General features: G+C 36.6%; 1 protein-coding gene across 1 annotated transcript; it reads left to right on the top strand.

The window, feature by feature from the left end:
- The first annotated feature begins 19,300 nt into the window (after positions 1–19,300).
- Positions 19,301–69,009, top strand: TSC22D2 (TSC22 domain family member 2). The gene is made up of 3 exons (XM_061194562.1): positions 19,301–22,300; positions 66,370–66,421; positions 67,449–69,009. The coding sequence occupies exons 1-3, from the start codon at positions 20,322–20,324 to the stop codon at positions 67,707–67,709; spliced, it is 2,292 nt and encodes a 763-aa protein (XP_061050545.1). The 5' UTR covers positions 19,301–20,321; the 3' UTR covers positions 67,710–69,009.
- The last annotated feature ends 3,080 nt before the right edge of the window (positions 69,010–72,089 follow it).

The raw sequence follows: 72,089 nt of genomic DNA, 5'->3' as shown, positions 1-72,089 counted from the left end.
GCCTGATGGTAGCACATACCTACTGTAGGTGGTATTGTGCATTAGACTGGCCACAGGGAATCTTCATTTAACTAGGGATAGCTTGTCACAACACACCCCAAGTTATGACAGGTAATCATTCCAATAATTAATATCTTTATAGAGTATGATATAGTGCTTTACATTTTTTAATGACTTCTGATTCCTTACCATCCCCTCCTTGAAATGCTTATTGCCACAGTTAAAGAACTCCATAGCTCTCTCTTGGACTACTACCTATTCTCGCACCTCACTCTAGCCCATTCTCATTGTCATCAGTGTTTTCTTGACAATCCATCTCGGAGCCTGTCAGTCATGTTACTTACCTATAGGAGGTCCTACCTCTTGTTTCTCATCTCCACCACCCTCCCATTTTTGCTCCTTACCCTAGCCACATGGAGCCTCACGCCATTCCCCAAACACACTGTTTGGTTCTTAACTCTATTCCTTTACCATATACCATTCTTCTGTCATCCTTCACAAATGTCTTCAAGGTCCCCTTTGCCTGACTGGCAAACTCTCACAAGGCTTTCAAGACCAAGCCAAAGCTTCACCTCGTCTGTGGGAGCCTTTCTGAAGAGCCCCAGGGTTAGTCTTACTAGTTTTTGTGCTGTCTTAACCTTTGTACACTGTTTTATTGTCATCTTATCATCATTGTCTATTTCCAAATCTAGGTTCCTCTGCCTCCACCATCATCCCTAAATAGAAAATGAGATCCTCCAGGCCAGCTACCCTGTCACAGTCATCGGGTGTCCCCAGATTGCAGCAGGTTCTCAATCCAAGAAACCAATGAATCTAGTTGATAAATTATTGAAAAGATTTTTGTTCCTGTTTGAGGTAGAGACAAATGGAATAATACGAAGTAGAAACTCAATGCTCTTTCACCCAGCTCAAAGGTGAGAAACCTATTTGACTGTGAACCAATTCTGGAAAGATTAAAATGGTTACTGGTGCTTTTTTAAAAATGTATATAAGATGAAAATATTTTTATTGACTGAAAGAACCGCAGTGTGAAAATAGGCACTACTGTCATAGGCAGTGAACTGTTAATACCTGTTAAGAGCATATTTGAGAGACAGCAACACAGAGATGGTTGTTGTTATTGTTGTTGTTGTTGTTTAATCTTTCAACTGGAAATCCATTTCAGGCAGAATTACAAAGCTGAGGAAGTGGCAAGTGGCTCTTCATCAGCCAGGATCATTTATTCTTGGCATCTGGATTAGGAGGACCACAGGACCGTGTGGTCCTTATTCCTTAGGAGGACTTTCTTCAAAGGCTGACTTTTCTTTGCCATCTTCTCTCTATAAGGGGCCTCTTCAGCTTCTCTTCCCAAGTGGATTCTTCTCCACCATTCCACCCCGCTGCCCTTGTGAGGCAGGTGCTAGAGTTAATACTTAACAAGGCAAAAAAAAAAAGAAAGTTGCTCTTTAGCTACCTCACATAAATAATACCCTCAGGGAAATACCTGTATCTATGAATAGTTGTATATAAACTATGATTCACAGGTTCTCCAGGGGTTATGTAGCAATTTGGGAGACTGGTTGGATGGGACAAGTTTTGACTATTCCATCACCTACAGGCCTTGAGTATTTCTGAAGTCTTCTCACAGTACCAGGTCACATGTAACACATAAACACTCAAGTTGTATCTACAAGACATCAAAATAGCTATATAATTTGAACAAATCAGTTATTTTCAAAGCATATCCATTTAGAACGGGAGAACTGGTTGTTTTGCATCATTTTAAAGGTAAAACAAGCATGTGTGTGTGTGTGTATACATGGGACTAATAATCTACATTCAACAGTCTGGCTTGGCTTATATGCAGTGATGGAGTAAGGCCCAAGTTGCATTGCCCTGGCTCATCTTCTGGGTTCCTTATTGCTCTATGGGTCTCTGGCAGAGGTGCGGTATGAAGGGCAAAGCACTGGCTTTGTAGACACACAGACCTAAGGTCAACTCCAGCTCAATCATATGCTACTTATGTGACCTCAGAAAAGTTACCTAACCTCTCTGAACTGTAATTTCTCATCTGTAAAATGGGGCTATGTGATACCCACCTCATAGCAGTACTGAGTGACTAAATGAAATTATGTTTGTGAAGCACTTGGCAGATATTCAAAACATGTCAGTTCCTTCCCCTCAGAGGTAGTAATCTCCTCACAGGTGCAGAGGAATAATAATTTGAATATTTGTGTGTATATATATATATTTTTTTAATTCTATACTTGATTGTGTTAGAGTTGAATAGGTGTCATCATAATATGTTTCGAATTATTATTGCTCTGTCCTTCACACCACACCTCTGCCAGAGGCTCACAGAGTTCTAAGGAACCCAGAAGATGAGCCAGGGCAATGCAACTCAGGCCTTACTCCATCACTGCATATAAGCCATGCCAGACTGTTGAGTGTGGATTGTTAGTCCCACGCAGCTCCCGGAAAGGAAACACCTCGTTTGTTTAGAAGCTCCTTTAGATCAACCTTTACTAGAACACAGCATTAGCCAAAATCCTGACTTCACAAATACAACAAGCAGTTAGTTATCACTATAAGAAAAGACAAATTTCCCCACTTTTGGATATTATTAGGTAACCTCCTAACTATATTTTTATGTATTGATAGTTAATTTGATTTCTTTTTTGTTTGCTTGTTTTAATCAAAGTGATACATGCACACAGTTTGAAGAATCCAATTTATACAGTTTGCTGCAACAAATAGCAGCCCCTTGTGCCTCCCATCAGCACCTTTCTCCCTACATCAAAGGCACCCATATTCAGTGTTTTTAGCTATTTTATTTTATTCGTTTGATTAGTTGGTTGGTTGCTGTTTTTGGTGTTTACTCCCAGAACTTTAAGTATGCTATATTTGTCTATATTGCTAATTTGATTTTTTGAAGTACAGGCATATGCTAAGACTTCTCACTGTGGAATATAATACATAGCTTTCTTCCACCACCCTCTCCCTTCCCATCACACACTTCCCCCTCCTTGTCTCTTCATCATTCCATATCACCAGATCATAATTTTGGTTAGATTAATACTTAGTGTTTATGTTAGAGTCGGTATATAAGGGTTATTTATTGGTAAGTTCTACCATTTATATACTATAATTCTTCTTCCTTTCTTTTTGGCTCCAACTTGTTTCCTTGCAGTTGGTTTTTGTTTGTTTTGTCAAATGTTCTGTGTACTATCATAAACTGAACCTCAAACTCTCCATCAAGATGTTGAGCCTTTTTTCTGAAAATGTTCAAATGCATTAGAAATTTTTTCATTTTCACCTTTTTAAAGAAGACTCTCCTTGAACCTTGTAACCTGCATCAGCGAGATGGATGGTCCTGGACCAGGTGCACACTGGCCACCAGGTTGTCCCTTCCCTATCTCCTGGGAACTCCCTTTGCCTGGATGCTGGATCCATTGTCTTATCCTATCTTGCTTCATCCTCTCATTTTGGTGGAGCACATTTGGAGTAGCTTCGGAGAATGGGTGTAAGAGTGGTAAACATTTTTTGGAACTTACATGACCAAAATTCAACTTGTTTTCTCTTTTTACATTCCCAAATTTCTAACCTTTAATTATTTTCTATATCCTCTGAATCTCATCCACTTTGTTAAAAATCTCTTCAACTGGTAGGCCCAAGACTGACAGGAGTATTCCAGTAACAGTCTGGAGAATGTAATGCAAGAATTACTTTGTGATTCCTGAATTTGTACTCTAAATTCCTTTCTGCCACAGTTGCACATCGCAGTTATCGTACATTTGTCTTTCCTGCCTACATGTGTTCCTATTTAGGATTATCAACTCTCAATTTTGCCAAGGTCATTTTGAATTCCATTCTTATATTCTGAAGTGTTAATAACCCTGACACTTAGCATCAGCCATAAACTGAGCTTCATAAATATCATCCAAATTACTAATAAAGTACACACGGTACTTCTAGACCCTCAGACTTGCTGCCTTCTCTTCTAATGGTTAATTCCAAAAGATTCCAAACCATTAAACAATGGCAAAGCTTGATACATGTGACATAGTTGTTTCTTCATAAAGAAAAGAATACTTTGATGGTTGAGTTTTAAATCTGGGGGACTTATCCTGGTATTTTTGCACTGGTGTTCAGCTTCTGCTTTTCAAAGGCAATCTCTTTCCTTATTTAAAAAACTAGGTGGTACATAATTCTTTTTCCAGACCTGAAGCATTCATTCTGTTAATACTAAACAGATATAATTAAAGAGGCAGCAAGGCATAGTAAAAGAGCACTTACTTGAAGAGTGAGAGGACTAATGTTACTAGTGTTTCTCTATGATCCAATATTTGTTGGATGTACTAATAATCCAATATCTATTAATCCATCAAATGTGTATTGAGCACCCATTATGTTCAGGTACTGTGGTAGGCACTGGGGCTACAGAGTGAAAAGGACAGACATGGTCCCAGCCTTTGCTAAATAGAACCACAGATACTGAGCAAATAATAACAAGTTGACCATTACAATAACTTAACCTCTATGAGGCTCAGTTTCCTCGTGAGTAAAATAAAGAAAATAATAGTACCACCTCATCAGTTCAAATGAGGTAATGCAATAGAAAAACTTTATTAGCTCTCTTTTTTTCCAGACAAACTACAAACATCTACTAGCTATGATTTCCTAGGGGCAGGGAGCATATCTTACTCATCTTTGTAACCTCAGCAAGTAGGCAGCGCTTGTCAAGTTAGCAGAAACTCAACATGTGTACAGAGCAAACGACAACTCCGAAAGAAGATGAATCTATATTTTCACGCAGTTACAGGTCTTTTCATTTTCTCACCAAGGTTATCCACCCATTTGTGAACTAACGAACTTTGTGTAGTTCAAAAGCACAAGGTAATTTTATAGTAAAATGTTTCCACTTAGCATGTATTCATCATTAATGTATGTATGTTTGAATAACTGAAATAATATAACATTTAAATTTTCATCTATTCCATTTCATAGAGCAGGCAATTTTCCCTAAAATAATTTCTGAGGGCGGAGTGCAATTTCGGGGGTGTTTGACAAAATTATTTGAGATTTTAAAAGCACCTAAATAGGACACTCAAAACAAGTCAATTACTTTAAATTTCAAAATGAAATGCTAAAAAAAATTTTTTTAATTTGACTCTCAAGCAAAGTTTCAGCTTACAGAACAAATTTTTAACTTCACTAAAACACATTCAAATAAGTGTATGGAAATGTCAACTGACCTGCTTTCCCAGCAAGTCTTCAGGATTAATGGACTTTAAATCTTTGGATACTAAAATTTGTATAGCAGACAGAGAGTTTTACCATGGAAGGTAATTCCTTCCATATTGGCTTTATTCCCCCAAAAGGCCTAAGGGATAAACTGTGATTTCTGTTCTTCTCATGCAACCACACAGTGGAAGGGCTGGAAGGGGGTCTAGGAATTGTCCGGTTCAGCCTACTTATTTTTTCAGAGGGGGAAAAACAGAGGCCCAGAGAGGTAAGATGATTTGCCAGTTGCACAGCTGGGATTAGAACCAAAGTCTCCTCTTCTCTGGGACAGGAAGTAGCTGAAAACATTGCCTGGTATCCCGGGAATCTGCTTGTCTGCCGTGTGGAGATAGGCTGACCCTGGAGAGTCTAATTCCAAGACAGTTACACATACATTCCAGCTAAAGATGCATCTTCATTTTAATTGAAATAGAATGAGAGACCCAACATCTCCAGTTGTTTTGTTCAAGAACAGAAAAATAAAATTCTTTATCTCGTATCATAAAAGCTCTACTCCTTAATATAAGTGCACAGAAAGTCCTCCAGGGAGCCTTATTCAACCACAGCAGAGGTTCTCAACACATCAGCCTAATTGACTGGCGTAACCCAAAGCCTGCGCTGGTCCACTGCTTCTTTCACATGGCAAGGAACTACCTCCTGCCCGCTTTCTTCCCCACTCAAGAACCTCACTAACAGCAGCCCTTCTCCTCAAATTCATCCATAACAGGTTTAACCCCTTTCTCTTGGCCTCTCCTTCCACTGTCATGAGATCTCAAAACAAAACCAAAACCCAGAAAGTAGTTCCTCTTCACGAGTTTGGGAACATCTAATCTTGGTGGTTCATAAATTATCAGATGGAGTCATGGTGGGAACATGGACCTGGGGAATACTCAGATTCAGTTCAAACATGGCTCTGATTCTAAACTCTTGAGGAAGCCCTCAGTCTCTCTCAGGTTCACTGTCTTCATCTCCAAACTAGAGGTAATAATACTTATACCATAGCGTTGTTGTAGAGATTCAATGAAGACACATTTAAGCGTCTACCACACTGCCTGGTACATGTTAAACACTCATTCTTTTCCATCTCTCTTTGTTGCTCACCTCTCCATTTTCAAGGAATCCCGCTGAATACGCAAGTATTGTCGATCGTTACACAATTCTTTCTACTTTTACGTATATCGGAATTTTCCATTATAAAAAAGTTTTTAATAAAATAATTTAAAATGATGTTTTTTTGGAGGTTAGCAATGTTTAGTAAATACAAATACTCTTTCAGTCACGTACATTTGGGTAATGATACATTTTAAAAAGAACAATAATGTAGAAGCTAGAGAATATCATGTCATTCAAACTGAGACATCTTATAAAATATCTGATGTTCTTAAGGAGGTTTCATTCTAATATGTAAGCTATATGGTAAGGCTATATTAGCCAACCAAGTTAACTATTACATATGAAATATTATTCTGATTATGTGTATACATATTTGGAAAATATTTTTATCAAAAATATTACCTATTTCTCCTTTCAGTTTATGTAATACAGAATAATTATGGGATTAATTACCCCCAAATTGGGTATCTTTTCAAACAAATTGGTTTTGTCATTAGTTGTCATATGTATGTAGCCTGAATGTTGATCAATAACTGATGAAATCATATTCAGTTTGATACATTTAAATAAAATTAGTGGGTTCATGGTTCAGAATAAATATTTGTTTTTATTTTTTGGAAAGTACTATTCTCCACTTAAGAGGTAATATTTTGCCCTTTGTGATACAAGCTCATGCTTTTTATCTAAGCTATAAAATATAAACATTTTAATCCATGGTTCTATGTGTTTCTTGGGAACAATGTGGTTAAATACTTAGGGCCAACTCACTTGTTCTCTCTAAATTTCAGTTTCCCAAGTTAGATAAATAATAATACCTTACATTTATAATAATACCTTTCTTTTAAAGAGTTCATAATGCATAAGACTACTCTATTTTTAATTCTGGAACATTCCTGTAGACTTAGTTAAGGGCATCTATTAAATGCAGCTTACCAAATAGGAACCATGGCCATGGGCTGAGTGACTTGTCCAGGGTCACACAGATATAGGGTTATAAGGGTCAAATGATATGACACATGGCAAGAGTTTGACAACCATAAAGTGTTACATGAATGCAAGTTATGATCAGAGATATGAACAGATTCGTAATGAGTTCTTACAGTTATTGACTGCCATTCTCCATACTATTTTCCCTTGATTTTCTAGCCAAAACTAAAATAATACTTGCCACCAAAAAGTCTCTAAAACATAGTGAGGAATAAGGAGAAACAGGGAAGTATACAGAACTCCGTGGAAATATGGTGCCATGTTATTTTTATGGATATTAATAGTGACCCTGCTATTGAAATAGCCTCCATAATTCATCTATTTATTTTTTAAGAATAAAACAATTAATATACTTCAATTTTTTAAAAAAAAGAATAAAACAATTAAGTTTGGAATTCTGACCAAACTCTAACTTGGGGCTTGACTTTCAGTACTTCTGAATGTCTCTTGCTGCATCTACTCAATTTCCTAATTGATTAGAGAATTACTGAGAAATCTTGTAGTGCATTTTCAGTATTTGCTACACGATGCTCTCTACACAGCTACAGAATATCAGCAAAACTTGTGTATTATTCTCCCTTATTCTCAGAACTGTTTCAGAGTATAATGAGCTGCTTCAAAGGGGTCCGAAAGCTTCTAATGAAAGGTGTTTAGGACATGCCAAATACCATGGTTGCTATGAAAATTATCAGCCAACTAGAAACATTAGCTATTTTATGCCAAAAACAGTGTTTTAACAATGATTCATTTTTAGTCATTAGATGATTATTCGGAATTCTCATCATCTTGAAACTATATTGGCACCAAGAAAAAAATATGTTTTCAAATTTGGCTTCTTTTATGTGATGGTTCCATCTCTCATGTACCAACCATAAATTCTTTGCCTCTGGGACTGCAAGTGCTTCAGGATGTAATGGAAAGTTGGTATCACATGGCAAGACATTTGTTCCCATTGCAGAGTGAGGCCAGCTCTGAAATTCAAACCCTAATGAGAACAAGTATGTAAATGAGAGCAGCCAAACCAAACATGAAGAAAACAAAGCCCAAGGATTCTATAAAAGACATTTTTTCAGCCTAGGTATTCATTAATCCATAGCACTTAGACTCTGTGAATTCAAAACAGAGGCTTTTTTCCAAAGTTTGTTACTATAGTGACCTATCTATAAGACCTACATTTTAAAAAAACAAATGATAAGGACTTTTTAACCCCTAGAGTGGCTCTATTTATTAAATTTTCCTGTGTAAAGGAAGTGTTATTTAAACTAGACTATTATACCAAATATTAAAAATATTTCAATGAGCCTTGAATCAAATATGATTAAGAATGGCTAGTGTCAAAGAGTGCATATTCTTAATCAAAATTTCAATCTTATGGTTTCTACAGAATACTAAAGATACTGTATTCTCAAGGACTTCTGCGTATGATCCAGTATACATCTTGCATATTTTCTGAAATTTCTGCAAAAAAAAAATTGCTTCAATAAAAATGTTTTTAAAATCTTTGTCTAATAATTTAAATAATTTCTTTTTCCTTTTATAGATAGATGTTTTTGCAGGGAATTTCCCACTGTTCCATGATTTTAGGCATGTTTATTGTTTTACTTTCATAATAGTGAATGAAAATATAAGATGTTGTAAAAAATGGAAAATTCATTCATTTATACAATATCTATTGAGAATCTAATATGCCAGGCTCTATTACAGATCTTGGAAATACAAGAATGAACAAGACAGGTAAAAAGCCCTTGACCTCTTTGGAACAATCCATTTTAGTGTGGGAAGGTAGACAACAAATAAAAGAGGTAAATACATAATATATTAGAGGGTAATAAGTGCGATTGAGAAAAACAAAGCAGGAAAGAGGGATGGGTGTGGGAGGAGCTTGTAGTTTTAAATAGTGTAGTCAGGGTAGTCACATTGAAAACGTGACGTTTGAGCAAAGATTTGAAGAAGGTGAGGGAATTAGGCATGCAAATATCTCAGGTAATGAGCATCAGGTACAGTAAGTGGAAAGGTCCTGAGGCAGGAGGCTTCCTTGGGGGAATCAGGCAACAACTAGCATATTTGAGTGTTACCAAAGCTAAAGCTAAAGCTAAAACGTTTTGTGGACCCATTTATATGTTGGTTGTTGCACACAAAACCAAGACTCCAATCTTGTCCTTTGGAAATCTAGATTTATAAAATCTTAAAACCAAAAATAGTCATTCTTTCATTCAATCTCCTTATTTTACAGATAAAGAACATGAGACCCAGAGAGGTTATGACCTGTGCAAGGATACATAGCTAGATAGAATGCTGCAGTATGTACAACAGAACAAAGGTTTCCTAACACACCACTTTCTTTCAGCTTTACTTCTCATATTTTAATTATTTTTCTGTTCCTCATGTCCTTTTAATTCCTTTACAAATTCCTCTTTTATTTCATAAATTTATTCTTTAAAATGTCTCTGCATTAATTTGAGTCAACTGAAAAAGCACTAAACATTCCTAATATTATCTCCTGATGGCATTCAAATATATACTGATCCTGAGAGGCAATTTGTCTTTGGACAGCAGTTATGATGTGTCACGTATCACATAACTAAAATTGTAGTCTCATCTGTTGTTACACCTTTACGAAGTTACTTTTGGTTTAGGTGGTGTATGTGAGTACATTTTTAAAATATAATAGTAATGCATTCAAATAATAATTATATGTGATCATTGTAGAAAAATTGGAAAATAGTTTTTAAAATTAAACAAAAAAAGCCTATAATCTCATCACCCAGAGATAGCCACCATTTAAGTGTTGATATATTTTCCCGCAAATTCTTCTCCTATGTGTACATGTAATTTTCTCCCAAAGATGAGATACAATTTTGTTTAATGGTCTTTAACTTGATATCCTACCATACATAACTTTTTTTTAAAATGTCATCAAATGATGACGAATGTTCATCTTTAAAATGGTTTTAATTTTTGAAAACAGTAGTCAACCAGAAATAAAGTTCATTAATAGAGTAGGCTAAAAAGTCTGGGTGATATTTTTCTACTCATAGCAAAGTGCTATTGTAAAGTAATATGATCAACATTCACAAGCTTAATAATTAAGTTGTGAAATAATTTAGGAGTTTTAGGAGTTTTAACAAAAATGCGACACTGAAACATGTGAAACCCTTTTAAAGAATTTACACAATATGGGCTTCCCTGGTGGCGCAGTGGTTGAGAATCTGCCTGCCAATGCAGGGGACATGGGTTCGAGCCCTGGTCTGGGAAGATCCCACATGCCGCGGAGCAACTAGGCCCATGAGCCACAACTACTGAGCCTGCGCGTCTGGAGCCTGTGCTTCGCAACAAGAGAGGCCGCAATAGTGAGAGGCCCGCGCACCGCGATGAAGAGTGGCCCCCGCTTGCCGCAACTAGAGAGAGTCCTCACACAGAAAGGAAGACCCAACACAGCCATAAATAAATAAATAAATAAATAAATAAATAAAAATTAAAAAATTTTAAAAATTCAAAAAAAAAGAATTTACACAATAACCTTGGCATGCTACTCTTTTCTTAGTCTTCTTTTTCATCACTTAAACATTTTTTAATTTTTTATTTTATTTTTCAGATTCTTTTCCCTTATAAGCTATTACAAAATATTGACTATAGTTCCCTCTTTTTAGTCTTAAGGCTTTATAATCATACTTTCTAAAACACCAAATTCTAGGGACTTCCCTGGTGGTGCAGTGGTTAAGAATCCGCCTGCCAATGCAGGGGACACGGGTTCGAGCCCTGGTCCAGGAAGATCCCACATGCCGCGGAGCAACTAAGCCCGTGAGCCACAACTACTGAGCCCGTGCTCTAGAGCCTGCGAGCCACAACTACTGAGCCCACGTCCCTAGAGCCCGTGTTCTGCAACAAGAGAAGCCACCGCAATGAGAAGCCCGCGCACCACAACGAAGAGTAGCCCCCGCTCGGCACAACTAGAGAAAGCCCGCACACAGCAAAGAAGACCCAACGCAGCCAAAAATAAATTAATTAATTTTAAAAAAAACCCCACCAAATTCTATATGAGATGATGAATGATCACAAAACTTATTGTGGTAATCATTTCATGATGTATGTAAGTAAAATCGTTATGCTCTACACCTTAAATTTCAAAAACAAAACAAAAACTGCCATCAAATAATAAACGATATATTTCAAAAGTATTGGATAAGGTAAGCAAACCTTTTTCCTTTTTGTTTGGAATTTATACCAGTCCATTCACATTTACATAAAGTCCTATGGTACAAAACATCAAGGTGTTTCTTCTCCCCTGTTCAACTAGGAAGATAAATGAATTTTGTGTGCTCCAGAGAAAGTAATAATGGCCTATGCATCTATCTCTGCTGAAGCTATCAGACTTGACGGCCCTGCTTTGGAGTTTACCTCGGTAAGAACTAATTTAACCTTCGTATACAAAGGCCTGGAATTGGGAGAAGATAAAGGAAGGGGTGAAGAAAGTGGCCAGGCCAGTTGTCACCACCAGTCTACCAGGGCATAGCCTCAATTAAATAATGCTATCTTAGCATTCTCTTGCTAACAGAGAAATAGCCCACGAAACCGAGTAAAATTCCCTTAAAGGGAAATACGAAGTAGTAATCTCTAAAAGAAACTTAACCCACCAATACCAAACTGTATGGCCTTGCCTCCTACCTCTTCCATAAAGGTTCCTCCTCTGTGGCTCTTTTACGACTCACTGAATGCTTCCAAGTGTCCCTAGATTTATCTATGTATATTTTTATCTCACTGGAAAAATGAGGCTCAGCTCTGAGCCTCCCTAAAATTAGCTCTACTTGTTAGAAGTTCCTCTTGTCAGGTGGTTCTATCACACTTATCTAATAATTGCATTTAAGCAAAACGGTTTCTTTTTTCGCTGTTGTTCAGAGCTGTTTTTTCTCTTTCTTTTTTTTTAAATGGGGCATTTCACATTCTTCTTGAGTAATCAAAATCACTGCCATTAACTTAGTTTAGGGTTTCATTGAGAAAAAGATTTCTCTCTTACAGGTATTAAGCTTTTGTTTTGCTATAAAGTTATTAAATGTCTATATAAGAACTGTCATGTAGATTCTTAGATATTTCTACCACTTTGGTATGACAAAATTATAGCCCTATAAACTTATCTTTGACTATATAATGAGAAGTTTAGATCTGTCTAAACATAATACACAACATAGCCTAAACTATGAGAGACTAAGAAAACAAAAAGGTTTCTTTTTAAATGTAAATCAGATCATGTTAATCCTCTCCTTATAACCCTCCTGTGGCTTCCCATTATACTTAAAATAAAATACAGGTTTTTTCACTTGGCCCTGCTCTCTCCAGATGCCTCCAGCTCCCTCCCCACCACACACTGGTTTCAACTTCAGGGTCATTGTCTGCACCTGTCTCTCCTCCTTAAATGCTGGCTATTGACAACGAGTTTGCCCTTGGCTCAAAGAGCCTTTCCTAGGGCCCACCTGGCACACACCTAAGGTGCCCTGGCTCCCACCTTCCATGACTGTTTTGTTTCTTCTTAACACTTATGAATATTTGAAATTACAACTTTTTTATTTGGTGTCTGTTTCCCTACTAAAACATAAGACCTATTAGAACAAGAGGTATAAGTGTTTTCCCCAAGTCTAGCAAAGAAGCCAATACATAGTGGGCTTCTAAATGTGCTTTGAATGAAGGAACAAGTAGATATTTAAAGCTGTTTGTTCAAAATATAAGGCTGGTGCTACTAGGAGATTTTTTTCTTTCACCAAAATATAATATTTCAAATGAAATATTAAAAAGCAAAATTATTTTAAACACAGTAGTTAAGCTGAAAGAAATTCAGTAGAGAATATTTGGATAATGTGAATGAATCATTAGCACATAATTTCTTTCTTGAAAATATGCATTTCTGTGGAAAGGGTTGATTATTTTTTCCTTCGAGAGTAGAACCGTTGTACTGATGGAGTACCTATACAGCAGGTAAGAATGAAATTTTTTTTTTATGTAAATGTTTTGTTTTGTTTTGTTTTTTTAAAGATCTGGCATATATTTCCTGACTACTTTTTTTTTTAATTAATTAATTTATTTATTTATTTTTGGCTGTGTTGGGTCTTCGCTTCTGTGCGAGGGCTTTCTCTAGCTGTGGCAAGCGGGGGCCACTCTTCATCGCGGTGCGCGGACTTCTCACTATCGTGGCCTCTCTTGTTGCGGAGCACAGGCTCCAGACGCGCAGGCTCAGTAGTTGTGGCTCACGGGCCCAGTTGCTCCGCAGCATGTGGGATCTTCCCAGACCAGGGCTCGAACCCGTGTCCCCTGCATTAGCAGGCAGATTCTCAACCACTGCGCCACCAGGGAAGCCCAGAATGAAATTTTTATAAACAAAAAATCTAGAATTAGATCAGTCAGTGAGCAAACATTTGCAGTATGCAAAAAAAGAAAAATTAGTATCAAAATCCAGAAAAGACAGGGTGAAGATGGAGAAAATATTTTAAATATTTGAAGATGAAAAAATATTTTTATCTAGTCAATTTAGGTTAAAAATAGGTAAGTGCCACAAAATGGATGTCATAGTAATACTATTATGATTATTCATTAGGGATTTGACGGCCGCAACTGGAACGACCCTATGGTTAACATTTCACCTTGATTTTGCATTTTTCCTTTATTTCCCTTCTTTTCCAAAGATCCCAGGCAACAGATGGGGAAGGGAAGTGAGTATTAATTTGCAGAGAAGCAGCTCATTACACGCACATTTTAAGTAATACTCAAATCCTTGTGCAAACATGGATCATGAGTTGAGATTTTAATGAGAATGAATGCTGTCAAAGTAGGATTTCAAGTATTCTAAAGTTAAAGCTAAAAGTGTTTTGTTTCCAGTGAGGAAAGAACTAGTTATTTTTGAATTAAAATGTAACTTCAAATACAATGTAGTCAAGATTCTATCTGTGCCTTTCAACCCTTTGTTCCTATGAATTAAAAGTAGTCCAATTAACCAGGTTAGAATGACCAACAGATTATCAGTCAACAACACTTAGACCACCTTCGTGTCCATATAAAGCTTATACAAGTTTCTACACTCAAACACACTTTTTAAAAATTTTGTAAGATGATAATAGTAACATACATAGGGAACTATAACCCAGAAGTCTAGAAATTGGCAATGTCTTTCAACGCTCTTTTATTATTTATTTTTTTATTTTTGGCTGTGTTGGGTCTTCGTTTCTGTGCGAGGGCTTTCTCTAGTTGCGGCAAGTGGGGGCCACTCTTCATCGCGGTGCGCGGGCCTCTCACTATCGCGGCCTCTCCTGTTGCGGAGCACAGGCTCCAGACGCGCAGGCTCTGTAGTTGTGGCTCACGGGCCTAGTTGCTCTGCGGTATGTGGGATCTTCCCGGACCAGGGCTCGAACCCATGTCCCCTGCATTGGCAGGCAGATTCTCAACCACTGCGCCACCAGGGAAGCCCTCAATGCTCTTTTGTGAGTGTTAAAGTTACAACTTAAAAGTAAAGGTATGTCATCACTTGAAATGATACATAATCACATCTGTGCATATACCAAATTCATATACACAAGAAGGACAGAATAGATGGTGATGATTTCACATTACCAATGATAGGCCATTAAATGTCTGTAAATAACTAGTTCATCTATGACAGAATATGGCTTCTTCCTAAAATCATGTACACTTTGTAACTTTCTTTTTAATTAACAAATTGTATTGAAAACATTACTGCCAATCGCATCACATTGAGTTCTATCTTTCCAAAGATGCCAAAACACTGCCATATGTTATTTTTTTCCATCCATTCTGGGGTTGGTAGTTTAACGGCCTCTTTACCACAATGTTGCTTCTTTTTAGTAATGGGGAAACTGAGGGATTAATATAGACTTGTCAGCAGTCAGAAAACAAGTCCATAGCAAAACTGGAGCTTACTCTTGATCTCAAGTTCTCTCCAATTAGGCAACGCAGATTTCTTTTATCCCAAATGGTAACATATAAGTTAAAAAAAAAAAGGAATATAGTCATTAATAGATTTTCTATTGAAGTTGCCCTACACTGCAGCATTTAAGCTAGATTTCAAAACCACAGAACTAATGTTTTAGATTCTAAGTTAAGTTCCATAATAAAAGAAAACAAGCTTTAATAGGACATTGTATTTATTATTAGTTCAAAATTCACCCTTTTCTTCCACCAAATTGCTCTATTTTGCCTGAAGTTCAAAGGTCTTTGGAACTCAAGGAAACCTTCACTATTAAAAAAAGACATCATTGTTTGATAGTATATTGAACTCTAGAAGAGTAGCTATAGAACTTTTCTTACATGTGAAAATTTTACACACTTCATTCTCAAAGTTTGTACATCTCAATCAGATTATGTTTTTCTTTGTAAGAGTACTCATGGAATTTCATTAGCCTTAGTCCTCTTTTGTTACCTTTTTTTCCCCCTTTTTGGATAATATTACACAACAGCTTCACTGCAGGGGGTTATTAATAAGATATTGTTCCAGAAATGGAACCCCAGGTAAATCATAGTAATCAGTCCAGTACTACTTGTTCAGACAACTGATATTTATTTCCAGCAAACGCTTTTTGGAACCTGAAAACTAGTCCTCCACTTTGTATTTTTCTAACAATTTAGTGATAAAAATATAGAAAATAAACATGTTATTTCTAAATCCCAGAAAAATTTGTTGGCTGGGATACAAGCTGTCCAATTCCTAATGCACACAAGGGAACGCTCAATAAATGTCACCGTCTGACTGACAGAACTAATTCTAAAGGTTACTTCTCTTAACCTAGACAGTTGCTTCATTTCAACTGAAAATATGATTTTCTTTACTCTATCCCAGAGTGTTTGGATTAATGTACCATTACTAATTTAAATATGATACGCATTCATTGAAAAAAAAAAAAAAAGTCAGGTTTTCTTGAGTATTTCTGTAGTTTACATTCCAGGATCCTGTGACTATGAAACAGTTTTCCATCTGGTAACTGATATGGTTAGATGATAACCTAGCAGAATTTGGGGATAGGATGCTCTCAGATGATGAAAAGATCTTGCTGCCATAGTTGTTTCTTGCTTTGTTTTGTTTTGTCTTTTTCCAATCAGCAGAAATAGTCCTTAGTTTCTAAGTCATTTTTCCCCCTGCATTGTTCTTCCTAAATATGCTTCCCATACATTGCTTCAAATTAAGTCTTTGAGGGAAGAACAAAGTGTAGAACAGTCAAGTTGGAGGTCCTTGAGCAGTAACCAAGGATTCCCACAGTTTCCACCTACAGTTTCTGGGTGCAGGCAGGAAGCCAGGATAGTTGCAGTAAGACCCCTAGTCTTGAGGTATGGAACTCCAGGGATCTCCCCAGTTCCAGTGTGTTAGACTACCGAGTTACTTATTATGAACTCTCCACACACACATACTTGCATGTACATCCTGCTTTCTATCATTTTAATTAGTTACGTGACAGCTTTTAATTTTTTGTGGACCAACCAGAAATTACATAGCTTTTTGTAGTTATATGATTTTTTGCTCTCTATAAAATGATTTCAAACTTATTTGCAACAACCAGAATTCTTATCATTTCTTAATAGAAGTTTTATGCAATAAGTTCCTAACGTTTTTAAAGAGCAAATGTATAAAAGAAGCTAGGGCCTTTAAAGCTTTTGGAAAACTTACTTTCAAGAGAACTATTTTATTAGTTGAAACACACACAAATCCTTAAACAGATAAATAAAACATTTTAACTTTATAAATCTTATTTTTTTGCTAGATGTCTTTTAACATCTTTAACCCCATCGTTACCAGAAATATAGCCCATTACTGATGTGTTCTAAATTATCTTTGTCATCATTTTCATTTCATAATAAATACTTTACATGTTCTTTAAGGAGAAACGGTCTTACAGATTACTTTAAGATGATTCCTTTAAATGTGTGATTTAAGAGTATCATAACAAGCAATCAAGAAGTTGATGTTATAAAATAATGTAATGGGACAAGCAGGCATAAAATACTTACTTTTCCAAAAGCCACACAGTCAACATCACCCAATGGTCACCCCTTTTAACAATCTGGGAAATCAATCCAAAATGAAATTAAGTTGTTTTTTTTTTTTAAAGGAAGCAAGTTTTTTGTGTTTTTTTTTAATTTATTTATTTTTTATTTATTTTTATGGCTGTGTTGGGTCTTCATTTCTGTGTGAGGGCTTTCTCTAGTTGTGGCAAGCGGGGGCCACTCTTCATCGCAGTGCGCGGGCCTCTCACTATCGCGGCCTCTCTTGTTGCGGAGCACAGGCTCCAGACGCGCAGGCTCAGTAATTGTGGCTCACGGGCCCAGTTGCTCTACGGCATGTGGGATCTTCCCAGACCAGGGCTCGAACCCATGTCCCCTGCATTGGCAGGCAGATTCTCAACCACTGCGCCACCAGGGAAGCCCTGAAATTAAGTTTTTATAAATTCATATTGGATGTAACCAGTTGATCTAACTTACTGATGGAAAACTGTCTCTAACAATTACTGAAATTACAGATTTAGAACTGAAACATTCCATTAGCTATCTCTGCCACAATAGCAGCATAATGTTACTCTCTCCCACCCCCTTAAGAAACAGGGATGTTATTATGTGGTCTTATTTCACATCCTGACCTCAGTCACTTGGGTATGGAGGACATGGGTCCTACTAAAGTTAAACGACAAATCTCTGTATATTATTTACAACTAAGGACCTAAAAAATTCTCTGTAAATTTTAATTACCAAAACATCCTTTGGGATAAAAAGTATTTATATTCTTCAAAGATTAGAGAACTGAGTACAGTGATTAACTGATTTATGTCAGTCATCATGGTATGACTGCTAAAGCTGTAATAGATATGAAATTTTGAATTCCATCAAGACATTTTAGATTCTACCTAAATGATGTATTAGTATGTCAAAGTTCAAGAGCCGCCTTCCTCTTTTTTTTTTAAACTGTTTAAAAGAATGGCCTTACCATTTTCTTTCGCCAGAAGGCAACTAAATGATAAATTCTCCAGTACTTTCATAGCTGCTTTCTGGACAGGAAAGGGTGCTTTCTAACTTGTTCTGATTGTTCATGGCCCAATCCAAAACATCTAACACTCTGGCTCCAACTAGGAGTTTTAGAATAAACAAAAGAAAGAGCTACAACTATTTAACGCAGTAGGTTCTACATTTATGGAGCCCATAAGCTGATTTCATGCTGAAAGTAAAAACAATCTCAAGATGTTTAAATGAACTCTTCGATGCTGGAATCACAACAAACTCAGGAAAATTAGGAATATGTTGGTAACCTCCAACCTTTTTTTAAACTGACCTCACCCTGGGCAAGAAACCATCTCCTGATGCCATTGTTGGAGACAGAATTTCTGGCTATAAGATCCTTTTTCTGACTCAATCTGGCTTGCTATTCTTGGTTAATCATCCCCATTTCTCTCAACGTTTCACTCCTCTGACTATAGTGGATAACATTTATTATCAGGAAAGACTTTTTTAAGTGATTCGGTTCCTCCAGCCGTCTCCCTCCTTATCCTAGCTAAACCCCCCCAACCCCCATTCCTATTGCCTTGTTTCACTAAGATTTTGCTAAACATTAGACACAGCAAGCACATGACCTCCAGTCTTCCAGTGTCTCGGAATAAACCGATATAAAAACATTCGATTGACGCGGCTGTAAGTTTTTCTAGGCTTGGAATTTAAGAGTCTTTAGTTCTTCAACTCTTAAAGACCTATAGCGCAAAATTTAAATTAAAAAAATTTTTAAATTAAAAAAAAAACCGCTCCCCCTTTTTAACCTTTAGCCCCGCCCATCGCCCCCCCCAGCCTCCACGCGAAACTCCGCAGGAAACCGGAGGGGGCGGGGCGGTGACGTCACGACGCCGGTGCGTCACGGAACGGCGGCGGCTGCGGCGCTGGCTGTGGCTGCGGCAGCGGCGGCATTTTAGTCGGCAGCGGCGGCGGTAGCGGGGCTGCTGCTCCTCCCAGCATCCCTGGCGCGGCCATTTCAGCCCCATCTTGGCTGAGGGGAGGGAGCTGCAGCCGCCGCTTCAGCAGTTTGAATTTCAGTTTCTCCAGAGCCTGCGAACCGGTCGCACCGAGGAGGAGCCGAAGAAGCTACCGCCGCTACCTCACACAGCCAGAGCGCCGCCGCTTGCCGGCCCGCCGGCCGCCGCCCCTCATTCTCTCAAGAGCCGCGAGGGGAGGCCGAGACCGCCGCCGCCGCCCGCCCGCGGGGGTGGCTCCCCCTGTAAGGGGAGGACCGAGCCGGCTTTCCCCTCCCCCGGAGCGGGTTTCCGCCAGAGACAGTCGACATGTCCCTGGGGCTGAGCTCCGGCTAGAGCCGGGGAGGGAGGGCCGCCCGGCCGCACCGAAGCTCCGCCGCCCGCCCGCGGCTCCCGGCTGAATCAGGAATCCCTGGCTCCGGACTCGCCACTCCTCCTTCTTCCCTTTCGGCGTCCGAGAGCCCGGAGCTGACGCCGGCACTGGCTCGAGGAGCGGGACAGCACCGCCCCTCACGCCGCCGCCTCCGCCTCCTCCCCTTCGCCCTCCCACTCCCACCCCCCAGCCTAGGCCTGCTGACCGCGCGGAGCGCCGAGCTGGACTGACCACGGCGGCCCGGAGACGCGAGGAGGAAGCAGCCGGCCCGCCCCTGGGATCGCGCTTTCGCCGCCACTGGGGGGATTGAATTGAGGTGCCGCGACTGCGGGAGGCGAGAAGGAAGGAGGAGCCGCCGCGCGAGTGAGACGGGGGCAGAGCCGAAGAGACCGACACGGAGAAGGAAACGGGAGGAGGATGTCTCGCGGAGCGGCCGACGCACAGATCAACCCGTGACTCTTACAGCGGCGGGCCTCAGACCCCAGCGCGGACGCGGACTTTGTCTTTGGGGGCCCTGCTCTGCCCTTCCTGGTTTCCGGCAAGATCGCAGAGGAGCCGGCGTGCCTCTCTGCCCTCCAGCCTTCCTCACCATGTCCAAGATGCCGGCCAAGAAGAAGAGTTGCTTCCAGATCACCAGTGTCACCACGGCCCAGGTGGCCACTAGCATCACCGAGGACACCGAGAGCCTGGACGATCCGGACGAGTCACGCACAGAGGACGTCTCCTCCGAGATATTCGACGTTTCTCGGGCCACGGATTACGGCCCCGAGGAGGTCTGCGAGCGCAGTTCCTCCGAAGAGACGCTCAACAATGTTGGGGATGCGGAGACTCCCGGTACCGTCTCCCCCAACCTCGTCCTGGACGGACAGCTGGCGGCCGCGGCGGCCACTCCCGCCAATGGAGGAGGAGCCGCTTCGGCCCGCAGCGTGGCTGGGGCGCTGGCCAGTACCCTAGCGGCGGCCGCCACCTCGGCCCCCTCCCCGGGGGCCCCCGGAGCACCCCCGGTCGCGGGCCCCTCCGCCGGGCCAGGGACTGCCGCCCCCTCGCAGCCCCCCACCACTTGTAGTTCCCGTTTCCGCGTGATCAAGCTGGACCACGGCAGCGGGGAGCCGTATAGACGGGGTCGATGGACGTGCATGGAATACTATGAGCGGGATTCCGACAGCAGCGTCCTGACGCGGTCCGGGGATTGCATTAGACACAGCAATACTTTTGATCAGACTGCGGATCGGGACAGCGGCCTGGGCGCCACCGGAGGGTCCGTGGTGGTGGTGGTGGCCTCCATGCCGGGGGCGCACGGACCCGACTCGGGAACTGACAGTTCCTTGACTGCTGTGTCACAGCTACCCCCGTCGGAGAAAATGAGCCAGCCCGCCCCGGCCCCGCCGCAGAGTTTTGGCGTTGGGCAGCCGCAGCCGCAGCCGCCGCCCGTAGGTGGGGCTGTGGCTCCGAGCTCGGCTCCGCTGCCGCCGTTCCCGGGAGCCGCGGCCGGGCCGCCGCAGATGATGGCAGCCCCGCCGCCCAGCCAGCCTCAGGGCGCCGCGCCTGGCTCCGTCCCCCCGGGGCCCAACGGACAGGGCCTGCCGCTGACGAATGTAACCCTGGCGCAGCCCGGCCTGGCCCTGCCTCCGCAGCCCGGCCCGGCCGTGGGCGCTTCTGCCGCGCCGCCGCCCCAGCAGTTCGCGTATCCCCAGGCTCAGATTCCGCCGGGCCATCTGCTGCCCGTCCAGCCCGCCGGCCAGAGTGAGTACCTGCAGCCGCACGTGGCCGGCCTGCAGCCGCCCAGCCCGGCGCAGCCCTCGTCCGCGGGCGCCGGAGCGGGCCCCGCCGCGTCGGCCGGCCTCCCCGCGGGCCCCGGCCAGAACGCCTCCTCCACGGGCGCGCAGATTATGGGCGCGGCCTCCCTGCCTGGCGAAGCCGTGGCCCCGGGGCCGGGCCCCGCGCAGGGCGGACCGGCCGCCGCCGGTCAGCCGGCCGGAGTGCCCCCGGCTGCCGTGGGAGGCGCGGCGCAGTCGGGCCTGGTTCCCGCCGGGGCCGGGCAGCCGCAGCCCGCGCCTCCGCCGCAGATGGGCGGCAGCGGCACGCCATCGGCAGTGCCCGGCGGCCCTCACGCCGTGGTGCCCGGAGTTCCGAACGTGCCTGCAGCCGCGCCCGCTCCCAGCGTGCCTAGTGTGTCTACCACTTCTGTTACTATGCCAAATGTACCCGCGCCCTTGGCCCAGGCGCAGCAGCTGAGCAGCCATCCTCCGGTCAGCAGGAGCGGCAGCATCATCCAGCACGTGGGGCTGCCCTTAGCGCCAGGCACGGCCAGTGCACCGACGAGTCTACCGCAGTCTGACCTAAGCCAGTTTCAGACTCAGACCCAGCCTTTAGTCGGGCAAGTTGACGATACTAGAAGAAAATCCGAACCCCTACCTCAACCACCACTTTCTCTCATTGCTGAAACTAAGCCTGTTGTGAAGCCTCCTGTTGCAGATGCCCTGGCAAACCCCCTTCAGTTAACACCTATGAACAGTCTCTCCACCTCTGTATTCAGCATAGCTATTCCTGTTGATGGTGATGAAGACAGGTATGGAAATTTTATTTGAAATATTTGATGGGAATGCTTGACCGGACATTGTAGTTTAGGATGCAACTGTGGGAGATTCTTTTCTCAATTTGAGGCTCTTAATGTTTCTAAATATAAAAGTTAGTTTGTGTTTAGTAAAATTGATTCATCGGTTCTTGAAAAGACATTAATTTTAGATTACTGATGTTAAAAAAGATGTGTAAGGAGAGAATTGGTGTCACAGTTGTTTAGAAGCACTAAATTGGATAGGAATGCAACATCGTTGATTCAAAAGGGCGGATTTTAGTTTAATCCTCTCAATTTAGAAGTGGTGGCTAGTAGGTTATGCCGTGTAGGGTTGTCCCTTTATTAGATATCAATCACACTTGAACACTTAATGGCAGAGTGTTTTGTCAGTGTGAGTTTTGAGACTGAGAGATAAAATTAAACATTTCCCATTCTGGAAAACCAGAAAGCCCTCTAGTAGAGAAAGAACCACGTAAGGTATCTCCTCCAGTGTATCCGGAAAGGCTGGAGAGATAATGGTGAAATGTCAAATCCGGCTTTGAAGATCGTATCTTCTTCAGCCCTTTAATAAAAGAGGATAGACGGTCAGGAGGCTTCCCAGTGACTTCTTTAAGATGCTTTTTTAATTTTTTTTAAAGCAAAAAGTGTATTGGAAAGATGTTCTTATCTTACATCAATCTTTTTACTACAGGCAAGGGAGGTAGGAGACTGTTGACAGTAGTGAAAACTGTAGTTCTTGAAATAAGAGTAATTTTATAGTAAAAGTATAAATGTTAACAATTGGCTCCCTGTATTTAGGGGGGATGCTTTTAAATAGTTTAAGGGAAAATTGGTGTATTGCTATACCAATTCCAGTACAGTTGATGTTTGGTTATGGTTTAATGAGGATTTTAAGTGGTTTTGAGGAAATGTCACATGAAAATTTGATGTAGTGTGTATAATACAAATGTTTAAAAACTGACTTATTACCAGATATTACATTTAAAAATTACAGAGAAAGTTTCAGGTACTTTACAGTTAGAAATTTATTTTCTGAGGTTTTTGTTTTGAGAGAGGTTAATTTTAGATGTGTTGAAAGAGCAGAACTATTTTTATAGATTTCTTGAATAATTAGTATGTAGACTACAATGAGAGCTGTTAAAGCTTTTTCTTCCTATTTTCTTCTGAGTTCCTTCACATTCTTTTCTTTTTCATTTCGAATTAGCCTTGTATTTTTGTTATATACTTCTGTTGGTTTGAAAAATGCTCACTGAAATTCATCTTCTTTGCCTTTTGTAATTCAAAGTTCATCTTTTTTTTGTAGGTGACTTGCTTGTGGGGAGTCTTTCTTCCATTTGAGAACTCTTAGAGAGTACCACGTGTCCATGAGTGAGCTCAGCTAGCTAGTCATGGAGAAATTTTATATGGATGGGACTACCAAGTAAAGACACTGATTCCACAAGCCACTCAAAAATCCCTCTTTACATTTTCTGCCATATTTCACTTTTCACACGTAGGGACACACCTGAAATGCCACTTGAGTTTATTTGTTCACCTTTGGTAATAGTCAACATGGTAATAGTCAACAGGCATCTTCCCTTTTCTAGCTGCCAGAAGCCAGTTTTTTGTGATGGGTTGGTAAATAACCATTTGCTTACTACCTCTCTGTTCCTGTTGTACACTGTATCTCTTCAAGAAATGATGACTGGTTTTCTCAACCCCTCACTACCCCAAAAACACATGCACACCTATGAATGAAGGATGTATTTTCTCTCCTCTTCACACCTCTCAGTTTACAGCATTTGTAATTACATTCCCCAGAACTTTTTGGTGACGATATGGTATGAAGCAGAGAGATCTGTTGATAAATGGAAACTCTGGGATGTATTCTTTAGGGTATGACCTCAAAGATGCATTTATTTCTTCTCTTACTTTATTAAAAGAGTTGAATTTCAAGAATCTCATTTCCAAATTTGTGACTATTTGAACTACAGATACTACTGTATCAGTGTTCTTATCAATTGTAACAGTTAATCCAGTGCAGGGGTTTTCATGTGTGTATAGTCCTATTTTAAATGTGGCGCTTCCCTCCCCCACCCAGTCTTTTAAAATCTTCATTGCTTATCAAATGTGCATTTCTAATTTTTGTTATAACCTTTTCATTGGTTTCTAATTTAACATTACAGTTTCCAAGTTGTAATCTTACACATTTGACTGTTTTTGTCACTGGACCAACACACCTGGTGAAGGAATAAATCCATTAAGTAGAAATCGTTTTGGGGTCTTTTTAAATTTGTTTTTTAATGGAAAGCCTTTGTAAAAGAGAGGGCATTTTTAAAGTTGTATTCTTGAAATTAAGTAACAGTTTTTCCAGGCGTATGTTTAAATTACTGAGATGACTATTTTTGAGGAGATAGTACTAACAAAATCATGATTTTAATGTGATTTTAGGTTGCCTTCTTAAATTAAAATCTTCATACAATTTTATTTGCAGTCATTCAGATGTAAAATAAAGCATATTGGAGTGAGAGGTCTTGAGTAATTATTAATAGGGTGACAAATTTCAGATCCTTAGAAAATATTTGTAAAAAAAGATGTTTGCCTTTTAAAAAACCATTAAGACATTAGTAAACACAGTCTATTTCGTTGAGAAAAGGAAGGAAAATGGAAGATTAACAAAAAGATCAGGTGGTTTAAGTTGATATATTAAGCACTCTATCTTGTGATTTTGTTTCCGTTACTTAATACAAGGATCTGTATTGGCTCATTCTGAGACCATTTATTTTAAAGAATCAGACCTTATATACTATCATACCTTTAAAAGGGCTGATGATTGTGTATACAAAATAAGAAAAGTGTTAAATTTCTGAGTTAACATTGCCGATTGACCATATGGTATTAATTAGCATGAAGTTATATATCATTCTAGTTTATGGTCAGTTGTTGAGATTCTTCAAATTGATTTTGTGTAAACTGGAGGATATAATAATGGTTGAAGATATAGTTCATAAAAAAATGCATAGACACTTTTACAGTGAACGTTACAAAATTTGTTTAAACTACCTACACGCTTAACAGACTCCTATTTGGTAAATAGGGGGAGGTGCAAAATATTACTGGCCCTTTTGGAAAAGGAACACGGTACAGATCATTTTCCATAGATAGCTGACCAATGTGAACTCTGTAGGCCACATGCCAGGAACGCTTATGAATGGCTGCAATTGTGAACTGTCAACTGCAACCAAAAGACTGTTAAAAACCTGATTGTAAGGATCCTCTAGTGGCAGATATCTTTATATCTTGTTAATAGTTTTATTTGTGTAGTTTGCTAATGACTGCTGATAAAATAATATAAATTGTGAGTGTTAAGTGGTGTGTCCTGGTATGTGCTATAAATATAGATTGTGTTTGTACACTTCATATATATATCTATATAGACATATGTATGAGATATACATATATACACACTTCTTTTAATGGAGTTTTTTTTCTTTTAACTTGACGTTTAAGAGAGGATTATGTAAATGTATATCAGGAGGCAGAACTGTCACTCTTACTTTGTTTCAAAAATCTATAGGGAACTTCTTAGAACTCTGAAAAAGTCTTACTGCATTTAGTCTTTAAAAATGAAAGCTCCTTAACTTGAATCTGTATTTTTTTGGGAGCTTATGATTCTTTATCAGTATTGAAGTGTGGAGGTAATTTTGTCTTGCAGCTTTACAGTTGATGCTTAAATCACACGCCAGGTACCATCTTAGGCCTATCTAAGTAAGTAAGGATTTTGTAATCAAAGTGTAGTATCTCCTGTGTATGAGTGACATCATTATTTAGTATAAAAATGATACTGATGCATTCATCAGAGTGCCATGTTGATATGCTTTAGTCATAAACCTGGCTCTAAGTTAAGGAAATTATCATAGATTTCCAGAAAGGCCGATGATCCAAAAGAGCCTGAAATTCCTAAAACCAAGAGTTGTATAAGTGGGAGCATGGCCTTTTTTATTCACAGTGATACACCTTTGTTTAAAATTTTGTGTGAACTAAATTGTATAGGCTGAACATTGGTTAACTTTTTAGAAAATATAAGGGTTTTTATGTGTGTGGATAAGACACACTCCAAGTAACTAATTTATTAATACTGTCTTTTTCTTGTAAGGGCTGGAGGGTATCTTGAACTAAACTGCCTTTATGAGAAGTCATTTTTGTTTTTTCACAGTATTGGTAGTGGGATATATGCTTTCTCCTTTATGAGAATAAATATAATACCAATCTATTCTTTGAGAATTCTGATAGCACTAATTTGGAAATGATAAAACATGATACTGGATTTATGGATCTGGTACTTGGTAATTTAGAATAGAGTTTAGTCTTTCTCAGCACCGAAGGAGGTTGGAAGCAGTCATGCTCTATAGAGTCCTCTAGTAACAAAGAGCAGCCCCACCAGTCAGATGGTAAAGAAACCAGTGAATCTCTTCCCTGAGGAATGGTTGATAGGGGAGTGTAAAAGGATCTTGACTTTTCTCTCCCGAACTGGTAGAAGCTGGGGGGTTGTGGGAGTCGGGAGTAATGGCAGGTAACCAACACAGAAGTAAAGGTAGTGAAATGACATGAAATATGGTCTCAGAAGGAATAGGAACACGTGCTACTAGTGAGGAATAGTGGTCTAATTCCTTCTTTTAATAATTGTTTTAGACCAGTATGTATTTCCTCTTCCAAACAGATACTGTTTATTTCTTAATTGCATTACTCTCGAAATACAAGAGAGGCTTTACAAAAACAGGTATGTCTGGTTAAATGTAGCCTGAACCATGATGTTTCTAAGTAATTTTTTATTAATGGGAAGAGCAGATTTTTAATAAATCTTAATTGATGACAGTATTTAAGGGGTCTGTGTAGCGAATTTCCTGAATTGGAATAAATCCTTTAAGTTTGTTTTTTCTTTATACTAAACCAGTAGACTTGTGATTTGAAGCTGTTCTTTTAAATGGTGTAATACGAATTACCGCATCACAAAGAATATGCATGCCTGAATCATTGGTATAATTTAGGCCTTTCCCACAGCAATTCTGTTGGGTTTTTTTGGCTGCATTGGGTCTTCGTTGCTGCGCTGGGGCCCTCTCCAGCTGCTGCGAGCAGAGGCCACTCCTCACCACGGTGCGCCGCGGTGGCCTGTCCTGTCGCGGAACACGGGCTCCAGGTGAGCGGGCCTCAGCAGTTGCGACACACGGACTCAGTAGCTGTGGCCTGAGGGCTCCAGAGCGCAGCCTCAGCAGCTGTGGCGCACGGGCCTAGCTGCTCCGCAGCATGTGCAATCCTCCCAGGCCAGGGCTCGAACCCGCGTCCCCTGCATTGGCAGGCGGACTCCCAACCACTGCACCACCAGGGAAGCCCTCCCACAGCAATTCTTGAACATACCAGATTGAGATTACTCAATATTTTATATTCTTAATCTGGCATTGCTTAGGGTAAAAACTGGGACTCCTCCATAAAGATTTAGGAACAGTAACCAATTTGTATCATTCCTATACATCATTAGGTGACTTTCATAATATAATGTATACACTTCAAATTTGGCTGGTAATATTAAAGGTATATTGATTATCTGCTTTACCTCTAAAAAGTATGTGCATAATTTCTACTTTTAAATCAGGTGAATTCAATTTCATATATGCTACTCTGGATTGCTTATCTCTCAAATTTAAAGCCCCAAATCAGATTAAAGTGTTTAGTTTTATATCTTTGTACTCAAGCTACCCTTTGTTAAAAAGAATGAACTCACATTCTTTAAGTTGTACATTTATATATGACAGTTATGTGAAAATTCTGTAGATGATTGAGTTAATAATTTTAATAGTGTTCACCTCGGACATAGACGATTAGTAAATGTCTTGATAACTTATGCTCATCAGAGTAGGCAAGACAAATAAGTGAAGTCTGAATGTTAAATTACTTAAAGCCTCCTTTCCTATAAGCTCTCACTATAATTTGACTAAGGAGTATTGACGTATAGAGGAGAAACTACGATTAATGTGTCAATTATTATAAATAATGCTGGTGTGTTTTAAATGTTCTTTGTAAAGGTTTAGGCTATCCATCTTCATTATTACACAAGTAAATTGTTTAATCTGTGCATGAAGGATACCCAAAACAAAGTTTAAGGCCGACTAATTTCTTAGGTAGAATTAGAATTCAGTTTTACTAACAGGTTTTGTAAGTTAAACCAAAACAAATCCATGTTATATGGTCTACCTAACTTTTGAAAACAAAACAAAAGCAAAAAAAGGAGAGGGGGCTCCTGATCAAATAAATCAATAGTGTGTTTAATTATGTACTATAGCATATCATATGAGTAACCATTATAGACAATGGAGTCAGGCATGCCTGGGCTGAAATTCAACTGTGCCGCATACTTGAGACATTTGACCTTGAGCTAGTTATTTAGCCCTTTAAGCCTTGTTTTCCTGTGTGAAAAATGGGGATAATACCTACCTTGGAGAGTTTGAGAGGATTAAATGAGGTATGCAAGTGATTTGTGAACAATCATGCATAACCTAAAAGAGTATGTATGGCAAACATACATCACAGAAACATCAATGTTTCAGTGTCTACACTGTTTTCCCAGATCAACTCTTGACATGCTACAAACCATACCAAGAGTGTTTAGTTTTTTTTTTTTTTTTTTTTTTTAAAGATTTATTGATTGATTGATTGATTGATTGCTATGTTGGGTTTTCGTTTCTGTGCTAGGGCTTTCTCTAGTTGCGGCAAGCGGGGGCCACTCTTCATCGCGGTGCGCGGGCCTCTCACTATCGTGGCCTCTCTTGTCGCGGAGCACAGGCTCCAGACGCGCAGGCTCAGTAGTTGTGGCTCACGGGCCCAGTTGCTCCGCGGCATGTGGGATCCTCCCAGACCAGGGCTCGAACCCGTGTCCCCTGCATTAGCAGGCAGATTCTCAACCACTGCGCCACCAGGGAAGCCCGAGTGTTTAGTTTTGATCCAAAAATGTAATTGGATGGCATGGATATAATCAGAGAAAAGGAGACATTGTTTCAGGCCAGAAAACTCATGATGTAGTTAAGTGGTACAGCAAATTGTGTTCTAATCCTGACTCTTCCACCATTTAGCTGATTTCTTTGGTCAAGTCATTTAGCTTTCTTGGTTTTCCTCATTGGTAAAATTAGAATTTGAGCCTTTGGTCAGATTTTAAGATTCCCTGAGTATGAGTCCATACATAGACATGTTTCATGAGAGAGCTGCCAACTTAAACCTTCCTCTTGGCCAAACCCTTTTCCTGCCCCCAGACTATTGTGTGACAAAAAATGAAGTTTGCAAATACTCCTTACGAAGGTTGAATGCCCAGGAAAACATTTCAAGTGGCAATATGTGAATCATTCAACTTTCTTTGTGGTTTCTGAGTAGTAAGTACTGGGATACAGATATAAAACTATCCTTCCCTCCAAGATCTCAGGCTATATGAAAATAATTACGATTTGAAGTTGCATACTTTGATATACGTTACAGGCTGTGATGGAGTAAATTTAAGTTATTAATGGGGGCAATTTAGGACATCAGGTCAGATTTGTGTGGGGAGGAAGTAGTTAGACTGATTTCTGTTTAAAATTAACTTACTCTCTGCATAGGCAATACATTTATACAGTTCAAAATTCAAAATATATGAATATAAATTGAAAGCCATTCTGCTACCTCTGTCCTCCAGCCACCCAATTTCTGTCCTCAGAAGCAACCCATTATTACTTTTGCTTTCTTCTGAAGCTAACTCTAGAGTTGAATCTTAAGAGTCATTCAGATTAGGTCACTGATGAGAGAAGCAGATGATTTTCCAAGTAGAAGGAGAAGGCAGTTTTGTGTAACAATATGGAAGAGTGAGAATATGTCAGATTTGGAACATGATGTGATTAATTTGACAGTAATCAGAGCGAAGGGTTTAAATGTCACGGAGAGAAATGGAAATTTTTATCATTTAAGTCTATGGTTGCTGTTAAGGTGTTTCTTGAAGCTTTTATTGTTAAAGTAGTATGTATCTTGGAACCGTTTCAATACGCTTTTTAGTGATTATTGTATTTTTAATTAAAATCTTGTGGTAAAGTTGTGTATAAGGAAATCCTGGGGGAGCTCTGAATCCCAGAGGTGGAATTCTCCAATGGGATGTACTAAATAGCTTGGTATACCTGGCTCTAAGTTTATGAATTCTGTTTGCCTTAAGTGTTCTGTTTGCCTCAGTAGTACCTTAATAATGATGAAGTATTTGGTATACGTTAAGATACTGTACCAAAAGTTGATCTTTATACAGCATATTTGGAAATCATAACCCTATGTTAAACACAGACCAGGCTTAATTGTTTCAGACCGTATGTATACATAATCTCATTTTATTTTTTCAGTAACTGTAATGAGTGTTTTTCTCCCGTTTTTTATGGATTAAGGAAACTGAGGCACTGAGGATTTGAGTCACACAGCTATTAAGTCACACAAGGCCTAAGGTCAGATTCAGGCCTTCTGACTCCAAAGCCAGTGCTCTTGGATATTCCCGGAGTTAGTTTTGTTTTATTACTTTCCTGACTGTAAGATAGGATGCAGGAAAAGCTTCTGTTGCCCTGATCTGTTGTGTTGTAACCCTTTACCTAAAGGATATTTTTTAAATCATTTAAAATCCGTAGATGATAATGTTGGAGATGGCCCTTGTTGTTCCTCGGCTTACTGTATTTCCCTGGTTTCTATTTAGAGATTTCTGAAGTTGAGTTTTGACATAAGAGAAGGAGAAGGTATTTGCTGAGGAGAGGGCTCATGTACCTCATTCCTTAAGCTTCAACAGTTTTTTAGCTTAGTTTTGAGGTAGAATATATACGTATGTTTTTCCTCGCTATTATAGTTAGTTACCCTACACAGATAGTATCTTAGTTTAGCAGGTAGACATGTGTCACATTTAAGTTACTTTCTCATGTACTACTTTCATGTACTTGGTGATTATCATGACAGACTGTTCAGTATATAAAGTCAGAGAGAAAAGAAGTATTTTGTTCGTTGGTTTTGAAAATTTTCTACAAATAGGAAAACAGTGTTTTAGGTGAGTCTTCCTAAGAAGTGCTTGATTGGCTTTAGTTTAGTAGCTTACATTGACATCAAACATGTTGTTAGAGAACTCTTTTCAAATTTTAAATTTTATTTCTTGAGCAGAAGAGAATTTGTGACCAAAGCTGCATAAAATTCAATATTTCTAACACATTTTTAATATCATTTGCCTCTTGGTGCCTTCAGATTTCATAGACTGTAAACTTGAAATTATCCCCATTAACAGTGTTTTCCATGAACTCTTAATTTCCTCAATTTTATGCCATTCCAAAACAGAGAAGTCTTTGATGATCAGGCCCTTCAGTATTTACAGATGGCTCTTTTGAAGTTCTTGATCAACTGGGTTTCACAAACGTGACTCCTTTAATCTGTGCTGCTAATCAATGTTTTGAGGCTAATTGTTGCTATTTGCGAAAAATCAGTTTATGGATAACATCCCAGTATTCCAGAAATGAAAAATTTCATATCTTATAATAAGACTATCTAAATGTTTATCCTTGGAATCTCAAATATTTAAAATTTTTTATACTACATAGATTGTATAACTCCATATGGCTTATTCATTTTGAATATATATGTAAAAAGGAATTGTTAACTGCCAGCTTTTGCAACCTAAGTGTATTTGTTGACATGCTTTAAAGACTTTAAGTCCGTTTATAGCACTGTATTTTATTTCACAGTTATTTTTCTCACCCCCAAGATACATGACTAACTGCAGATATGTTCTCTTTTCACTTCTACATTTGACCTATGAGAAACATTTCGTTATTAGTATCTATGCTGTAAAAATTCTGGAGTTTCATAACTAAAGTCATTTGACTTTATTTAAAACCAATTTATTTGGCATTTGAATTTGATTCAAATTAAATATATATGTATATATTTTTCCAAAATCAGGGGATCTGAAGTTCTTCTAAAGAATATCTACCTTAAAAATATATTGTAAATGTTCTTTAATGAATTTTGAATTCTAGACTTGCAGAATAACTTCCAAGTTTACTCTTTCTTATTTTCTTGTATTTACTACCTTCCTCTTTGTGTCACTCTGTTTATTTTAAACCCAAAGTCTCCAAACAGACCTGTGTGAATAGCAGACTTATTCCCATATGGTCTTGGGTGAGCCTGGTAAAAAAGCCAAATTGAGTTTTCGGTTGGTTTAGTTGGCTTTCATTTAATTCGGCAGACTGATTTTCTAAGTACAGTGAAAAAAGGGGGCCTGGCAAATATATCTTGAGAGGATACAAGCTGTTAAATAAACCGTAGTTAGCAACCTCTTAATTCTTTCTTGATATTAGTAGGTCCAATCAGTGCCTTTAATTGCCTTAGACCTAGTCAGGAGAAAAGTAGAGAAACAGTTAAAAGAACAGAAAGGAGTTGAAGTAGGGGAAGCAAAAAGAAGTACACACACTGAAGACTCCTAATTAATCAAACAGTTGCTTTGGTGACATACTGGCATCTAGTGTCTATCTGCCTTTCCCAGATTTGGATCATCTAAAAGATACCCTACTGGTTAAAATTTAAAATGCCTTCTAGTAAATATTTTTTTTTACAATTCAGTAGATTAATATATGTCTTCTTAAAATTTTATTTATTTATTTATTTTTGGCTGCGTTGGATCTTCGTTGCTGCATGCAGGCTTTCTCTAGTTGTGGCGAGCGGGGGCTACTCTTTGTTGCGGAGCACAGGCTCTAGGCATGCAGGCTTCAGTAGTTGTGGTGCACGGGCTTAGTTGCTCCGTGGCATGTGGGATCTTCCCAGACCAGGGCTCGAACCCGTGTCCCCTGCATTGGCAGGCAGATTCTTAACCACTGCGCCACCAGGGAAGTCCCCAGTATGTGTCTTTTAAGTTTTGTTTTGTTTGTTTATGTATTTATTTATTTTTGGCTGTGTTGTGTCTTCATTGCTGTGCGCGGGCTTTGTCTAGTTGCGGCGAGCCGGGGCTACTCTTCATTGCGGTGCATGGCCTTCTCATTGCAGTGTCTTCTCTTGTTGCTGAGCACGGTCTCTAGGCGCGTGGGCTTCAGTAGTTGAACTCGGGCTCAGTAGTTGTGGCTCGTGGGCTCTAGAGCGCAGGCTCAGTAGTTGTGGCGCACGGGCTTAGTTGCTCCGCAGCATGTGGGATCTTCCCGGACCAGGGCTCAAACCCGTGTCCCCTGCATTGGCAGGCGGATTCTTAACCACTGCACCACCAGGGAAGTCCTGATAATATATGTCTTGATGTCCTATGAGTTTTGAAATCATGGAATTCTATTGAGTGAGTATTTTATTTGATGATCATTGATACTTCATTGCTATTCCAGTTGAAGTTGGAAATAGTTTTCTTATTGTACTAATAATACTGCAGACTCTCCTAAGGCACTAGTTAGGGTCTCAGAATTGCCATGTTGTATCTGAACCTCATTTTGACGATAAAGATAATAACTGTCATTTATTGAGCATTGACTAAATGCCAGGAGCACTAGTTACCTATTACCCTGCAAGGCTAGATGGTAATATCACCATTTAACTGATGGAGACAGACCTAGAGAGGTTAAAATTTAACTCTGTTATATGCCTAGCATAGTGGTTTAAGAGCATAAACCCTGGGACCAGATTGCCACTTAACTAGCTCTGTGACATTGGGCAAGTTACTTCTGTCTGACCCAGTTTCCTTATCTGTGAGATGGGAATAATAATAGCACCTAGCTCTTAGGGCTGTTGTAGTATTGAGTTAATAAATGTAAAGCACTTAGAATAGTGTCTGGTATATAATAAGCACTTATATTCTTAGCTTGCTACTGTTATTCTGCTACAGCACCAGTCAGGAATTTTAGAAGTGATGTGGCAAGTTTTTGTTGACTCCCTATTGTATGGGTTGGGAGTGGCGGAGACCATGGAAATATGCTGAGGTGGAGACAGAACTGTTAGAGAGCAGATTTGTCAAAAGGTTAGTCTCCTGAGAACTTCTGAGATGTGAGGTGAAACCAGCATGCTGAGAGCTTGCCCCATTAAGATTCTATAGTTATAGCCCTAGGGAATGTGTCTCCAGGGAAGAGTAGAAATGGATGGTGGTAATGGTGTATAAGCTCTTACCCCTTAAAGGGGCACTGTACAAATGCAAGAAGTTAGAAGGCGGCCCTGCAATTGCAGCAGCATTTTTTGCCTTAACCCAGAGAAACCACCCATAAATAAATGAATTCTGAAGGTGGAAATTGTGTCAAGTCCAACCCAGAAAAGGACTCATTGGTCACCATCAAATCCTGTCAAATAGGTCCTATGAAGAATTTTCATATCATGAAGCTATTGTTTAACTAATTTTACATGAATCCTGTACCTGAGAACAGCTTTGTTAAACTGTTAAATGTGTAGGGATTTATAAAGGCATCTGATACAGAGTAGTTGTTGATTTAGGCTATGAACTGGTCACATTCGTATGTATGTAAATGTATATACACACACACAACTGGGTGCTAGTTATTAGTATTTCATTTTATCTGTATTACACCTTTTTTTTAGAACTGTGATCCTGAATCGTTGTTAGGGTCTGCTGGATTTTGTCCAGTTTTTAAATTTCTTTCGAAATGTTTTTAATCAAGCTTATGTGGGTTTTTTTTTCTTTTTATTAAAGCAGTTGCATTGTATTAGAAATCTAAAATCTTTTTTTTTAATTTTTTGGGAAATGAGTTTATTTTTTTAATTTTTATTGGAGTATAGTTGCTTTACAATGTTGTGTTAGTTTCTACTGTACAGCCAAGTGAATCAGCTATACATGTACATATGTCCCCTCTTTTTTGGATTTCCTTCCTGTTTTGGTCACCACAGAGCATTGAGTAGAGTTCCCTGTGCCATACAGTAGGTTCTCATTAGTTTTCCATCTTTTTTTGAAAAGTAGTGATTTTACTGTACTTTCTCAACTGCATTTCTTTCCATTTGATTCTTGGATCTCACAGGAATCCTTCAACTGCTTTCTTCCAAGCGTTCCATTTGAACACGATTCAGGAATCAAAGAACCTCTGGGATAGGTATGAATACTTTCATATGGAATGCATACATGCAAAAGTGTATGCATGAACTGCTTTGCACTGTAATGGTTTCTCATCATTAAAACTGATCTTTATTATTTTAGGAGGGGGGAAAATCACATGGTATCTAGCATGGGACAAAGCAGCAAAATAAACCAAAAGGACAAACTATATTTTAAATAGAATATAGACATACTTTCCTTTTTACTGCACTTAAAAGTGTATTTTTTGAAGGACTTTTTCTATTGGATTTTATTACATGAAATATCCCCTTACCCATGTGTATTTAATGTAAAAACATATTTTATAAAATAAACTACCTACAGTTATTTTACTTTTGTGCCATTTTATGTGATTTCTCTGTAAAAGCCGTAGTGACTCAAAGCAAAATGTTATTTCATATTAAGAAATTGGAGGAGGGAAAAGACTAAGGTATCAAAGTAGTAGTCATTGTTTAATTCTCGGCAAGAAAATTTAACCTTAGGCTTGTTTGCTAGAATTCACCAGATCTGCATTACTGTTTTATAAACCCCTAAAACAGTTTGTTTTCTCACAGAAATGTTGTATAAATTTTATTTTTAACTTTTTAAAATATAGACTGAAGTCTTGGAGTTCATGTATGGCAACAGATACTTTGGTTTATCTTTCTGCTTAATACACATTTTAAGTAGTATATGCTCTGTTCACTTATTTTGCTGAATATTATTAGCACTCCATCATTCTGTGTCTAATTAATAGAAGTTGAGTGCAAACAATGTTTTTAAAACTCACACAAAGCTTTGTTAGATTCTTTTAACTCTGCCTGGCAGCGCATTTGTGTCCTTTGGCATATTTTGGATAACACTCCTGGACTCAACTGCATCTCTTTCATTAGAATAGAGTATTGCTATGTGCATGTACATGTCATGTGAAGACATGGTCTACATTGCTCAGAAATGATAACAGTGTTTTAATTCCTAGGCTTGATTTACTGTATCACTCAAGAAATTTTCTAACAAACTGTCTTTTTGGTGATGTGTTCCTTACTTAACTTAAAAATGTTTTTAAATGGTTACTTGTAGAACAAGAAGTTTTAAAATGTATAGTGCTATGTTTATAAATTCAATTTTTAAATTGTATAGCTGTAGCAATATAAAGTGAGACATAAATGTAAATTGTGGCATGAAACAAGCATGAAGTTTTAATCATTCAAATGGCTTACCAGATGTAGCCAGGGTGAGTACTTTGGGGTGTACTTTATACTTTTCCCTTAGAAAAAGGAAAAATAGCACTCTTTAGAAATGTTATAAAATAGTTTTTAGATATATGGTAATTTATTTCAAATAGCTAACTTTCATGAGCTACCATGACATCAATATGAATAATACCTATTATTTTCATCAAAACAATGTAGAAAGTTTTGAGCTTTATTTTTTATAATTTGGATCTAATTAAAAGATTTCTTTTCATTATAAAGCAGCCGTAGAAGTTGCCTGCTCATCATTTGTTACAGCTAAATACTCCTTATCTGTTTTCTTTTTTAGATACCAGAAACGTTTAAGGTATCAGAAATCAGGCAAGCTGCTTTATCTATAGTTTCTCATGGGTTGAAAATATTTTCTCTTCTCCTTGGAGCCTCTTGTCCAGAACCAAAGAATTTTAACAGATACTTGGATACTTGTCTATAGTGTGTTAGTTAGCCAAAATATAATCAGAACTTATATTCTATATCAGCCATTCTTCACTGTAAGTTGGCATGTTGGTACCAAGGTGACAAGCCCAACGCAGTAGAAACTGACTAGTGGCTTCCTTTTAACTTTTCAACTAACTTAATTAATTTTCAGTTGAGAATAGCAGTAGTGGCTGGCCTTTTTAGTTCTAACCATCTACAACTTCAGTTGGCAGGTATCTGCAAACTTTTTAATAGGTTATGAGCTAATAAAGTATTGTGGGACTGTTTATTCTTTTTCTTCACAGACAGGGTTTGAAGATTAATGTGTGTTAAGCTTTGAAAAATATCTCACCAAGCTGCCTTGTTCATTTTTGACTATTATAAATTTAAGATTTTTTTAATATTATTAATAATTTGGCAATTATCAGTATTTTTCAAGGATGATTCCATTAAATAGAACCATTCAGAGATTTAAGGGACTATAAATTCCTTACACTATCTACTTAAGAGGTATAAATTTGCCTATCAATGTGGATATATACCATATTTCAGGCTCCTGTTTATGAAATCTTAGAAATCATTTTCAGTAGGGGCAGCTTTTAAGCCCTGTGCCAATTTTTATTAAACCTGCCCTAGATAGCTGAAGATTCTTGGTTTTTGCCTTACTTGAAAGACTGGTATCTTTTTTTCCCAGAATTCTTTCAGCAGACTATCTTTTAATCAAAATATAAGTAACTAATATACCTTCCTCACATTGACTTAGAGCTCTCTAATGGCCCCTTTGTTTTCTCCACTATTTAAATTAGAGTTAGCAAGTTGAGAAGCTTTCCCTCAGTCTGCTTCTGCCTATTTTTAGATATTCTCTCTTTCCATTGGTACCCAATGTTTTATTCAGTTATTATACTAAAGTCGAAGCTCCTGTCAAGCCTTCCTTGCCCTTTTCCTGTAGGTGCCATCATTTTCTGTCTTCCGCATTTGTCATTTGCAGAGTCATCAGGGAATCAGTCAGCTGAAATCATCACCAAATATAAGAATAATAGATACTGATAGCTAAAATAATACAGGGAGCCCAGATTATTTGCATTGACTGTTTATTAAAATGAATAATGTAGCTTTCTGGAGATTATTTTACTCTCCAGAAAGCTTTTAAGCCCTGTGTCAATTTTTAGTGATAGCCTAGCCTATTGGCATTTCAGAATAGTAACTTGAAAATTTGACTTCCTGTTTTTTCTTCTTAAAAAACAGCTTTCCAGACTTTATCATTATTGGCATTACTTTGTTAAATCGACAGAGTTAGTTTAGAAACCTATCCTGATGATCACTGGGGAGCAGGCTCTCATTGGGAGTCCTTTGTCTGTAAAAGCTAAGGGTAAGAATTTATAGCAAACAACTTTACCCTCTTGTAAATATCAGGTCAGTAAGGTAAAGGAGTACTAGAGGGAAGAAACTTTACCTCAGGTAGACTAAAGGAAGAAATCAGGTAGCTTGTAAGGATTTATCCTTATTGATAAACACTTAAAAGTGTTTCTGCCTCAATGAAGAAAATACTTAAATGTACTTAACAAATGAGAGTAACAGTTGCTAGGTGCGCCATCCCCTTGAGTCAGCTTGTCCTTCCTCATGATAGCACCAATGTTTAAAGAGAAATGAATAAGGAAAGTAGTACACATGAATTATTAACTTAAAATGAATGTCTGAGTAAGTTTATGTCTTTTTCTGGATACTTGATGATTTCAGTTAAATTAAGTCTTTATAGTGATTACTTACATCTATTTACATCTAGTTTCACAATTGTTGCATTATAATGTTCTTGTTAAATAACCTCAAGTATTTTGTGTTAGAAAAGGCATCCAATATTTCCTGTCATTGTGAGATTTCATTTTTGAAGTTAGGAGTAAATCAGAACTAAACTACTCCTATGACACAATTTGTTTGTTTCACTCATACTCCAGGAAGCTTGGATACATCATTAACACCCACTTGTTAACCCAGATGGTAAAAACTCAGGTTTCAGAATTTGGATAATCTAGTTTTTGAATGCTCGGTGCTAATGACTTTTTAAAAATCTTTTTATTGAAGTATATTTTGTATCAGAAAAGTCCACCATTCATAAATGTACAGCTCAAACTGAACACATCTGCGTGACTAGCACCCAGATCAAGATACAGTAGTATAAACTCTTCATGACCCCTTCGTGCCCCCTTCCTATTATTTCCCTCCTCTATCTTAACTTGCAGTAAGTGGAATCATACACTATGTATTTTGTGTCTGTCCTCTTTTATCCAGTATTATGTTTGAGGTTCATCTATATGTTTCTGCATAGTGGATCTGAACTACATAATTTTAAAGAATCACCATGGTGGGTTACTTGTTAGAGATTGTTACTGGTTAAATGTTCTCTCCTAATAATTATACTCTAAGTACCTTGAGGATATAGGCCCAAACTGTTATGTAACCACACCAAATATATTTCCTAATAATTTGTACCTAGTAGTTACATAATTTATTATCTGATTATATTTTGACCAATTTCAGTTAAGGGTATCTAGTAGAGGATAATCAGAGATGCTAAAAATTAGAGGAAAAGTTTTTAATTGCCTGTCATCTTTTTAGGACTGGATCTCAGATTTAGATGAAAACCTAAGAACATGCTTATAAAATGTTCAGATGACGTTAAAGCAGGAAGTCATAGCTATTATTGGATGATAGCATTTGTGAATTTAACAGTCTAAAGTATGTGCAGCAGTTGAGAAAGTGAAAGAACGTGTATGTAAATTCAGGGAGGTTGAAACTTCAGTTGAATAGGTAGAGTAAAAAGTACCTAGATACTAGTTGGCTGCATTTTATAGTAATTGGTTAGCAAGTGACAAGCCTGCCACAAAAGCTAATGTAATTTGAGGCAATATTTATCTAACTAGAATGAATAGGAAAAGATGGTGACAGACCTATTGTACTCCATTTCTATAGGATAGTTACTCTAAATACAAAGCTAACTAGAAAATCTTCTTTCTTTATATTCCACCTGGACAGCCAGGTGGGTGTTTCAACAGACAGGCTTGAGCTTACTTTCTGAAAGGAGATGGGCCCCCAGGGAAATAGTCTTGCCAATCACTAGAAATAATAAAGCTGTCATCCTATTAATCAGGAATGTTTGACTTCGAGGTTTAGAGCCAATTACTTTCAAAATCCCTACCTTGTGGAGTTTTATTGCCCCACCACTTAAATCTAAAGGAAAAACGAAAAGAGGTAAGAAAAGTTTTGAAATTGATCTGCTTTACTTCTGTTTTGTCTTTGTTGCCCATGATTTTCGGAAAACCTCAAAGAGCTGTGAATTTGCTTAAGGAATGGAAGGCTAACAAACTATTCTCTATTAGGAAAGAATTCCCATGTCAGAGACAATTAAGTGGTGACCACAAATTGGGAAACCAATGATTGGTTAGAATTTGGTCATGCAGAGTGAAAGGACTGAGGGAAAAGGCACCTTCCAGTTAGAGGAAATACTGTGAACCACTGTGGAAGTACAGGGCATATGTGATAAGGATGGTTAAATTTGATTGGTGCATAAAACATTTGAAGACAACAGAGAAGAAACGGTGGATTGCATAGAGATCAAAGATATTAGAAAGGTAATGAAGGCCTGAATTAGGCAATGGAGATGAGGAAAGAATGGTTATCAGAAGGTTAGAATTAAAGAATTTTGCTACTGATTGGATATGATAGGGAAGCAGTCAAATTTGACTCCAACATGTCAGACCTAATTGAGGGAATGGTGGTACCATTAGGAAGTATTAGTGAAATCTTTGGTTTGGGAAGGAGAAAATAGTGATGAGATTTTGTTTTGAGTCGAAGAGCCAGTGGAAAGTCAAGGTGGAAGTAAATACTCAGGGTACAGCTTTAGCTGCAGACTTGCAGCTTGGTAGAGAAGTTAAGGCTAGAAGAGATCGAAGAATCTTTTATTTATTTGTTTCTTTGTTTATGTTATTATTATTTTATTTTAGAGTTCAAGCTTTAGGAAAGGCTAACATTTCCTAGGAACAGAGTAGGGAAAAAGGGTCAAGCCAGGACCTTGGGCAGCACTACCTATATTGAGAGAACAACAGAAACTTTGAAGAAGATAAGTGGTCTTAGAGACTAGAAGATTCTAAGAATATTATTTCCTAACCAAAAAGAAGGGAAAATCTTTGAATCTCTGATTTGAAAAAATTTTAAATTTTCAATAATCTTACCAAGTTCAACATTTGTTAACATTTAGTCATACTTGCTTTATCATCCTAACATATTATTTAGGAACCATTTAAGAGTAACTTGCAGATGGCATGCCTATTAACCCCAAAATACTTTAACATATGTTTCCTATTATGTAAAAAATAGTATAATTACCAAATTCAGATTTGTTAGACTATTATCTAATACGTAACATACAGTTCATATTCACATTTTTGCCAGTTGTCCCAATAATGTCATTCATGACCATTTTTTACCTGATCCAAGAGCCTAAACAAGAGCACATATTACATTTAATTATGAAACACCTGTCTTTTTTCCTACTGTCTTATATAAATAAATAAGTACTTCACTTCTATTAGCCTCCTTTAAGATTGTTTAAATATTCACCAGAAAAGAAAGTGCTAATGTTCTGGATGAAATACTGGGAAAAAATGCATCTGCTTAACTAATCTGTATTATAGGGGCTGGGGAGAAGAGAGAGGAAAGGGAGTACTGCCTAAAATCCAGCTAAAACAACTACTGGGATTAGAGAAATTTTTAAGAGGAGTCTTTTATTTCTCAAAGTTTAGTAGGGGGTGGCAAGAGAAGAACATGTGGATATTAATGTGGGTATATCCCTTAGAACAGAAATTGAGGTGTATTCTTGTACTAGTTTTTTCTGTACTGTGATTTTTATACATATGTATTAAATTGGGATTTTAATTATCTTGAGTTGAGAAAAAGTAGTGTAATTTGAAGACATTTTTACTCACCACTTGGGTTCACAAAGTATGTGACTGCTATCCTTTATGGTCTGTTGTATCCTCCTAGTTTTATTGTGATAGTTGCCTAAGGTGGATTGTCTGCTGCCAGATTTTTAACCATAGATCTGTATCTCATTGTTTGAAGTGGTGTTTCAGTGGATCCTAAGCATTTCTTCTCCTCTTAGCTTTTCTGTGGCTAGCTGAAATGGGACACCTGACATGCTGATATTATTTTCAGCACATGACTGGGCTTCAGAATTGGTGATGAGAAATTATTAACTGCTCATCCACTGTTACATGCTTCTGTTCATGTGCTTACCACCTTCTTCTTTAGTTAGTAAATTTTCTCTACATAAGTCACCACAGCCTACCTACTCTGAGAGGTCTTGATAATTATTTTCAGGATGAAATTTGAGAAACAATTAAAAAACGCGGAAATAGTTGGTAAGGTCTCTGTTATTGTTGTATTTTAACTTTTCACCAGATGGGTTTTAAGTAAACCAAGCCTTTGAACAGAACAGAAACGTGTGTGTATAATTTGCTAAACCCATCTTATTTTTTTCCTGAAGAATCTAGAACGCTGTAGCAAAGCTTTTTAAGAAAAAACTCTTACTGAACTTGTTCAGATGAGAAGGAAATTTAAATATAGCCTGAAATTATTGAACCAGAACAAACATATAACATCTGTTTGGGGGTTTTTTCCATTCTAGTTCTTCAACAATTTAAAAGTATGAACTCATACCTCTTCTATGTATTTAAACCTGCAGATAGTTTTGGCAGCCTATTGAGAAGAAAGAAATACTAAGTGGAATTATTTTAATGTTTTGTTTTCATTAATATTTGGGTTGGTAGGTACTTAGATGAGAGAAATCACTGACTATTCTAGCTGACATTCTTTGTGTGTGTGCGTGCACTTGTACTAATATTCTAAATCACGCAAATCAGGAAATGTATTAGATTTTTGTGATGGATATAGAGCATTTAAATGCATTTGCTTACCAGAAATTAGCTTCTGTGTTTAGACTTCACTTGACAACTTCTAAAATATTTTCCACATTTGACAAGTAAATTTAAATAGGTGGTAATAATTTAGAATGTGTATTCATTGATAAATATCCTCAAGAAATAGCATTTTTATGCTGTTTTGTTTCCTGGTTATTGTCAAAGTTTGAAGATCCTTGGTTATAAATACTAAAAAATTTGGAAGGTGCTCATTGTATTTTTTTCGGTTTTTAATTGTGATATTTGGCCCAGAAATAGTGGTGCTGTAACCTGTGTCCTGGAAGCCAAAAACATCTTCCTATTAATACATGTCTACTAGTGGTAATATCAAGATAAAGAAGGTATTCTCTTTCTAGACCTACACACTGTTAGAAGGAGAACAGGAAGGGAAAAAGAGTTATTGTGTCTGACTAATCCCACTCATGTTCACAGTGACTATTAACCATTAATCTTCAGAAAATTTCTGTCTTTATTTACAGCAGCTGTTTCTTAGATATTGCTAACTTAGTCCAGAAAATGTTGCTAAATGTATGTCTGGGATGGTCATAACATAGTTTGTTTCAAGAAATTAGACGTTAACTCTTAGGCGTAACACGTGATGATATTTTAAATTTTAAGAACAGTTATATTTCTTTTATGTTAATTGTTATTAACAAGAGCTCAAAGTCAAATATATAGCTCTGTGTTAACAAAGCCTGCAGGACCTTATTGCATATATTTGAGTAACACACAACTTGCTTCCGCTTACTTTGTTTTTCCATTTTTATCTTCTCCCACCCCCAATTTCAATTTCCTTTTTTTTGGTATCCTCTCTATAAGCTGTTTCTACTCCTTTTGAAAGAAAGAAGAGTATGAATCATTTGTGAATAAACATGATCTGTTAAAAATATCTATCACTATCTTGTTAGAGCTCTTTTTCAAAGCTGCATTAATGAAATTCTTGCATATCTTCCACCAGTAGGTGCATTTGATACAATACATAAAATGCTAAACATCTTTTTTTTAAGTTTTTAACATAACTGATCATTGTCTTAAATTATATCTTGGCTCAACCACAGGTACAAGTTTCCTATAATTGTGTATGTCTTTTTATATGTGAGTTTCTTGGAACACTGTGTGTCAGTGTTCTTATTCTGTTAGGTACGTTTGGGCTAATTTTTCTCCATAAGTTTATCTTTGATATTTCTAGCCTCATTTCTCCAATACATATGGAAAGACTATATGTAATTATCAGGGGCATGCAGGGGCTCCATTTTCCCCTTTTCACCATTAAAAAATAAGCATTTCTGACCTTCACAGAAGCAAGCATTGATCTATATAATGTCTAAGAATTCTCAACAGTGTAGCAAACTTTTTAGAGAAATGTGGTTTACACATTTGGTACAAAAGTGTAAACTTTGTACCAAAAGAAGCTAAGCACATTCATTCAAATAGCAAGTTCCTTTAGGAACTCTTAGGTATAGGTTGGTCTGATTTCACATATCAGTTTTCAAATAATGACTTGGAAATTGCAAGTCATCTACCTCTTTGCCCCTGTGCTCACTCTTTTGTTCTATTAATATAAGTTTGCCATAAAATAAGCTAAATAATGGTAAACTTAAGCCTAGTTCTTACTGGACTATACTATAAGAACTTTCAATAGCACATTCTCAGTTAAATGGGGTTTTTTTTCCTCGGCAATTAAAGAAGAATGAAATGATATCTATAGGAAATGTTCAAGATTTGTTTTTGATAGCAATCTTGCCAGAGATTGAAGATTATGATTTATATAGTAGAACAGCTTTCTAAATAAATATTCATTTTTAGGAGAATTCTAATTTTAAGTTAAATTTTAAAGGATATCTAATTAATCTTAACTCTGTTACTCATCCACATGCACTTCAGTTACTCAGTTTTATTTCAGATTTTTAATAAGGATTTCCTACATGTTGGAATTTAGTGATTGAAACTCTTCAGTTGTGAGCCTTTTACTCGGTAACAGCTAATTTTGAAAATGCATGCTCGGGAAAAATTTGGTACAGAAGTTTTACATACTTTCAGTGTATACAGGTCTTACGTCCTAAATTTCCTATACATTTGTATGGTGCACACACCCTTAAAATTATCTTTTTTATAAGCTTCACAGTAAAATAACTAAGTCTGCTTTATATGGCTGGTTTAATTCTGTCTTCCAAAGATTTTTTTTTCCAGGCATTTATCATAACAGTGCGTGTTGTTGGCAGGTCCTTTAACAAAGGACCGAGTAGTCTGCCTTTTAAATGACCAGTTCATCAAAGCCTTAGAGACAAGCAAATTACCAGCATTACTGATAGATATATCTCAGGAAGCATTTACTTTGCTAAATAAGTATTGTATCTTCTCATGAGACTTGTCCCTCAAAAGAGTAAATCATTAAAGTAACTTCTTTTGTTTTTTAAATTATGGTAGTATTTTGGTTGATAGGAGACGAGTTGTATAAAAACTTTCTAAAAACATTTTGGTAATAATGTTGATGAAATGACCACAACCTTAAACTATTATTTTTCCTAATAAATATGGATTTTTACCTTCACCAGGTGATTACTGTCTTTTGAAAGCACAGCCTTATAATGTAGTTGTGTGGTTTTATTGAAGTCAAATGTGTTGTGAGATTACATTTGGAAAGATTATATTTGTAAATTGGAAAAATTCTAATAGATCTTCAGATTGTATAGAAGACTTTTAAATGACCGTGTGTATTTAATAGAAAATTTCCATTAAAAGTTAAAATCTATAACAACGTAACTCCACCCCCCTGTATTTGGGTCAAATATCTCTGGAGAGATGGCTGCAGAGTTTCCTTTACAATGCTGTCTTTGAGTTTTCTATAGCTTTGCACATATTAATCTTCTTGAATAAGGGCCTCCTCCTTTCCCCCTCCCCCTTACCCCATTATGCCATTTTATTTAGGGGATTAATGTAGGTAAAAATATGCCCATAAATATGTGGGTTGCCTTTTCTGTGGATTACTGGCAACTAAAAGTATAAATCAGCATTCTTATCAAACAGAAAATGTTATTAATATTACCTTCCAGCGATTAAAATAGGTGCCCAATTGAAAGCTTTTTTAAAAAATTTAATAAATGTAAGATTATATTCTTAAGGAAGTAAGTTTTACCATTATTAAATCCTCCTACCCCCAATTTTCTTCCATGCCCATATGCAGATGAGCGGTAGGATTACTCCTGAATAGGGCACATTGTTATATCTAGTATATAAAACACATAAGAAAATTTCATTCTTTCCATCATGTTCTGTAATTTTAAAATTGGGGATGATAGAGATAGACTAGGATTTAGGGATAAAAATTGAATGCTGTCTTGAGCATTTAAATGAATGATATAGATGATTACTGATCCAGCCACCTGTGCTGTATAAGTCTAGAAATTCATATATGGATGTGGACCAAACAGTAGAACTCAAGTGCCATTCTGCAGGACTACAAAGCTGTCTATACCAAGTTATGGTGTTAAATCATAATTTCTGGATCATGATCTTAAACCTTTGATTGGTTCCATTTCTATTTGACTCTTTACTAACAAGTATTCTGATGGCCTGAAAGTCCATGTTATTTAAAGTTTGAAGTATCCATATCAAATATGAAATTATTTTACATTAAAAAAAATAAGTACAAAATATCAGTTGTGTAATCATGGTAAAACATACAACTTTGCTATAAAAGATTTCTAAAGGCTATTTGATTAAAACACTTATTTACTTAAACTCTTTGCTAGAATTTTTTTTAGAATTCAGCATCGGAGGAGGAATGTGACATAATAATGATCGAAAGCCGAAAGTTTAAAAGTTGTGATGCCCTCACATGGTTGGAGGGTTATTCTAGCTTCTAAGGACTGAATGTTGTCCACAAGAGTGTCTCATCAGGTCATAAATTGGTAAGACTTAATGGATTAGATTTTATGTATTATACCTGATGTTATTGTATTGAGATGAATATTTATGAACAAACTGAGCACATTGTATAACTTAAGAGTATAGTATTAAATATATAAGTTAAAACTTGGAATTTTAAATACTTGGAGTATGTAATTCTTTCAGAGTCTCATGAGGCTCAAGACCCTGTCTTTGCAGTGGTGTTTAATAATCAGTTTAAAAAATAAAGTGACATCCTATATTATAGTAAGATTATTTAAATATTGCTATTGCATCTGCTGTAGATGCTTACAATATAGTTAGGGGCCCCATATACCTTCTAGTTAATATCCCAAGAGATATTTGAGAAATAATATATTAATCTTTTATTTTTATAAAAAAATTTTCATCCATTTTCTCCATGAAATATAATTTAAATAGTTTTATTACTTGTGGGATTTTATTTTTCTCAATAAAAGGCATTTTTCCTGCTGTCTCTAAAAATAAAAGCCAAAGAAATTTTCTCAATTCCTAGTTGAGAACACCTAAGATGACAATATCAAATGAAAATGATATATTTGAAGTCAATATACATTTTTTGTGTGCCCTGAAAAAACATTTCCTTTCAGAACTGTATTCTGCTTAGAAAGCAAAAATTTTCAAATTTGTTTGTATACTTTCTTATTTTGCTTTGTTTTACACAGCTGTATTTTGTAGGGGGACTCTCAGAATAATACAGTTTAGATTAGGATATCATAATCTTCAATCTGATGATCATCATATTTTGTGTATGAAGAATCTGGGTTAAGTTATACTTCCAAGATTATACAGAAAATATTAGAATTAATATTTTCATTAAAATACGGTGCACATATCCTACAAGTCTATCAAAGTTATTTGAAAGTATAATCTAAATAGGCTACAATATCTATTTCTGACCTTATTCTTAACCAGAGATATGTTATTGTCTTATACACACACACATACCCATTCTATCTTTTAAATAATATTCTAAATTGTTTCAGATAATAGTATTCCATGACTTCTTGTTGATCATATTCTGTATATAAACTTAAGGTTCTTAAACCAGTAATAACAATCAATGGTAGTCTGGAAGGAAATACAACAAAACTGTTGTCCCTTATTCTATATATATTTCTCATTTTTATTTTTTTATTTTCTACAATATATCTGTATAACTTTGGTAGTTAGGAAAGTACGTTCTAATTTCTTTAGTAGGATATCCATATTTAGTAGTCAGTGGGTGGCCTTCAGGGGATCCTGAAGCCTGTGGAATTTTGGATAGAACTTTATGTATGTTTTCAGTGAAAAGTTCAGAGCATTTGCCAGGTTTTCAAAAACAGTTGAGTAACATTGCTAGTGAATGTTTGTGTCTAAGGGACAAGCCTTGTTAGACACCCAAGTATGTGACTTATGAAGAAGGTTTTTAATGAATACACTGATCTGTTAACTCCTACTGAAATTTTTCCAAGGCTAGTTTATTATAAGTGACCATTAGACTGATAGAACAAATCAGAGCCTAATTGCTTTTAGTTTAGAAATTGCATTCTGTCTGTCTCTGTGCTCAAGTGTTGATTGGATTGGATTTCTCCACAGAGTAGTTGTTTTTTTTGCTACTTAGTGGTTACTGTGTGTCAGGGACTGCTAAGTAAAAATACTTAGCATGATACCATAGTAAGTATTTTTGACATGTTATCTCATTTAATGTTCACAGCAGTTGTATAGATACTATCAATAGCCTCAGTTTATAGAGAAGAAAATTGAAAGCCTAGAGAGATTAAGTAACTTTCTCGGGTCACATAGCCATTAAGTGGTAGAACTAGGATTCAAATCTAGCTTTCTAAGTGGAGCCTGGGCTCTCAATTGGTATGCAGGTATAGAGAGTAACCCTGGAAAACTTGAAGGATAAGATAAGGGAAAATTTCATGTTGTATGAAGATGTGAATACATAAATTTGATTTCCTTTGAACTTAAGTATTAATAGCAATGGGTCATCCTCATTATAAAACCATCTTTTAAATCACTTGCCAAAAAATAAACTTGGTAAGTTGCTTACTATCTAAAATCATTTATTGTATTGTAAAATAACCTCCATTCAAATTTAATGCTTAAAAAAAAATTTAATGCTTATAATTATAAGCAAGTATATATGTATTAGAAAAGTTTTAGTACTTACTAGAATAGTATTGTACTAAGTGTAACCATTAAGGAATTCACCCTTTAATATTTAGGATTTATAAATAGCAAACACTGGAAGCATTTTAAAAAGCTACTTCAAGCCGTGAATGTTTCTTGGGATAGGGACATGAATCACATGTAAAACCCCCTACTAAGCCACATCACATTTGCCCTTAGTTGTGAATAATTCTATAAAGCAACCTCTTTTATGTCTACTTTTAAAACATTTTTGCAGCAAAATTTATTTTGGGGGGGTGGGGAAAATGGATTTTTTTATTGAGCACCTACTTTGTGCAAATCCTTTTCATTGGTTTAATTTTATCCTCAGATGAGCTCCAAACCTTATAACCTTTTCCCTATTTTTAAGTGTTTATAATAAAGTTCCTGAGTCTAAATATGGCTTAAAGGTAAATCTACAATAATAGTACTGCTTAAAACAAAGACAAGTAAAACTATAAGAATTTTTTTTCTTCAGTTAAATTGAAATAGACTGCAGGTCAAGTATAAACTTGATTGAAAATATACAAACAACATAATAGGTCATCAGAATATGAGAATCCTGTATTAAAAGTCCCCTTTCAGATAATATATTTGTACCCCAGCTTTTTTAGTAGTAATATATGTACCCTTTCAAAATTAAGCTGTGGAAGTTTGGGAAATAGAATAAGAACAATTACACCTAATCCATGTTTTAACACAATTGCTGTCTCAGTGTTTACATATTCCCTTCCAGACTTTGAGCACATATGCATGGATATTAATAGTTGCAATCATGGTTAAGTAGCTTTTAAATAGTTTTTAGTGTTCCAAATATTTGTCCATTTGTACAAAGCTTATACTGATATATATAAGTTTTGAATTTTGGACTGATATTTCGACACCTGTGAAACCATCCTTTCCAGTTTTTCTTCCTACCTCTCTGGTTGTTTCTTCTCAGTCCCCTTGGCAGACTTTTCCTTTCTTTTTGTCCTTTTAAGTATTATTGGTGTACTCAGGATGGTGTCCAGACCCATTCTTCATCATGCTAAGAGCATGTAGATGGCTTTGGATGTCCTCTATATGCTGTAGGAAGCCATGTATATGCACTTGGCACTCAAACTCATTACCTGTGCATCTGTCCTTACGTTCAAATTTCCCGGATTTTTCACAGCCAACTTTCATAGCTATCTGATCTTTCATAACCAGTTAATGACAAAGTGCTGCCATGTCTACCTCCTGAGTATTTCTTCAGCATATTCATCTCTCTCATCATCTATTCAGGGCACAGTCCTTTCTTAATTGGAATTGCAACAAACTTCTAACTGGCGTTCATTATTTGAGTTTTCTAACGTGGCTAACTGTACCTGCTGTTCTTTTTACTTGGAACATTTGTGTGTGTGTATCCTTTTCTTCTCCACCCAACTGTGGCACTTCCTCTACTAAACATTTTTCCTTGACCCTAGATCTTGATTATATGCTCCCAAAACACCCTCTATAATCTTGCCCTGTCTGAGCATTTATCACACCTCTAACTTGTCTGTCTCTTTCATTAAATTGTAAACTCTGGGATGATGTTTATTTGATAGTGTACTTCCTTAAAAAGCAAGAGTCAGCTGTAAAAAGTAAATCACCTAACTCCTAAGTCAATATTCTTTGAGTATTTTTTGACATTTAGATTTAGGCTGCTATACCTTACTAATACAGATTACATAGTTAACGTATTAAGTGCTTACCATGTGCCAGACATTCATGTGTTATCTCACTGAATCCTAGCATCTGGTCCTATTATTATCCTTTGGAGAGGCTAAATAACTTGTGTGAGGTCATATCGTAAAAATGATGGAGTTGGGATTCAAACCTGGGTATGACTCCAGAGCCAAAGCCCTTTTATTTGATACCACCTCCAAGTTTATCTTCTGAGTCTAGAATTATAAATCTGAGTTGGAGGGGAATTTAATGGTCATTTATTCCAACCACTTGTCTCATACTTGAATCATGTCTGCAACACACCTTCCAAGTTGTCATCTAGCCTTTGAACACCTCCAGGGATGTTTATCTTAGCATCCTGGTCTTCTTTGTTTTTCCATTTCATGTTTAAACCTTTTATAAACCCTTCCTGTACAGCAGAGAATCTGAAATGTAAAGCAGAAAAATATCTTGCCATCACTTAAAGATTTAGGAAAGAGATTAGGTTCATGTAAAAATGTAAGCTGCAGTACAGTCTATGGAAACATTGAACTGAGCATATTCTCTAGTTAGTTCTGTTAGTTTTCATATCTGCTATAATCAAGAATATGGGTTCTAGTTCATGGCCTTAAGTCATCGGTTTTAGTTCTAAAGCTCTTTTTCAAAATGGATAAGGAGACATTGCTTAACATCTTAGAGATCGCAAGGATGTTTCCCCTCTTCGAAATTATTGATTCTAGTGATGATGTAGGAGTTTCATGGGACTCCTTTATATGTGCTTCGATCCACCAGTGTAAAAAGAGTGAAGTACATCTGAATTTCTTCAGAATCCTGGATCTAGTTCACTTAGAAGTTTTACTTGTTCATGACACATGCTTAAAGACATGACAGTTTGAGTTGTCTTCTTTCTGTGACTTGACCAAACCAGCAAGTCTTCGGCCTCCTCTTTCCACTTTCAGGATAGCTGTTGGTTTCTTTTACTTTTTCCCTTTAGATTCAGTTCTGTCTGTCTATAGAGAATGATATTGGGGAATACCCCATAGATGGATGTTTATGAACTGTGATTATACAATTAAGCCTTCACTAGATTTACAAAAAGATTTTCCCCTGAATCCATGATTCTAATGTAAAAAGATGTTTGTCAACATTTTTATCCAAAAGATCATTGAGGTTTTAAAGTCCGCTTTATTTTCCACAAAGTCTACTATGACTTTGTCATCACCATGTTCCATACATGGAACTGCTAAGTTTCAGTGGCATAGTTTTGTCAGAAGTAACCTGAAAATCCATAGAGCTCTGACTTTTCTTTTCCTCAAACTTAGTTTCTCTACTTACTTCAGTTGCCTATATTATATTAAAAAATGTTATACTTTCTTCCTTCTCAGTGAGAAACAATCAATCAGATGCTTTCATCACAAAAAGGTTTATTGGCTTTTTATTTAAGCTGAGTTTGTCAGGGAGAGGAAAAAAACAAATTCTCAGGAAGTCTTCCCATTTTCACTGTGTTCCAGTGATACCCTTAATTAGTTTCTAATAGTTTAAGTAGCCGGTTAATTTCTGAACTCTTTTTCCTGGCACAGTAAGCTCAACTTGACATAAGTTCATGTTGAATTTACAAAATATAATTAGATAATATATTAAATACTGTATGTTTTATTCCATCTTTTTCTTCAATTAAATGTTCAGTATTAATTATATGCAGAGTGTTGCAATAAGTAGACCCTTGAGATGGACACAATTCCTGCCTTTAAGGTTTAATTCAAGGGAGAAGAACTTTCAGTGAAAACAACAAAAACAGAATTATTTATGGAAGAGTCAGAGGGATGGGGCCTGTTGGCAAGAAAGGAAGAGAGCAAAGATTATGTTGGTAAAGCATCCCATTTCATTTCATTCTTATCTCTAGAATCTAAATTGATTTAACAAATTTCAAGTCATGATGTAAGTCTAGAAATCATCATAAAATTTTTACGTAAATTGATGCCTACAAACTATTGTAAAGTTCTGCCATTAACCATGTCTATCTTACAGAATTGTTATTGCCTGGAATAATTCAAGGATGTGGATTTAGATTGAAATGAGAAAAAGTAGGGAATTCCTTGGTGGTCCAGTAGTTAGGACTTGGTGCTTTCACTGCCGGGGGCCCGGGTTCAATCCCTGGTTAGGGAACTAAGATCCCTCAAGCCGAGCGGCCAAAAAACAAAATAAAGAAAGAAAGAAGTGAGAAAAAGTAGTTAGCTGTTAAAAACTTTTTGCCACTGAAAATGTACGTATCTGAGTACAGTTCTCCTTGAGTAAAAAAACCTTATAACCCTTTAGATTTTATAATACTGCTACTTTATACTTTTCTTTATTGTCCTATACCAGAATTCCTTTTTGAGTTAGGTAATTCTAAAGCAGTGATTCTCAACTAGAGTAAATGTGGTTTAGAAGCAAAACAACACTTTATCCCACTCCTTTGAGTTGTTTTTAGTAATATTTATTGTTGTAATGTCATGTAACACTAAAGAAAGGCATGAGATAGTTTTAGCTAAACAGTTTTTTGGAAGTTTTTATGTTGAATTAAACCAATTCAGTTATATCTCAGTGGCCTTTGGAAAAATTTCCCTCAGTAGGTTAAGATTATTTATATTCTGAACAATGAAATCTTGAGATTCTATCAAGGATCAATAAGAATTTTACTAATGTTAAATCCACAGAATGCTGTGCTTAATAAATAGATGTAAGTTTAAATCTCAAGTCAAACAATTTTTATTAGCATGTATTTTGTGACTGCATTGAATCTTTAACATTTGATTGAGTACAAAGAAATCAAGTAAATTTAAAGCATAACTAGGATTATTTCTTTATTTGGGTGAGACATAAATACAAAGGTTGTTTCTTAATACTAATCATAATTTTTATTTGTACGTCACTGCTTCATTTGTAATCCAAGATACACTGGGATAGTAGACCTTATATAGTGTCAAAATCCAAATTGATCCAAACAGTAGAAGGAACAAAAATTTTTTAAGTGTTTACTATTGTAAAAAGTCTCATATAATCCTCACAGTAATCCTTTAAAGTAGTACAACCATGACCCCATTTTACAGATGAGGAAACTGGTTTCAGTATGTAACTTGGTAGGATCACTTCATTAGTAGGTAGTGGAGTTGGGATTTTAAAACCAGCTTGTCTAATTCTAAAGCCTGTATTCTTAAACCATTTTATTACTCTTTTAGAATTCAGCCTTTTGTTTCGGCAGCTGCTGAGAGGTAAGCTGTCTCACCCCCACAGTGAAGTAGAGAGCAAAAGAGAGTTAGGCCAAGTGGTAGTAAAGTGATAACCTAGACAGTTTTAACTCTTTAGGGCATTTCTTCACAATACTTTTCTTGTATTTGTTGAAGATCAGCAATTTAATTCTTTGCTCAAACCCAAACCAACCTAAATTTTTAAAACATCGCAAATGCAAAACATTCATTGATTTATTAAAAGTAAAATAGACCAGATTTTTTCCCTGATAGAATATTCTCTTCATTTTATTGAAGGGTAATGACCATGCTTTGGTGCTGTTCCTTAATGAAGCAACTATCTCTTTAAAAAACCTCATGATACTTTTATTCTTCTGGGTTTATCCCTATTTTGAAACAGTTCCTTGATAACCTCCATTTTCATTTATTACTATCCTTGGACTTTGGGGACAGATTAGGAAGGGACATAAGGTGGCAAAGAAAGATTAATTATTAACCTAGGAACAAAAGCTGGGTTTTAGTCAGATAACTCTAGTGGCTAATTTTGCTTTGTCAAATATATTGTCCACAGAATTAGGTTTTTTCTGTAAAGCTATTTTAAATAATATCTCTGCATCTTCAAGAAATGGACATAAATGAAGAGATTAGCTATAACATGAGCAAAAATTATCTGTGTGCTCTTCACTGGTATTTGGCATTTAATATTCAAGGGGATAGTCTTATTTTGACTCATTTGGTTAGGCCTCATCATGGAAATGGGATTGAGAGGATTTGTTCAAGAATAGCTGCTGAGTTGAAAAAAAATAGTACGTAGAACGCTTGAGAAAGAAGAGGCAAATGTGAGGCCATTCAGCAAAAGAAATAATTAGCTTTCCCAAGAAAGGGTAGTTTCTTCCCATCCCATCTTCTACAACTCTTTACCTGCTAGTCTCCTCCAGTGTTTTGGCCCTTATTTGTCTTTACTCTTTAACCAAACTCATCTCTCACAATTTGAGCTACCTACCACATTCTGATAACTCTCAAATCTAGACTCGTTACCAGCGATTACTCTAGAGTTCTAGATGCCTATTTCTAGCAACCATTCCTTATTTCTCAACCTTCTTTCTTTATTTCTCCACCATGATCTATAGCCCAGATGTCTCAAAATTCAAAAGTCCCAAATGTAACTTCAAATTTCTCATTTTCATCTCAGGTTTCTCTGCCACTCACTCCCCATCCCTCAAAAAATCTAACCATCTTCCTGTGACACATTAACTATTTCCCCACTCCTTAGTTGCTCCATGCTAAAAACTGCAGTCATCCTTGGCATTTTCTTTGTTATAGATGAGTCTCTTTCATTTATCATCCCTCTGATTTCTCACAGACTCTCTGTGCTTCAGTTATAAAAACTTTCATTTTCCCTTGCATAATCCCTGTGACCAAGCATTTGGCAGTGTCCTGCTATCCCTTATTCCCCTTTGCTTGCTTAGGTAACTTTTTTAAGACCTGTCTTGAGTGTTACTATCCTTCCTTCTCACTAACCCTGCCCCCCCCACACACACACACATACACAAAACACCACATTTGAGTGGTTACACTAAGTTTCATAAAAAGTCTCTAAAACTAATGATGAAAGAAAAAAAGCCCAATGAGAATAACTTACCTCCGGACACAGCAAATCTGAGGTGAGGCCAAGTTGCAATGTGTATTTGCTAATTCCACATCTAGTGATCTTCCCACTGGTGGACACTATCTAACTTCATGTTCTTCCACCCAGTATTTGTTGAGTATTGGGTGTGTGCAGAGGCGACAGATTGGAACTTTTTTTTTTTTTAACAAAAGTGTCACCTAGAAAGGTAAATGTTACTGAGATTTGGCTATTAGGAAATAAGAGGCAAAAGTTTGTTCAGGATTTATAGCCTGTTACCTCCAAAGGAATTTGGATTACCTAGATATATGGATTAGATGTTAATATTAGGCAGCAAGAACATATGGCAAGTGTAGTTTCAGACTGAAAATGAAGAATGAGATTAAGGAATGTTTCCCCAATTCTTTATTGAGTTTAGTTAAAATAATAGCATTACCCATGTTTATTAATTACCAAGGAGTGCTTGGAAAAAGTCAGTTTTGCCATTAAGTGTAGGAAGTGGTTTTGATCTAATACAGCTACCTCATGTTATAGCTAAAAAAAAAAGGGGGGGGGCCCAGAGTAGCAAGTGATATATTTAGGACTCAAATTCCAAGTATACAGTTTTTGAGTCCAAGTATCTGTGGCATTCTTTATTAAATGGCTGCCAGCCTCATGGTAGATTTTTGTACAGCCAGTAGAGCTTTGTCTGGTAGGAGACAGATGCAACTGCTAAAACATACCCTATGTGGTTAGTGCCATAAGTGTAGTGTGGAGCATGACTTACTATACTACTTCTGGAAGGGTTAGAGAAGCCTTTACAGAAGAGAAAATATTTGAGCTGAAATCTATAAAAGAATGGTAGAGTTTCCACAGAAGTACTTAGAGAGTGAGAAACAGTATGAACAAAAAGAGTAAAAGTAAACCATGGAGGGTCGTAAAGGAGTTTAGGCTCTCCAGTTCAAAAGTTGAGCAGGCATTTGGAACTGGGAGGAAGTGGGGTGGGATAATGTAAAGGTTAGCATTAGAAATTTATAGTAAACTAGTTCCTGATTTTTCCCCCCTTTGGCCCATTTGTATGTCATTGATGAAGAATTCTGCGTTACTTTAGAAATGTTAGATGAGTTTAGCTACATAGGTTGTTTTTATAATAGGCCCACTGCCAAGTGAAAATTTATTCAATGCTTGTTGGTCTCTGAAATGAAATGCAAATCTTAAGAGCTTTACGTTTTTGTTTTTATTTCCCTTGACATTTTTTTTTTCTTTCTGAATTTTATTTTACTTATTTTTTTATGCAGCAGGTTCTTATTAGTTATCCATTTTATACACAGCAGTGTATACATGTCAATCCCAATCTCCCAATTCATCACACCACCACCAACACCCCCTGCCACTTTCCCCCCTTGGTGTCCCTTGACATTCTATTTTATTATGTTCTTTCTCCAGTTTTGTTCATTTTCATATAATTACACCATGAACATTTCCTTAGGTGGTGAAAGTGCTGTGATTTCCTCATAGTCAAAGGGAAGGAATACTATATTGTTAACCTTTTAAAGGAGAACTGATCTTAACTACAAAATGGCTGTTAAACATAGTCCTTTCCCTGGAAGCCTTTTTCTTAATCTTTATCCTTTTCCTAACACAGCTGGAGAAATTTGAACTCATGTGTTTTTAATGTCTTCATTCATATTAAGAATTTTCATTGAATTTTTCTCTTCTATTAACTTTTGTGGTTTGTAGGACAGATAGTCCTTAAAATAGTATTGAAAACCATAGCTCTTTTACTAAAGTATACAGTACTTTAATCGCTAAATTCTGATGTTTTTATTTATTTATTTTCAATTTTATTTTTTGGCTGTGCCGTGTGGCATGTGAGTTCTTAATTCCCTGAGCAGGAATCGAACCCTCGCCCCCTGCATTGGAAGGGTGGAGTCTTAACCACTGTACCATCAGGGAGGTCCCATAAATTCTGATGTTTTTAGAAGTTGGTTAACCATCAGCTTCTATCCCAGCAGACTAAAGGAGTGGTTTTAGAATATCTAGAATGAATTTATGAAACTGTCAATACATCCACTATATTACTTTTCAGTATAACTATGTTATTTAGGTTTTTGTCAGTTATTCTGAACTAGACATCAGTTGGCAAAATTCCTTTCTAATCCCTCTCCTTTTTTTTACTCTCAGGTACCAGTGTACATCTCAGTCTAGATAATTGTCAATCATAATACTGTTTTCCCAGGCTCCAGGAAGTAAATTAAAGTAGCCAAGACTATAGTGTCAAATTTTTAATTTGGACTTAAGCCCCTTGGTTATATATCCTTCACTCCCCCATAATTATGCTATCATCAAATTACCTGTTGCTGCTATGTAAACAGTAAAATGAAATCTCTTTCAAGAGAGTCTGCTCTAAATGTAAGCACTCCAACATTGGAGAAAATGCCACCCTCCTCCTACCCCTTTCTCACACCCTTTTGTTTTTCACTCTGACTCAGAGGAAGGAAATAACTTTTTCGTTGTGTCAAAGCTTGCCTAATGTTAGTCTAATAAGAAATAACTAACTAGTGTATAAGCTCATTTATCTTAAGTAGATATGATTCCATGTTCTTATTACATTTAAGTATTTAACTTGAGATAATAGAATATTAAACAAACTTCCTTAGTTTATTGGACTGTTTGGCCTGTAATGGTAAAATTGCTGTGCTATTTTACTTTTGTATAAGTCTCCAGTTTTTCCAGACTAAATTTTTACATCTTCCATCTTGACTGTTTTAACAGAAAAAAAATGTTTAGTTTGGCTAGTTTTTGAGTTGTTTCCTTAGAGTAGCTCTTCAAGAAAAAAAAAAAAACATAATTATATCAGAATTTTACTACCAAATACTAAAATAGTTCTGCCAAAATATCATAACTTTGAAGTGTAAAGAGATCTGGAAGAAGAAGGTAAACTTAGTATTAATCTTATCTGTACCTTCTTTGGAATTCATTTTTAATGCAACATTGTGTAAGGTTATGTAGCCTATTGTATCTCAGATATTTATTGGAGAGACTTTTACTATTTACTTACTAGCATCACTTTGAACAGAAATAACTATACTGGGAGTTATAAACATTATTTACACCATATTTTTAAGTGATTTTAATTCACCCTAAGCCAAGGAAATAAATTTTACAAATTAGAAATGTTATTTATATTGATTGTTATTTTGTATGTTAAACATAGTACCTAATCTTTCAGAAGGAAATAGTTCCAAATACAAGTGGAGTTGTTGATCCTCTTCCCTTTCTTCCTTTCTTGTTTCCTGTCTGCCATTTGTTCATGTCTTGAGTTCACACTGTACAGGGAAATAACTCCTTCATGAGTCATTTTCATTTTGGAATGTGTTTTTCAGTATTCTTCAAAGTGTAGAGAAAGTAGTCTTCTATCCCTGTTCCCCTTCTGCCTGCCTTCCAGATAAGCACTTAACTGAACAGATAAGCACTTTCTTAGTGTATGTGTGTCCTTCTAGTCTCTTTATTGTATATACAAGCAAATACAATGTATATTATCTCCCTCTTCACACAAATGATAATATACACACATCTGTACCTTTACCTTTAAGGATCTTCAAGATACATTGTTTCTACCTCAGTACACAGAAAAGCATCCTTGTGGGTTTTTTTTAATAAATGGCTAGTATTAAATTGAATGGATGACTATACTGTGATTTATTTAACCCCTTCCCTATTGCTAACCAAAAGCCTGCTGTTATAAAGTGTTGTAATGAGTAGTTTTGTAAATACATTATTTCCTATGTATGCAAAAATATCTATAGGATAAATTCCCACTTGTAGGATTGCTGGCTCAAAGAGTGAATGGTGTGTTGTGTGTAAAATTTATTAGATATAACCAAATTGCTCTCTATAAGGGTTATACCATTATACCACTTTGCACCAGCACTGAAGAGAAGGCCCATTTTCCCACAGCCTCACTAACTATGTATTAAATTTTAGTATGTTTGCCAGTCTGTTTAGGGAAATAATATCACATTATAGTTTTAATCTCTATTTTTATTATGAATGAGATGTTGAGTATTTTTTCATGTCTTGTGAATGTTCGTGTGAATTCTACCCATGTTTCTATTTGGGCTTCTTGTCTTACAGATTCCTAGAAGTACTTTATATTTTAGGGAAATTATTAAAGATGCTTTTTTAAAAATATATATATATATTTTTTGAGGCATATAGTTAGAAAGTCCTCTCCTATTCCTCTCCAAAACAGTAAAGAAATTCTTCGTAAATAGGCTTTTTTAAGGTCATTAATACAGATGATATGGTTGACTCTGGACAAAGGGGGTCTGAGGTAGGAGAGGGACTTTGTATTGATGGTATACTTTTTTGTGTATACTCTCTGAATTTATTCTTTACCATGTATATGTATATTTTTTTAAAGTTTTATTTTGAGTAATTATAGATTAATAAGTTGCAAAAAAAAAAAAAGTACAGGGAGGTCTCATGTACCCCTTTACCCAGTTCTCCCCCAGTGATAACATCTTGCATGACTATAGTATAATACCTGAAGCCAGGAAATTGACATTGGTATAATCCACAGCATGTGTCCTTTTTCCCTCTTTTTAAATATTCTTTTCTGGTCAGGATTTTGACCTGAAATTAATTAGATGAATGTGAAATATGCTGAGGGCATTGGTGAGCAAAGTTTTTATAGATTATAAAAACAAATATCAATCTTTATATAAGTATTTAGCTCAGTTTTTAGTAGTTCCTCGGTAAACGCTTTTTTCACAGTAAGATTGGTTACTTGAGAAAATAATAACAGTTTTGTGAGTAGCCATTTTCCCTGCTTGTTTAGCATGAATAATAGCTTTTATCATCCACAAAAATCACTTATTTTGTGTTACTGATAATAAAAATCTCCATGGGGCCTTTTTGTGAGTTTTTTTAAATCATGAAATTTAACAGGTTGTTTTTACATTGGTAGAACTTATGGTTAATAATTAGAATATGTACAATTTTGAGTTCTTAGCTTAATTTACTGTTAACTTTGTCTAATAGTTTTATTCTTAACCACAGAGGTTTGCATTTGGCCAGAGATTGTCTACATGATTTTTATCTATTTAGGCTCTTTTTTGGAAGGAGGATTGTTATTTGCTCTTAAATTGTGTTGCAGTGTAAATGTTTTTTAAATTCCTCTTACAGAAGGGTGATGGATTTTTTTTTTCTTTTTAACCTTGATAGGCTTGCTGAGCTGTAGATTCATTAGATTTATTTTTTTGCAATCAGTGACTTAACAGTTTCTTTCTAAAAAGTAAAACATACATTTCTTAGAGAAGACGCAAAATGTTGCCCAGATTAGAATTAAAGCATTTTTAGCACTAATGATGTTATAGAGCTTATTGCAGCAGGGCAAGGGGATTAAGGTTGTAGATGACTTACTGGAAACAGTACCTGATTCCTGAGGACTGGCCTCCAAGAAAGATTGTAGCTTCAACTTGTAAGTTTAAGAAGAATTGATTTTACCTGGTTTGGGTAAGGGGGCTTTAACATAAGTATTGATATATGAGATTTGCCAACTCAAATAAGTTCTCATCACAAAACATTTTATTTTGTAATTTGGGGAATTCCTGTAGTGGATTTTTAATTGTGTTGTGATTCAACAGAGAAAGTTAGGAGGGTCTTGGAGTAAAGCAAGGTAAATTATTTTTTATAATATTCTGCATATAGATCCATATAATCTTAAGATATCTTCATTTTTCTAACAAACCAAAAGAACGTTTTAGTCCTTAGCAAATAGGTGAATTATACTGGCTGTCTAAAGATCACTGAGCAAGTCCCTTTTCTAAGAAGTCTTTTCTCAGAGCTGAACCTCTTCTAGGAATATGCTAGATAAGATAAATGGCATATTATGAACATAGTTTAATCTTTGGATCCACGGTTATGGTTTGACAACTAACATTTGGTGCTTGGTTAAAGCACTTTTCACAATGTACACAACGCTGGATTTCTTTTAGGTCATTATAGGTAGTTGCTTTCTTCCTTTCACAATCTGACTGTTACGATAGGAAAAGCATATGTTTTGACATTAATTAGGTTAGGTTTTAATCCTCTCCCTAGGGTTGTGTCTGAATGGGTTACTTGGCTTCAGTTTCCGCAACTGTAAAGTGAGAGTGTTGCTCAGCCTTGTAGTAAGGACTCTCTTAAGCAGTGTGTGCTGCCGTGAAGTGGGCAGTCGTTTGTGTTCTTTTCCTCTACCCTGTTGCTCTGTTAATAAGCATTTGTGGGATTTCCCTGGCGGTCCAGTGGTTAAGACTCAGCGCCTCCACTGCAGGGGACACAGGTTGGATCCCTGGTCAGGGAACTAAGATCCCACATGCTGTGCGGTTGTGGCCAATAAGTAAATAAATAATTTTTTTTTTTTAATAAGCATTTGTATTGAGGAGAAAGGAGAAGAAAGACAACGTAGCCAAAATGTAATAGAGAAGAAATTTGCACTATTTTTATCTTAAACAGTAGCCATGATGTCTCTGTCCACATTAATAAAGAAAAAAGTTGATTTCTCATAAAAAATTTTTCTTAAATGTGAGATCAAGTTAGCCTAACTGTGCCCTCACTGGTTTTAATTTTTAGAGAGGCAAGACGGGATGATTTGCAGAGTCACTGAGCTGAGAGCATGGATGAAACAGTTAGCCTATTAAGAAGGATGCAAATGTAAGAAACTTGTGATGCCGGAGCAGAGGTTCCTATCTGGCCTCTTGTCTTCTCAGTGAGATTGCAAGTAATCTATTGTGATGAGAGTAAGCAGGCCTGGGAAGAAAAGCTGTGGTGGGGAGCCAGTTGGGATGAACTAAAAGATGAACAGCATGGAAATCCAATCTAGCTTGGTGTACCATTGATACTTTTAAGTTTTACTTTTCTTATGAATGTGATTGTAATTTACTTTATTTAAACACTAAATTCAAGCTCATTTGGTTCTTTTGGGAGCCGCAGTTCCAGTAAATGAAAATTCATTATATAAAAAGTCATTTAGTCATTCTTTTTTTCCCATAGTTCTGTATTTCTGTCCGTTCCCTCCATACCCACAGTTTTTTATTCATCTAGTGAATGCTAATCCAGTTACGATTTTATTCTAAAAGAGAGACCCATAGTAACAGAAAGTTTCTTTCTTTTTAAAAATTATCCCTTTTTATATAGCACTCTGTAGTTTAACAGAATAGTTACAAAGTCTGAGGAAGCCTTCCCTTAAGGAACTTAAGTGCGGAAACAGGTTAAGCATCTAGTTATAGTGTGGTGAATACAATAATAAGAAAGAAAACAAGGCCTAATACTATAACATTAGGTCAGGGAAACAAATGAAAGAAAATTATTCATTCTGCTTCGGCTGATCATTCTCATTTTAAAAGAGCATAAAGCCCAAACCACTATGTTGACTTTGAACACAACGGAAAACTTGTTTCCCTCATTGAAACAGTATTCTTAAACCATGTTCTGGGATCTTGAAATAGAATACACTCTTATTTGTTTATATTTAAAACTACCATATTGGTATCTTTATTAAAAATCAGGCTATTTAAGGCAGTGGTTCTCAAACTTTAGTTTCTTTCAAATTACCTGGAGGAGTTATTAAAATAAATTTCTTGGGTCCCACCTCAAAAGTATCTAATTCAGTAGGTCTGAGTGGACCCCAAATATTTACATTTCTAACAAGTACCCAGATGATGCTGATGGCTCCTGGTCCAGGGACCACACATGGAGAGCTACTGATTTATTCAAACTCAAAAAAATGTAATGGCTTCCTAACATGAACCAGTAATCGTTTCTAATCCAATTACTATCATATTGACTCTTTCAGTATGCATTTGAGCTCCTATGTGCCAAACACCGTTCACTTCTTCACAGAGGTGAATAAGATAATCCACCTCCCTCAAGGAGCTCAGTCTAATAGAGTTAACAGTGGTAGTATTATTTAAACTCACTTAATCCTCACAGGAGTTTTGTGGATTGGGGTATATAATCCTTATTTTAGATTTAAAAAAAAAAAAAAAAAAAAAAAGAGGTCTAGAAAGGTTAAATAATTTCCTAGAATTCACAGTGGGTATATGGAGGAGCCAGAATTTCCTGGTTATGCACTATAAAAAGTTTGTGATGATTTTAGTGGACCACAAAAGGGATGGAATATTTGGTTCTGCCTTAGGAAATCAGAAGGTGTTGCAGAAGAGGCAGCGCTGAGCATCTTAAGGAACAAGTTAAAGATAGCCAGATGAATTGGAACTGTGAGCGTTTCCAGCTGAGGGAGCAGTTTCTGCAAAGCCATGGAAACCTGAGAGGACATATGTTCCACAGACTGCAAATAGCTATGAAAGACCATAACACAGTATACCAGATGGGGTATGAGAGGAAAGGAGACCATAGAAGGCTGAGGTCAAGGTCGTAAAGGGTTTTGCATACAAGGCTAAGAAATTTTTTAAGTAGAGTTAGGGTTTTTTTTTTAATTTCTCTTCTAATTTTCATCTCTAAGCCAGTGGTTCTCCAAGTATGATTTGTCTGGCAGCAGAATTGGCATCACCTGGAAACTTGTTAGAAATGCAAGTTCCTGGGCCCGACCCCAGACCTACTGAATCTGAAAGGTGGAGCCCAGCAATCTGTGTTTTAATAAAACATCTAGATGACTCTGGTACATGCTGAAGTTTGAGAACCTCTGCAGTAGGTTGTAGGATTCTTGATAACAGCGTTCAGAGTGGCCAAAGGTGGCTATAGTGATAGTAATTGTATCAGTGAATGACTTGATTCTGTTAAAGTACAGTGTTTAACAAAATTGGAATAGTAATACCTTTTAAGGAACACATATCTTCAACATGATCCATTTATACTTTGCAAACCTGTTCCTCCATAGCAGTAAAAGAGATCTGAGTCAGGACTAGAGGTTATTATATCAGCAAAGAATAGGATGCTAATTATTGTTCCTTAGCTGAGGGAATGGTTTGGAAACTGACTAGGTTTTGTTTTAATTATCAAAAAAGAAGAAGAAATAAACCTTTTTTTAAGGTTTTTGAGGTTTATTTGGGTTTTTTGTTTTGTTTGCTCATTAATATGTAAAACTGGTGTTAAAGTTAGCATTTAAGATACTCTGTTTAAATTAAAACTGATGTGTTAAAAGAATTGAATGTATTTAAGTTATGAAATGACTAAAACTATTTCATTTTTTCCTTGACAAAGAAGTAAAAAATAAAGTATAATCTAGGATTCTCAGGCAAATTCTAATCCAAATGCCTATCACTATCTTTTTTGCCAAATTATGACCAGTGTTTGGTGAATTTATCTATATGGTGTCTGAACTGAACTTTACATTAAAGTTTATATAGTTCTGTAGTTTATAGTTACATGAAGCCATACTTTGCTCTCTACAAGCATTTAAAGCCTAACATATATAAGTATTTATTAATGATCTATATATCCTTTCCAGTTATTAGGTATACAGAAGCCCCTTTTCATCTTAGCAACAGCAGCAAGAAGTGAAGTAGTATCTGTAATTAATGTCGTTAATGCTCAGATAAACAAGCTTAGTGTTTTCCACACATTGACTCAGGATTTAAAAGTTCAAAGTCCACTGAGGCATTGACACCAGCCCCTTCATTTTACAGATGAGGAAACTGAGGTCCAGGGAAGTTAAATAGTTGATACTGATGGTCATGTAGGTAGTGAGTAGCAGAACCAGGATTATAATCAGATCTACTTAGATTATAATAAAAAAAGGCACCACTACATCAGACAGGATATTTCTGAGGCTCAGTCTGATAGAACATTGAGGGTCCACATCATCTAAAGCAAAATAGTCTTCAGATATATTAGCACCTAAATTTAGCACTACATACTAAATGAAGAGTATGTAGTAAAAGTTTTGTATAAAAATGGTTTAAAGACCTCTTTTTGTATTGATACAGTAGATTAACATATCTGATTTACATTTACAAGAAAATCAAATAACTATTCTTTAAAGTTTACAAAAACACCAAGAAAAGGATATAGATCCTCGCTATATACATGGGAAAATATAAACTGCCAAAGAGAACAATTATTCAACCTCCTGTGTCATTATCACAGAAATGCTAAGGTGATATTTAAACTTGGGATGTACTTACCAGCTAGACTATTTCCAGTTTTTTCTAGGAAAAATTGGTCTAAACCACATACCTTAGTAGGTGATTTTTGCTAGCTAGTAAACTACAGTCAAAGCATACAGGTCTGCCAGAATGTTGAGTTCCTTGTTAACCAACCCTGCAAGTACTGCTTGCCCAAAAGCCCTCTGAATCGTTTTTATAAGCCAGTTTTTAAAATTTAAAAACCAGACATTAAAATATAAAATCTATAGTAGAAAAATCATCATCTGAATTTAATGCAATGAGTAACCACTGGAATTTCTACATGAAAGGCAATTAGAATATATAGTTGGTAAATGAAGAGATGTGGAGAGGGTACTGTTCATTCAAAATGTATCTTAAGTTCACTGAATTGAGAACTCCTGAATAGAATTGAGAGTTACTTTTTAAAGTAGCATATATATGTCGTTGGCAAATTAGAAATATTGAAACTACAAAGATTTTTACAAGCCATCTGTTTATTGAGATCATTTTCAAAACGAGAGCTCTGAGTATGAAATTGTGAGAATAGACTAATAATCTACTTTAAATTACTGTTTTTGGTTTTAAGTAAAACACAATTGTTTTTAATTATTTTAAGAGTTGGAAGGGAGCTTACATTTTTTAGAATAATTTAATGAAATATTCTAATTTTTTCCAGTGCATCTGGGGGAGGTGGTGTAGCCATTGACAACAAAATAGAACAAGCAATGGTAAGTAAAACTTTATAGTCCTCTCATTTCAGAGATTGTTGGGTTTTATCAATTCTAAAAAACAAATACCTAATTTCTTTAAACCAAGATGACCAAAGTGTATTTTTTGATAATGAGATTTGGTTGAAAATGCTAGAATGTTGAGAATTTTTAGTCTAGAAATACCAGTGGAATAGATATTTCCCCTGTTGCCCTTGAACATGTTACATTTCATGCCATTTTTGGGAATATACATAATCAACATGCATTTGATCCCCTAAATATCTCAGCATCAAAAATAATTTAGAGACAGAAGACTATTAAAATGAAAACTTCAGCTGGAAATCTTTTCCATCCTTTGGTTATTTACAGTGACTTTTTTACTCAGCTTTAATTAATAGACTTGTTTCTGTAGATTCTGATTCTGATTTCTGCTATTACTATCAATTTTTTGGTTTTCTTAAAGATATTCTACTCATTTAAAATATTTTGATTCAAGTTATTAAAACCATAGATAGATTATAAATAAAGGCCATTGGTCTCAAACTATTTTTTTTTTTAATCCTGAGGTTTTAAAGTTGGAAATTGCAGGTCACTTCATCTCTTAAAGCAGTACTATAACTAGTTTATTATCAGACAGTTTAATATCCTTTGTTCTCTTCATCTGACGTCTAAATATACGATTTTAAACTTTTTTTTTTAATTCTAAGCTTATATTAATTGACAATTTAAGGAGCTGGTATTTTTTGAAATCACTCCAAACTTTGAAAATAAAATCCTGGGCTTGCTGCCCTAGTTGGGAACTAGATTTTTTCCACCCCATCTTCCTTAGTGTCAGTCAAGAAACAGTAGAAACATTAAAAGCAAGAGCAGGAAAACTATATAAATGTAGTTTAAATAAACTATATTTATAGTATAAATATAAACTATGTAAAACTATATAAATATAAAACTGCCTAATGTTTATAAGGCACCAGGTAGGCTAGAACCAAATAGCAACTCCTTTCCCTTTCACTCTTTTTGACATTCCTAATTTTGTTCTTCACAGGATCTGGTGAAAAGCCATTTGATGTATGCAGTAAGAGAAGAAGTGGAAGTTCTAAAGGAACAAATAAAAGAATTAGTTGAAAGAAACTCTTTACTTGAACGAGAAAATGCACTGTTAAAATCTCTTTCAAACAATGATCAGTTATCCCAACTCCCAGCCCAACAGGCCAATGCTGGTAGCACTTCTCAACAGCAAGCAGTGATAGCACAGCCTCCGCAGCCAACGCAGCCTCCGCAGCAGCCGAATGTGTCCTCAGCGTAAAGCTTTCTTGCCTCATTAAGAAAAAAACTGAAAGCAATCTATCCTTGTGTGCCACTGGTGTTCTTTCCACTTTATACGAAAGCAAGTAGCCATGCTTCAGTTGTGTGTTTGGCCTTTTCAGTATTAGACAATCATTCTGCAAGAGCTTTTCCTCTCTTTGAGATGTCATGCAGTGCTGTTGATGTCCAGTTTATGTCATCAGTACACAAGGAGAATAATAGATGGGGTGTATTAAAGAGAGCAAAGTTAGCATTTTACCTGGTGCGCACGAGTGGGGTCTTTTAAGAGCTTTGGTGGCTCTCCCATGTTTCCTATTATCCATGGATTTACCCTGAGCCTTCCTATCGCATTATAAATAACAGTTCATCTAAAGAGCCACTTTTCTTTCAATATCAGTAACATTTGCCTACATAAGTTTTCATTTATTTGTGTTTTATTTATTACAGGGCTGCTATTTTCATAATGTACATGAACAATGTCACAGAACTTTTTTAATTTTTTTGAATAATTATAAGTATCAGTAAAGGAATTGAAAGACAGGATTGCATTTAATAGATGAAACGTTTAGGCAATAACTGAACAAAAGAATCCTGGCATATTTCTAACACTAATGGCAATTTACCTTCGGTATTTATTTTCAGTAGTAAAGACCCAGCTTGAATGTAAATTTTGTATAGTGTAAGTATGAAGAACATAGTGCAACTGTACAGGTAGTCACCAGTTATTGTGATATAATAAATAATTGGGCTATTTTGATGAAGAAAACTTTGTTCATTTGTTTCTACTTTCTAATAGAGAAATTGCCACGATTCCTCTGCTTTTTGACATTTCGTATGACTTTTTTTTCGGGTGGGAATAAAAAGCTGTGAAATTGTTCAACCTACTTTGTAACCAAAGAAGCAAAGCTGTGTAATGGAGGTTTTTTTTTTGGGTTTTTTTTTTTTGGTTTTTTTTTATAATGCACATTCTTTATGTATTTTTATTTAGTGTTCTCTCGGTCACAATTTTCTTTGCTGTCTAGCATGATCTGCATGACCTATAATCTTTGAACCACTTTCGTACCTCATGTTTTTATCCAGCACTCTTATTGTAATATGTACTAGTCTGTGAACAATGTCAAATAAAAAAGAACGAACAGGTAGTATGGTGGAGCTGAGCTAGTGTACTATACACTAGTTGTAAAAAAAAAAAAAAAAAAAATAATGAAGTGAGCCATCTTTTTGTTCATTTAAAATGGTGTTTTGAATTTCGTATGCAGAAAACGTTTTGTTACATTGCAGATTTTAATGTATTTAATAAATGCAACATGCAGATTAAGTGCAGTGTATACTGAGTATTTAAATTAAAATGTACATTTCATAAATACAGTTTCAAGAGAAAGCATCATTTTGTGTATACTAACACATTAAGTATATGTCAGAAATTGATGTATAAATATATATTTTAACACATTTTCTGAAATTAAACTGCAGTTTTGTTGAAATATTTGGCTCTATATGTGTTCAAAATTTAATTTGATTAGATTTGTATTTTCAGAGTTCCAAATATTCCTTTAGTGAAAACCTATGTTATTAATGACTTAATGATGGTTCTTAAATTTTCAAAGTAAAATAATTTAAAGAATGCAAGAATGGTGAGCAATATTTGTACTCAATATTCATATTATGTCAATGACATTTAAGTAGGAAATCCTTGTCTACCAGAACTTTTACTTGAATTCAGAAAGGTGCCTGTAGAAATTAACATGCTCTGTATCTATAGCCAACTAGCTAATCAGGAGTTAATAAGAATCAATAGTTAGGTCTTTGCATTAAAAGAAGATAAATAAGTGTTCTTTATCTATCTAAAATTAAAACTTAAATAAATCACAAACTAAATGCATAAAATCAGAGTGTACATGGGATTTCCAATTATTTTATATTCTAGTTATGCTGCAGGATATATTCACTAAACACGCAATTTTAATGTTAATAGAAATAGCTAAAGGAACTAAGTACTTAGGCTTTAAGAAGCAACCTAAAGATATGGAGTAAGATTTTTTAATAGAGCCATCCCAGGTGAGCTAGAAAGTGAAACTTCCACGTTGGAATGTTAACCAAAAGGCTCACCGGGTGCACCCCTCAAGTGCGAACAGTGTGATATTTAATACAGGTGGAAAAAAACGTATTAGAAAAGGTTGGGGTTTATGTGGAAATATAAATTTTGGTGTTGGGGGTAGAAAAACACATTATAAATGCTAAAGTAATAGTCACAAAAGAAATGATTAATATGCTTTAAATGGTCATTAAAAGCAATTATTACTACTTCTACATTAAAAAAATCACGATAGAAGAGAGAACATGAATAGTTCACAGAAGAAATAAACGGCAGTTTCTAAAGGTTCACCCTCTAGTAACCTAAGAAATATAAGTTAATATTTAACAAATTATTTGTCCTTTAAATAGCAGGACCTAATGTAGAAAGGCAAGCTTTCCTGTGAACTTCTAGAAAGTAAGATGGCAAAATGTATCGAGCCTTAAATAATAAACTTTTCAACTTAATGACATGAGAAGATACTCAACTACTGGTGCCATGTTCAAAAAATGCAAAACTATAGTAGTGCCTGTCCTCTGCTTCCCCAACTCCCCCCCCTTCTCTTGTATGACCCATCCCCCCCATACACCCCCAAAAATAGCTGTGAAAGGAAGCCTGTACATCCAAACCTACTCTCGTGAGGCATGCCCCCAATCCAAAGTCAGGGACAAACTTAAGGGTGGGAAAGCTATGTGCTTTTCAGCATCAGATATACTGTATATTTGAAAACAACATCAAGCATTCCTCCAAATGATTAGTTGAGGATCTTAAGTAAATTTCAGTTTTTCCTCAGATATTTAGGGTCTCTAGTTAGCTGGAATATTAATTTATTGAGATGCCAATTTGGGAGCACAGTCTTGTATGAATGCCATCTGTAATTTTCTCGGTGAAATGCTCATAGACCAAGGTGCCACGTAAGTGTTCTGTTGGTTTACTTCAACCAACCACAAAATCATAGGTAGAAAATGTTGTTTCTGATATGGCAATGTGTCTTCAGTACAAACGTAATTTTCCCCAAAGAAAAATCATTTCAAGTAGCTACAATGTGATTTTATAGCTTGATATACACCTCCCTCCCCCCAAGAAATAGAGGGATTGTGAGATATTAAATACATGGTTACTCTAACTCATAATTTTTCGTTCAAAAATAGCTGGATATTTCCAATGTTCTGAGCTAAGCATAAATAAGTATAAAAACAGGAATGCTTTACCATCAAGCCCTCAGCGACGGGTAATTAAAACTGCCATTATTCACAAAGAATTGTCACAGGTCAGAGATTAGGGTATTTCTCCAAGATCCAAACCATAGTCACTTCTGGACCTTTATAAAAACGGGAAGTGGGGAGGGTGGGCGCAGTATCCTTCCGATTAGAGTAACCAAAATACCTGTTCATGAGAATTCATCCTTGTAGAACCAGAAATAATATATCACCTAATTTTCTGGAAACAAATTTTTAAGATGATCTGAAGTCACATATTTTAAAGGAAGCTTTATAGCTCAGTGGCAGGCACTTAGTGACATGACTCAATTCTCTTCAATAATCCTTTAAAAGGACAAAGCCCAGCCCTCAAGTTTCAGAGTTTAATTAAGGATATAGACAAACTAATAGATATGATGCAATAATAAAGACTTGTTATACACAGTCAAGGATGGCTTTGTTAGGGAAGGTTTCTTCAAGGAGGTGACACCTGAGTCTTGAAGGTCACAAAAGTAAAACAGTGCTCAAAGGCTTAAAGGAGAGCATAAGCAAAGCTCCTTGAGAAGCCACAGAACTGTTCCACAGGAGGCACGCAGGCAATGACTGTCTCACTCACCTGAGTAGTTTGGCATCAATTCGGAAAAGAGGAATGATTTATTGAATGATTTTAAGCAATGGGATTGTAATCAGAATTGCATTTCAGAAAAATTAATCATTCCAGTGGCACATGAGAGGTAGTTGGAGAGCTAAAACTAGAAACAGAAATAATTTAGGAGAGACAATAATAATCCAGAACAGAAATGATGGCTAGGCAAAATTATATAGGCAATCTTGGTTCGTGAAGGAAGTTTGTCTTGAGTTCTTCTGTACCATTTTTCTCTCCACGGTGAACATTCCATTCCCAGCATCAGGTGCCTGTTATTTCTTGCTCCAAGGAAAGATCAGAGAGCTCCAAGTCTTAGAAAGTTTAAGACTTTTCCTTCCAGCAGCCATATATCGCTATGAAACGAAAGCCTTTGTTTCCTGTTAAAGGAATTTCAAGAATTTAGCAAAGGGGTAGGGGGACTAGAGGAGCCTTAGCTGTCCCTTTATGCCTCTGTGTAAATCC

The sequence above is a fragment of the Eubalaena glacialis genome, chromosome 6, assembly GCF_028564815.1.
Source record: "Eubalaena glacialis isolate mEubGla1 chromosome 6, mEubGla1.1.hap2.+ XY, whole genome shotgun sequence".
NCBI classification, from domain to species: domain Eukaryota; kingdom Metazoa; phylum Chordata; class Mammalia; order Artiodactyla; family Balaenidae; genus Eubalaena; species Eubalaena glacialis.
Note: the sequence above shows the minus strand (reverse complement) of the source record. Positions and strands in the feature narration are given on the sequence as shown.

Coding starts and splice junctions, on each gene's coding strand:
- TSC22D2 (XM_061194562.1), top strand. CDS start 20,322: ATGTCCAAGATGCCGGCCAAGAAGAAGAGTTGCTTCCAGATCACCAGT. Junction 22,301..66,369: donor GTTGATGGTGATGAAGACAG/GTATGGAAATTT, acceptor AATTTTTTCCAG/TGCATCTGGGGGAGGTGGTG. Junction 66,422..67,448: donor ACAAAATAGAACAAGCAATG/GTAAGTAAAACT, acceptor TGTTCTTCACAG/GATCTGGTGAAAAGCCATTT.